This window comes from Apium graveolens, chromosome 7 (genome assembly GCF_009905375.1).
Source record: "Apium graveolens cultivar Ventura chromosome 7, ASM990537v1, whole genome shotgun sequence".
Classification (NCBI taxonomy): Eukaryota; Viridiplantae; Streptophyta; class Magnoliopsida; order Apiales; family Apiaceae; genus Apium; species Apium graveolens.
Window position 1 is genome coordinate 125,978,672 of NC_133653.1, and position 72,089 is coordinate 126,050,760.

Below are 72,089 nucleotides of genomic sequence, written 5' to 3' on the forward strand. Positions count from 1 at the left end.
CTAAATCTGTTTAGCAGACCATCTACCAAATTGGGGTTCTATTTTCTCTTTGTTCTTTTTCCAGGCTTCATCATAAAAAGACTCAATTCCTTGAACTTTGGTGATTTGAGCATGGACATCCCTGGATGTTTTCCATGCTTTAATCACCTCTTGTTCATGCTCAAGCTCTTCTTAAATCTCTTCCTTTTTCAAGGACGCAGTTAATTCCTCCTTGGCAATCGTACACGCAATTTTAGTTTCTCAAAATCAACAAACTGAGACTCAAGCACATATTCCTCTCACTTAAAAACAAGTTGTTTTCTTTGATTTTAGCATTTTCTTTAGTAGAGACTTAAGTGTAACACGCAAATGATATAATTCTGTAGACATGTCATTTATGGCATCATTACACTCAGCTTTAGATAAATGTGCAAGGTTTGTAGTGATTACCTGATTGCTTGAAGGAACTTGTCTCTATTTCATCAGACTTGGCCATTAGGGCTAGATTGACATAGCTGACATCTTCATCTTCATCCAACCATCTGCTGCCCAGTCATTCTCGTGTGTAATAAAAAGCCTTTTCCTTTGTTTGAGTAGATCAAAGTAGTTTTGCTTATAATCCACAGACTCAAACCTTTTCTTACTGGAATCTGACTTTCCTACACTCATTTGCAAAATGCCCTGCGAAGCCACATTTGAAACATTTGAATTTTGACTTATCCACCATGTTTCTATTTGGCTTGGCTGCTCCAAAGTTCTTTTTGAACTTGAGCTTGGCAAATCTCCTGGAAAGAAATGCTAGGTGCTCATACAATGTCCTCCATGTCATCGTGGCTCAATGAATCTTCACTTTCTATTGCAAGCCCCTTGCCCTTATTCTCACAGACCTTTGAAGTTGATTCTACAGCTTCCATCTTCACTTCCTTCTCCTTTTCCAATCAGCAACTAGTGCAATGGATCCTCCTTTCTTCTTTCCTCTCTCCATCCTTTCATCCTGCTCTATCTCAAGCTCATAGGTCTTCAGGATGCCATACAGTCTCTCCAAAGTAAACTTTATAATCTTGTGAGTTTCTCAATGAGACTGTCATTGGTTTCCATTCCTTTGGAAGAGATCTGGAATTTCAGATTAGAGTCTTTAGTCTGATAGACTCTTCCATGCAACTTAAGAGCATTTAGGTTTTTGGAATCTACTAAAAATGTCAGTGAGTGACTCACTTTTCATTGTGAAAATGCTCATATTGCTGAATCAAGAGCTGCATTTTATTTTCTCTAACTTGCTCAGTGCCATCACAGATTATCTGTATAGTATCCCAGACTTCCTTGGCAGTTTTGCAGTTATAATGTTGTCAAACATGTCTGCATCAACTCCATTGAACAGAATGTTCATGGCCTTTTTATCTTCCTGACTTGTTCAATGTCAGGATCAGACCATTCATGCCTTGGTTTGGGAACAGATGGCTCGTTTCCTGTTGCAGCTCTCATTGGAACATGGGACCTCTTTCTATGCAGTCCACATAGGCCTCATCTTGAGAAAGCATATGAAGATGCATCTTTACCTTCCAATGATGGTAATTATCTTTATCAAGAAAAGGAATCTTGACCCATCTTTCTTGTTCATCTTGCTGAATTGTTTTGATCTTTAAACTCTTTGTAGATTAAGAGCTTGCTCTGATACCAATTGTTAGTCCCTTAACAATATAGCAAGAATTACAGAAGGGGGGTTGAATGGAATTCTTGAACCTTTTTTCTCGAAATAAGAATGTTCAACTCTGAATATAGATATAATGTTTTGATTAGCACATGCGGAATAGAAACTTAATTGAATCAAAACATAAGTAATTAAAAAAAAAGGTCTTTAAAAAACTTTCTGGTGGATTTAAAAAATTCCACCAGGAATATATATAATATATCGAGAGGACTCTGTGTGCAAGAATGCTCACAGCTGCTTACAAATTGAATTGCTGAGAATACAGGGAAATGCTAATAATTCTGCTTACAAAGATTTCTCTGTTTTTGTGTATCTCAGCTCTCTTTTTCGATTTTGCTACATTCTTTGTTTATATATCACCAAGATTACAAAGTCAAAAAGACTGAACAAATATAAAAATTATCAGTCTTAAGCTTTGCTGCTTTTCATCCTCTATTACCCGTTTAATGGGCTTCCACAGTAGATTTGTATACATCTCGACGGCTGTGCTCAGCTTTCACTGTTCAACTGCTGTTTGAATTCTTATTAGTTGAGTACATGATCATCCGTCGGGGTTGTTTGATCATTCCGCCGGGTTGTTGATCATCCGTTCGGTTGCTTTGTAGGTTATCCGTCGGGTAGCAATCAAACATATGACTTCATTTCACTTATACAGAATTAAAAGACATCATTTATGTACAATTAATCAACCTATTCTACATATCTAGTTAAAGTCAACATGACTTATATGCTACTACAGATTCTATACAAAGGTGTATACATAACTGTGCTACAGACTTATATTACATAAGCTACTCACTCGATGGATAATAAGTTAACATCCGTCGGGACTATAATGAGTTATCCGTCGGGACTATAATTCTTATCTGTCGAGTGCTACATTATTTCACTAAGTAAAATCCACTTAGATGTTTTGTTTATGAAATCATCAAGTACACAACATATGCACAACACCATCAATTATCCGTCGTGTTATGCTTACAAACTGTAAGTATACTCGATGGATAATGTTCAGGGAATCAACGGCTAAGAATAAGACAATTCGACGGATGAGGATAAATCAGTTATCCGTCGAGTCATAAAATATTCCAGAACAGTAATTGATTTATAATAATAGTAATACCGCGGATGATCAAACTCGATGGATAGTGATCATCCGTTTAGATGTAAATTTGACTTAGCCAAAATTTCATCCATGACTGAAAAAAAATCAATTAAATTTCTGGCTGCTTACAAGCTATTGCAAACAATCTATAAAGATTCAAGAGTAATTTAGCATACCTAACTCACTTACCAACCTGAAAAGGTGGATTCATCCAGTGGCTTGGTAAATATATCTGCAAGCTGCTTTTCACTTGGAACAAAATGTAGTTCCACAGTACCATTCATTACATGTTCCCTTATGAAGTGGTACTTGATGTCTATGGTGCGTTGTCCTTGAATGCTGTACTGGAATTTTCAGTGATGGCAATTGCACTTGTGTTACATCAGAAAATGGGAATCCTTTCAACTTGCAAACCATAGTCTAGCAATTGGTTCTTCATCCACAAAATCTGTGCACAGCAACTGCCAGCAACAATATATTCAGCTTCAGCTGTAGAAGTAGAAATGAATTTTGCTTTTTACTGAACCAGGACACAAGCTTATTTCCTAGAAATTGATAGGGCCCTTTTGCACTTTTTCTATCAATTCTACAACCTGCATAATCTGCATCTGAATAACCAATTAGATCAAAACCAGAATATCTAGGGTACCAAATGCCAAGTTTTGATGTTCCCTTGAGATATCTGAAAATTCTCTTAATAGCTACTAAGTGAGATTCTCTAGGATCAGCCTAAAATCTAGCACACAAATATGTAGCAAACATTATATCTGGCCTACTAGCTGTTAAGTACATAAGTGAGCCAACCATGCCCTTATAACTTGAAATATCCACAGACTTTTCAGTAGTGTTTAATTCAAGCTTAGTTGCAGTGGCCATGGGAGTTTTTGCTGATGTGCAATCCATTAGATCAAACTTCTTTAAAAGATCATAAATGTATTTAGTCTGACTAATGAATATTTCATCACTAACTTGCTTAACTTGCAAACCAAGAAAGTAAGTTAGTTATCCATCTACTCATTTCATACTTACTTTGCATCAGTTTGGAAAACTTTTTGCAAAGTTTTTCATTTGTAGAGCCAAAAATAATGTCATCTACAAAATTTCAACAAGTATACTAGAGCCATTAACATTTCTAAAGAAAAGAGTTTTGTCTACAGTACCTCTAGTGAAGTGATTCTCTAAAAGAAACTTTGACAAAGTGTCATACCTGGCTCTAGGTGCTTGCTTCAGTCCATAAAGTGCTTTCAAAAGATAGTAAATATATTCTGGAAAATTTGGATCTTCAAAACCAGGAGGCTAACTGACATAGACTTCCTCCTCCAAATCTCCATTCAGAAAGGCACTTTTGACATTCATTTGATAGACTTTGAAATTGGCATGGGCTGCATATGTCACACCCCCAACTTAAATAGCGAAATAAATATAGCTATTACATCTTTTAATGAAGAATACACAACCAAAATCCAAGATCTTACAGTTTAGGGTTTGGAACAGCCCAACACTACCAACTATTACATTTGATTACAAATACCGAGTCCTCACACAACTATTATTACTTATTCTACCTGAGCTCGAACATAAGCATCAGCATCACAGGTCTTACGGGCAGTCTGCTTGAATCTAACCATAGCTGCTAGCTGTAATATAAGGGTAAAGCAAGAAGTGAGCCAAAAGCTCAACAAGTGCTAATAGTACAACGCAAAACATAAATCGAGATATACCTTTAGGAATGACAATGGAAAGACATAATCAATGATAACGAGAGATTAAACTTATGTGAGTTGGCATCATTTTGCTTGCATCAAAACAAATTTTAAAAATCATTCTTAATCAAAATCATTTTATGACGCTACGGATTACAGCCGGTGATCAGCCGCGAAGTAATCCCGAACCTCGCTGGGTTCTAAAACATTATTGGGAATCCCTAGGCAACTTTTAAGCCTAATATAAGTGTGGAAAGGACTCGCGTCTCAGTCCAGATCCACCATTCAAGAAAACATTTGTCCCCCTTTGGGACTGAAAAATCCACCTTTTATTCATTTCGAAAACTGATGCCGATTTATGACAAAATCTCTTTTGACTGAAATCATTTTTATCAGGGGATTATAGATCAACTTGAAACACTGGAATTCTGACTCTAAATCTCAGGGCCATGATCTACTAGACTTTACTATATTAGGGTAATCGAGAGATTTCCATAAACAAGAATTTTGACAAGGAAATTAAGCAAGGCTATTGGATAATATGAAAGAGTAATGCCAAACTAGGCTTAAAGCAATGGTTGTAGACAAGGTATAGGTATTAGAACATCAAGGAGATAAGCATCACTGGTTCCAATAGGATAGAGGTGCTAAAATATAAAGGAAGTGATCATCAGCTCAAGATATAACAGGGCATCAAGCTTTAGGGTAAGGATAGGGTTATCAAACAATCATGAATGAATTTAAGAAAAGATTGGCTTTTAGATATCAAGATAAAGTTTCTATCGAGGTTATTTCAAGAGTTGAATCAAAGCATCAGGGTGCAACATCAAGATTTCTCAGGGATCAATAGCATGATAATCAAAAGGATCAATAAGGTATTATAACACATCTCTATTTTATCATGGCATTAAACTATCATGAAAGACTTTTGAACTACTTGCAATACGTACTCGAGGGTTCATGGCATCTCTATGTAACTCAAAGATAAACAAAAGATACTCTTGATTTAAATATATCAAAATGACTCAGGATAATTGCATCGATATATATATGAACTGGTTACAGTAAATGCGAAGGTCAAGTTGAATCACTTGCCTTGAGATAGACTGGTCTGGTCTGACTGGTAGGAGCAACAACTGGAGCTTCACTCGACTTTTATGGCAAGTTTTCCCTCGTCTCGAGATCCTACATAAATAATAATAATCCTCATTATAATATATTCTTACCATCTTAACCTATTTACAACCCGAAATTAAACATGGATGGCACTTAGGCCTATACACACTTAATTCATATCCAACATTTATATTTTCAAATGTACACACGTAGCCACATAATCACATATCGTATATTAATACCAAATAACATCATATACACCATAATGCCACACTAGGCTTGGATGATCTCGACTCACCACTTAAGTTACTTGGTCGCTAACTAAACGAAGTCTTCGAATTTGGGCTTCCTAACTCAATGTGCCTTTCCTAAATTATCCAAAACCTATTGACCCTCACTTGTGCCTTTTGTTCTACTGACCTTATACTATCTTACAACTATGGTGGTCGACCTTATACTCACTTCTAAGTGTCCTAAAACTATGTGATAAGTGAAAGTGCTCACTGGTGCAAATTTCAGAATGGTAACTAAGGTTTCTTGAGTGCATTAGACACTCTTAAACTACAAGTTTTTCTTCAAAATTTTTACACAAGACTCTCCTGACCTAAGGGCATCTCACAAGCTTGATGTGGCTCAAAGGCCTGGCTTGGGCCTTCTTGGGCCTAAGCTAAAAGTCCAAGGTTCCCCTGTTTTTCTGGGCAGAAAATGCCCTGACTTGAGTTAACTTGTGACACATGGTTCTAGCTCATATCCTATGAACTATGGTTGGAAAAACTTCTCTGACATACCCTCTAACTAAGGCCCAATTGGGCCTAATGAGGGCCTACCCATGACATGGCCAAATCTCCCTATTTCTAAGTTGCAACAAAACTGTCCCCTGCTGGACAGATTTTGTTATTCTACTTGTGCACCTAACCAAATGACATGCAAACCTCCAACCAACTCCTAAAACCTATTATATACTCCCCATACTAACTTCTGGTGGCTTGGGCCTCAAAGTGCACATCAATGACATGGTCAAAACTCACTCTAAACTCAGGGTACTAAACTGATTTTTCTGCAGAAACTATAACTCTCATTTTCCAAGGTTTTGACTTGACAAACCCAATTATCAACAACTAAATACTTAAACCAAGACCTATACTTGGTGTTCTACTGAACTAACTCCCTTTTTCTCAAAATACCCTTGGTGAGATCATCCTTACCTATGGTGCAACTATGGCAAAATAAAAGAGACTACTCTTAACAAATCATAAACCTTTATGCTTTTGAAACAACAAGATATATATTTTTATAAAAGATAACCACAAATTATTACCATGCAACAAGAAGCATAAATCCATATTATCACATTATTCCTACTGAAATTAAGGCTCACTAACAAAATCTTTTCCAAATGGTCAAAATCTTACAACAAACTAAGAGAATTCCACATGCATGCATGCCTTCGGGTTTTTCAAACCAAAACAACATATTTTCTACATATATTCCATCTTAAAATTGACATGCAAGCCTAGCCTATGGTATACCTAGATGATCACTTAGCATGCAAGGAGTTTTATCAAATTATCACCACAAAATTCAAGTCATTATCACATAAACATGCAAAAATTGATCAAAACAACAAGAATGATTTCAAGGACCATTCATTCGGCTCCCATATGGTCATGGCCGAATGAAATGGATGGAAATGGCCATTAAATCATCAAGATTTTCCTTCTCATGACTTGGCACTTATCCATTCATTGTAGTCCTCTCAAAAACAACCTTAAATCCATAAGAATCAAGATTGTATTTTGAGTTTCACTAAAACCTTTACATGCAACCCTTAAACTTAAACTTTCTACTCAAAACTCTTTGAAATATGAATGATCATGGTATGGGAGATAACATTTACTTGTATAAAGAGTAGAAGCTTGGTGGAGAAATGAAGAAAAATGGGGAGGGGGGGTTCTCGGTCTAAAAACCCGAGAATGAGAGAGAGAGCCGAGAGTGAGGGAGAAGGGGAGGGAGGAGAGAGTGAGTGTGGTGTGGGTGATGAGTAAAATGATCATGACTTTGCTTGTCTTATGGTTTTTGTATTGGCAAAAGTGAGTGGAATTAGGAATTGTCATGATTAACCTTCCACTTAAACTTGGTTGAATTTGCATGCAAGGGTAAAGAAGGTATTTGGCTAGGAAATAAGAGTTAGTGGGGTGGTTATTGACTCTTTAGCCCTTTTGGAATGTATGGAAGGAATTTGCATGCAAGGATAACTATGTAATTTGCTAATTATATTTATAAAGATTTATTTTTATAAAATAAAACACAAGTTCAAAAATTATAAAATTTATACCATAAAATAACTTGGATTTTTAGAGATTTTATAAAATCACTTTCAAAATTTGTGAACAAAATATCTTTTAAAAGAAAATTTCTCCAAGGCTTAGAATATTCCTTATAAATCAAAAATAAAGAAATTAAGTAAACTTTTGCTTTGAAAAATCATATACTACACAAAGCAAATTTATAATGCAGAAATTTTTACTCACACTAGCGCACAATCATTGAATATATTTTTATTTAACTTAATATTATTCACAAATAATATTACATAAAATGCCGGTCGTAACAATCTACATAGATTTGAACAAGTATACTAAAGTCATTAACATTTCTAAAGAATAAAATTTTATCAACAGGACCTCTTGTGAAGTGATTTTCCAAATAAAACTTTGATAAAGTGTCATACCAGGCTCTAGGTGCTTGCTTCAGTCCATAAAGTGCCTTCATAAGATAGTAGACATATTCTGGAAAATTTGGATCTTCAAAACCAGGAGGCTGACTAACATAGACTTCCTCCTCCAAATCACTATTCAGAAAGGCACTTTTGACATCCATTTGATAGACCTTGAAATTGGCATGAGCTTCATAGGCTAAGAAGATTATGATGGCTTCAAGTCTTGCAATAGGAGCAAAGGTTTACTCAAAATCTATTCCTTCTTGTTGATAGTAGCCCTTAGCAACCAATCTAGCTTTGTTCCTGACCACTATGCCATTTTCATCCATCTTGTTTCTAAATACCCACTTGGTGTCAATTGGATTCTTTCCTTTAGGTTTGGGTACCATCTTCCATACCTTGTTCCTTTTAAATTGGTTTAGCTCCTCCTACATCGTTAAAATCCAATCAGGATCCAACAAAGCTTCTTCTACCTTCTTTGTTTCTTCCTTAGATAGGAAGCTGCTATACAGACATTCTTTTTGAGTTTCTCTCCTTGTTTGAACTCTAGAAGATGCATCACCAATGATGAGCTCAAAAGGGTGATCTTTAGTCCATTTCCTTTGTTAAGGTAGATTAGCACTAGATGAAGAGGCCTCATTGTTGTCTTGATGTGTGACTGAGTTTTGATTATGAGAAACTCCCCCTGAGTTTTTGAATCTTTGATTTGAGAAAGGGTAACTTTCTGTAGGTGATCTATTCTGACTTTTAGCTTCTCTTAATGTGCCGACGGATGATGCGCTATGTGTCCTGACAGATGAAGCTGATTGTCTCCCGACGGATAAGGCAGATTATCTCCCGATGGATGAAGCATTTTGTAACTCGACAGATGTTGAATTATGTGCTGCATTAGTTGTAGATTTTTCTGCATTATCCTTATTCACTGTTTCTTGATTACTTTCATCATCACTATCATCACTAACCATCTTCACATTATCAAATTTGAGGCTCTCATGGGAATCTCCATCTTGTAGTCCTTTAACATTTTTATCATCAAACATAACATGTACTGATTCCATAACAATGTTGATTCTTAGATTATAGACTCTATATGCCTTTCCCACAGCATATTCAACAAAAATTCCTTCATCTGCTTTAGCATCAAACTTCCCATATTGATCAGTTTGATTCCTCAAGATATAACATTTGCAGCCAAAGACATGAAGAAAATTTAGAGTTGGCTTTCTATTCTTGAACAATTGGTAGGGTGTCATGCACTTTGCTTGATTAACCAAAGATATATTCTGAGTGTAGCACATAGTATTCACAGCTTCAGCCCAAAAATATGTTGGTAACTTTGATTCTTCAAGAATTGTCCTTGCAGCTTCAATAAGAGATATGTTCTTTCTTTCCGCTACTCAATTTTGTTGTGGAGTTCTTGCTGCAGAAAACTCATGCATAATCGCATTTTCTTCACAAAATGATCTCATCACGAAATTCTTGAACTCAGTTCCATTGTCACTCGTGATTCTTCTTACTTTAAAATCAGGATGATTGTTGACTTGCCTAATGTGATTGATGATGATTTCACTAGCTTCAACTTTAGACTTTAGGAAATTTGTCCAAGAGAAATTTGAGAAATCATCCACAATTACTAGGCAAAATCTTTTCTTTGAGATGGACAACACATTGACTGGTCCAAACAAATCCATGTGTAGCAATTGCAAAGGTTCTTCAATTATTTAATCAAGCTTCTTCTTGAATGATGCTTTGATCTGCTTTCCCTTTTGGCAGCATCACACAATCCATCCTTAGTAAACTCCACTTGAGGAATACCTCTAACCAGTTCTTTCTTGACAAGCTCATTCATGGTCTTAAAGTTTAGATGGGACAGCTTCTTGTGCCATATCCAACTTTCATCTTGACTTGCTTTACTGAGAAAACAAATGACATATTCTGCATTTGATGAGTTGAAGTCAGCTATATACACATTCCCTTTTCTCACTCCAGTGAGAACCACTTTGTTGCTCTATTTGTTTATCATAACACAGGCTTCTGAATTAAAGGTTACTGAATTGCCCTTATCACAAAGCTAACTGATACTCAACAAATTATGCTTGAGACCATCCACTAGGGAAACCTCTTCAATGATGTCATTGTCTTTTGAAATCAAGCCATATCCCAAAGTATAACCCTTGTTGTCATCTCCAAAAGTAATACATGGGTTAGCTCTATCCTTGAACTCAGTGAGCAGGGTAGAATCTCCAATCATGTGCCTTGAGCAACCACTGTCCAGATACCAAAGATTCTTTCTGTTTCTCTGCACACATGAAAATCAAATCAAGTTGATTTTGGTACCCAAGTTTCCTTGGGTCCTGCCTTGTTAGCTTTCTTCTTTGGTTTCTTAGGTTTGATCTCATTTGACTTGGGAATTTCTGATTCATCCTTAGTCATTTGACTTGGACCTTTGAAACCAGTCATTAGAACAGAATTATCATGCACATTTTGATTAACAGGAAAAGGCATGTTGTTTGCAAACATGTTATTCCAATAAGGCATGCTAAATGGCATTTGAGGCATACTAAATGCAGCATAATAAGGATTTGGTGCAAATGGCATATTAGCAAATTGTGCATTCATATTCTGAGTAGACATAGCATTCAATGGCATGGCAGGCATGACAGTCATATTGGGAAAAGAAGATGGTGCAGACATAGGAGTATCTATGGCAAGTTTGCAATTAACAGACAAATGATTAACACTACCACACTTAACACAATTTTTTCTTGGAGCATATTTATCAGGTGTGTAGTTGTTATGTTTGTTAAAGCCTACTTTCCCATTTCTTTTGTTTTTCTTTTTAGCTTCTGTTTTAACCTCAGTCTTTTCTAATTTATCATTCAATTGCTTGATGGACAGATGACCAACATTAACTTTCTTTTCCATCCTGACTTGACTTGATTCTCCTGGAATAAAGTTCTTAGACACTACTAGAATTCTGTCAATAGACATCGGTTGCTCAGATGACCGATGTTAAAGTTATATTTAGACATCGGTTATTTTAAAACCGATGTTACCGATTATTTTAGACATCGGTCCAGAAAATAACCGTTGTCTATAGTTATTTTTCAAAAATGAAAAACGTTAGTTAGACATCGGTTTTTTATGTAACCGATGTCTTTGTTTGATAGACATCGGTTATATTTTACAACCGTTGTCGATGGTTAACTTAAAAAAATTAAAAAAAAACACGCAGAAACTTTCCCCCCTTTATTACCCAAATATTCTCCCCTTAACCAAAAAAAACCCGTTTCCCCTTAATTCTTTTTTTCTCTCTCTCACTTTCACCTCACCCTCTCTGCTCTCTCTCTCTGAGCTCACTCTGCTCTCTCTCATTCTCTTTCCCTCTCTCTTCCATCTCTCTGCTTCTCTCCCTCTCTCTCTTCCATCTCTTTCTCTCACACACACACACACCATATCAATTTATAGTAAGTAGATAGGGTTTTAATTAAACCCCAAATTGAAGAACACCATCAATTAATCAAACTCCATCTACGAGAAACCCTAATTTCTGAACAGGTATGTTTGTTCATTTAGGTTTGTATGTTCGATTAGGTTAAATTTGTTCAATTAGGTTTGTTCATAAATTTTAATGGGTTTTTTCCTTTTTTGAACATGTTTTGAGATTCATTGAGTTTCATAAGGTTTGTACTCTAATTTTCTATTTTTTCTTGAGTTATTTTAAATATGCATTTTTTGAACATAAATTACGATTGTGTTCTTGTGTATATATATTTAGGTTTGCCTAAATATATCAATTAGGTTTGATATTTGCATGTGTTTTTTTTCTGGTTGATATTTTCCGATTTTTGTCCGTTTAAAGTTTTAAATAATATTATGTTTTTACATTCGATTTTGTGTTTCTTTGATTTTATTGTGCGTGTTTTGGATTTTAAGTTCTTATTTTGAATTTTTATGTTTAAGATTTTGTGGGGTATTTTTTACTAGGTTTTCTTGATTTATTTTATGTTTTTTGAATGTATAATGGGATAAATTACTATTTTGATTTCATCAGGCTTCCAACACCTTGGATACATAGTGGAACTATAGAAGAGAATGTACTATTTGGTGAGGAGATGGACAAAGAAAGGTACAAGAAGATTCTTGAAGCATGCTGCCTCCAAAAAGATCTGGAAGTTCTTTCCTTTGGAGATTAAACAGTGATTGGTGAGAGGGGAATCAATTTAAGCGGGTCAGAAGCAGAGAATACAAATTGCTCGCGCTCTCTATCAAGATGCAGATATATATTTATTTGATGATCCATTTAGCGTTGTGGATGCTCATACAGGATCACATCTTTTTAAGGTAGCTGTTTGTGCATCTAAATGTTCTTGTACGTTATAACTGAAACTGTATTACATGACAACATCCCTAATAGTCATCTTTGTTTTATTAGGTAATACCATCTGATAAGTTATTAATCTTTTTGTTGAAGAACATTGTAAGCAACTCTGTTTTATGTATTATTGGTGATTGTATGTTATACTTTTTGAGCATTTATTGTGTTTATTACATCATTTGACAAGTTATGTGTGGCACTGGCAGGAGGCATACAGGGGATTCTAGGGAAAAAAATAGTGATATATGTTACTCATCAAGTAGAGTTTCTACCTACAGCAGACCTCATACTTGTGAGACGTGATCTCATTATCTAACTTTTTTTTTTGCTAAATTTCTCCAACTTCCTTTAAAAAGGGAATGTAAATTTTATGTATAATTTATTTCTAGTATTTTATATATCTATTAACCATGGATCACAATGTACGGGTTTCTTTGTTCGTTGAGTTCATAATGTACAAGTTTTGTTTTGCTTATAGTGTATTTAGCTTATGTTGAATTACCCTTACTTATCTACGCTAAAACTATTGCTCTATAATTCAGAGCTGAATGCTAATAGCATCCATTTGATTACATGGCACTGGGGAATTTTATATTATGATCTTGTACAAGTTTTTAGTTGAGACCTCTTTTTTAAGATTTTTTGAAATTTATCTTGATCACTTATTTTAGGACCCACCAGTATTTGGAAAGAAGGCTATATTCACAGCTCGAGAATCTGGGTAAGTTTCTTTGTTATGCGGAATTTATAGAATTCTAAAAGAAGTAGAGACAGTGGATGAAAATTCTGGGTGAAGTGTTTATCATAGGTAGTCTTAATCTTTTATTTAGAAGAAAGGAAATATGATTGCCTATCAATTTCATTTCTTAATACTGAATTACGGAGACGTCATTAAGCCTGAACATAGTTGTCCAGATGATTATAGGCTTTCATATTTAGTGTAAAGTCATGCTTACAATGTTGCATATTACTTTTTATCCTATATTACTGTATCATTTCAAACTTCCCATACACGTACATCTTTGTAAATAAAGAGTATTCTTGTATTAATGAATATGCCAAGCCTTATTATTCAGGGAGCAGGAACAGTGGGCTCAGTGTGATAATTGCTCCAAATGGCGAAGGCTTCCTGCTGATGTTCTTCTTCCTTCAATTTGGATATGCTCTGACAATATATGGGATTTGAACAGGTTAGTTCTTACCTTACATTTGGCTACTTGATAGTTGATACTATACTCCCTTCTCACTATCAAAATTGCGTCTGCATACTTGTACATATTAGACTTAAGGTTCCAATTCTACTTCATACTTTCTTCTTCAAGAAAGTGATTTTGATATATGATTGATGACATGACAATAGAATTTTGATAATCAAATTTAAGAATTGCATCTTCCTGTACCATCATGATCAGTTTGGTTGTGTTACTCTTTTTGCCAAAAAAATCTACTTTTAATTGAGACTTTCAATGTGATTGAAGGAAGTATGCTTATTTTACCTTCCCAAAATAGATGACCTTTACTGTCACACCCCCAACTTAACGATACATAATATAAAACTATTACAATAGATGAAAGAAAGTAAATATGACTGAATCCAAGATCTTACAGTTTAGGGTTTGGAACAGCCCAACATTACTAACTATTATAATTGGTTTTAATATCGAGTCCTCACACAAACTATCTCTTATTCTACCTGAGCTCGAACATACGCATCGGCATCACAAGTCTTACGTGTTGTCTGCTTGAATCTAAACATAGCTGCTAGCTGTAATATCAGGGTGAAAGCAAGTAGTGAGCCAAATGCTCAACAAGTGCTAAACAATACGGTACAAAACATAAATTGAGATATATTTAAAAGAATAACAATGTGAAGATAGAGCTAATAATAACAAGAGATGAACTTTTGGGTGATGGCATCATTTATTTGTATCAAAACATTTTCAAAATCATTTCTTAATCAAAAACTATTTTATGACGCTACGGATTACAGCCGGTGATCAGCCGCGAAGTAATCCCGAACCTCGCTGGGTTCTAAAACATTAATGGGATCCCTAGGCAACTTTTAAGCCTACAATTTAAGTGTGGAAAGGACTTGTGTCTCAGTCCAGATCCACTATTTAAAGAAAACATTTATCCCCCTTTGGGACTGAAAATCCAAATTTTTAATCATTTCAAAAATTGATGCCAATTGATAATAAATTTTTTAAACAGTAAACATTTTTATCAAGGGATTATAGATCAACTTTGAAACACAGGAAATATGTTCACTAAATCTCAGGTCCATGATCCACTAGACTTTACTCTATCAGGGTAATTGAAAGGTTTCTATTTACAAGGACTTTGACAAAGAGATTTAGCAAGGTTATCGGATAATAAGAAAGAACAAAGCCTTATTAGGCTTAAGGTAATGGTTCCAGATAAGGTATAGGTATTAAAATATCAAGAAGATAAGCATTACTGGTTCCAAGTATGATATAGGTGTTAAAATACAAAGGAAGTGATCATCAACTCAAGGTATAACAGGGTATCAAGCTTTAGGGTAAGGATAGAGTTATCAACAATTATGAATGACTTTAACGAATGACTGGCTTTTAGGTATCAAGATAAAGTTTCTATCGAGGTTCTTACAAGAGTTGAATCAAAGCATCAGGGTGCAATATCAAGATTTCTCAGGAATCAATAGCATGTTAATCAAAAGGATCAATAAAGTATTATAACAAATCTTTATTTTATCATTGCATCACAATTACTTTGGTATACTAGCATGGTATGACTTTTGATCTACTTGCAATAAATACTTGAGGGTTCATGGAATTTCTATATAATACGAAGATAGATTTGAGAATCACTTGGTTCAGGTATAACAAGATAAATCAGGATACTCGCATCATATATATAGGAACTAGTTATCACACATTCGCAGTGTAAATGAAAAATCAGGTTGGTTCACTTGCCTTGAGAAAGGCTGGACTGGACTGGCAGGTAGGAGCAACTGGAAGCTTTACTCGACCTTTATGGCAAGTTTACCCTCGTCTTGAGATCCTACTCTGATTCTTCCAGGTTAACTTAGTCAATGGCGTGGCGATTTTCGAAAAATCCTTGACAAATCTTCTATAATACCCCACCAATCCTAGAAAACTTTGCACTTCCGTAGGTGTCTTTGGCCTCTCCCAACTCATAATCGCCTCAATCTTTGCCGGATCTACTTTAACTCCTTCATCTCCAATGACGTGTCCCAAAAATTGAACTTCCTTTAACCAAAACTCACATTTAGAAAACTTTGCATATAACTTCTCTTGTCAGAGTATCTCCAATGCTATCCATAGATGCTGCTTATGTTCTTCTTCCGACTTTGAATAAATAAGGATGTCTAATGAACACCACTACGAACTTATCCAAATACTTTTTAAATACCCGATTCATCAGATCCATAAATGCTGCCAGGGCGTTAGTCAATCCAAAAGGCATTACTAAGAATTCATAATGTCCGTAGCTGGTCCTGAATGCTGTCTTTGGAATATCTTCTTCTTTGATCATTAATTGATGGTATCCTGATCTCAAGTCAATCTTTGAAAAGCACTTTGCTCCCTTCAACTGATCAAATAGGTCATCTATTCTTGGTAGCGGGTAACGGTTCTTAATCGGCACCTTATTCAACTCCCGATAATCTATACATAACCGCATACTTCCATCTTTCTTCTTTACAAACAGAACAGATGCTCTTCATGGTGACGTACTTGGCCGTATCACTCCTTTGTCCAACAATTCTTGTAGCTGGCTCGCCAGTTCTTTCATTTTCGCTGGTGCCATCCTATATGGGGCCTTCGAAACTGGTTCTATGCCCGGAGCAAGGTTGATCTCGAACTCGATTTATCGATCTGGCGGTAAGCCTGGTAGTTCGTCTGGAAACATATCTGGGAATTCGTTGACTACGGGAATATCTTCTATGATGGGGTTGTCCTTTTCTGAATCCACTACATAAGCTAGGAATGACTCACAACCTTTTCTAAGTAACTTCTTAGCCTGAACGATTGTAAGAAACAGTTGCTCTTGCCTCTATCCCTTAAATACTACTTTCTCTCCACTCTTCATCTTTAAATACACCTTCTTGAACTTACAATTAATTTGGGCGTTATTCTTCCCTAACCAATCCATACCTAAAATTATATCGAACTCTCCCAACTTGAAGAGTATCAAGTCGGCTGAAAATTTATACCCCGAAATATCAATCTCACACTTCGGACAGAGTTGACTCGCAGGAATCTTCTCTTGGTTTACAATTACCACATTTACTACCTCGTTTATAACCATTTTATCACATTGAATTTTATCAACAAAAGTTTTTGATATGAAAGATCTCGTCGCTCCCAAATCAATTAATACTTTAGCTTCGACTTTATTTAGTAAAAGTGTACCTGCTATCACCTCAGAGTTCTGAATAACATCCTTCATTTTTAAATCAAATGTCCTGGCTGTTGCTTGCAGAGTTATTGTAGGTAGTGGAGGTAAGGTCAATACCTCAGCTAGCACGCTTGCACTGGTACTTACCACGTTCATCAGAGCTTTGACTGGTTCGGTTGACTTGCACTCCCTAGCTATGTGTCCAGTCTTTCCACACTTGTAGCATGTAACTCCCAGCTTCGGCATCTTACACTCGTTTACCAAATGTCCCTTCTGGTTGTACCTATAGCATGTCATGCTCATCTTATTACACACTCCGGGGTGCCTTCTTCCACAATGCTTGCATTCTGGTCTCTGAAATATTTTTTCTCCAACTTGTCCTTGGCTTTCCTGGTTGTTCCCCTTTGATTCTTGTCTTCTGCTCAAATTCCCCTTCTTTTGAAAATTTCCGCCTTTATGGAATCCAATCTTCTTCATATTCCTATCTTGTGAATTTCCGGCTTCAGACTTTTCTCCATAAAATGGAACCTTTCTCTTCTTGTTATCCCTTTCCTTCCTTGATTGCATCCCATTACTCTCAATCAGAGCAGCCTTCTATACTACGCCTGCATAAGTATCAAGCTCAAATATAGCCACTCTATCTCTGATCCAAGACTCTAATCCTTGTTGGAATCTCTTTGCTTTTTCATCCTCACTGCTGGTATACTTTGTCACAAACCTTGACAACTATGTGAACTTCTTCTCATACTCCAGTACAAACATACTCCCTTGCTTCAATTCAAGGAATTTAAGCTCCATCTGATTCTGCATATACTTAGGGTAATACTTTTCCAGAAATAACTTCTTAAATCTTTCCCAGGAAACTTGCTGATTCGCTTCCATAGCTTTTACTGAATCCCACCAATAGATGACTTCGCCCTTCAGGAAGTAAGTTGCATATAGTGTCTTCTGATCGTCCCTAACTGTACCAATTCAAAAGCTCTTTCCATTTCCTTAATCCATGTGTTTGCTATTATTGGATCAGTGGTATCATGAAATGCATGTGGATTCACATTCTGAAAAGTCTTGAAAGTAACAACTTGTCGAGGTGGTACTGGTGGATCAGGTGGTTGGTGTGGTTCACGGTTATCTTGGTTTTCAAATTGTTGTTGAAGAGTTAGTTGTTGTTGAGCTATAGCGTTTGTTTACTGTTGTAAGGTTTCCAGTAATCAAAGAATATTTGGATATGTGGTAGATGTGGTTGTTGGGTTCTTCTTTTTGGGTGGCATGATCCTGAAATAAGAGTTATGTCAAAATAGGTATGAATAATGAAATAATTCGAGGGTGTCGCATGGCATTCTTATTCACATATGAGGTCAAGTTTCAAATTAACCAAATAGGGTGATGTATATAAAGGCGTAAAATAAACAATTGAAAGCAAACGGAACGATAGTGCATAATAATTGAAATTTAAGGTCACAATACATCAAGATTAGAATAAGGTCTGAATTTAGGAATAACATGCTTATTTAAAGGAACAACAGGGAGTTCTACATAGTCCGATAATACAACAACATGAAAAGTAGATAATGGAAAGAACTAAGGCTCCACTCCATCAGAACGGGGTTTGGTAGTCTTCTCCTCTCGAAGCATCTTCACAATACTCTGGAGCTCATCCGCCACCATCTAGATGATATAATGGCTGGTACGGTCTCGGTGTGATGGCATCTCCTCAAGTTTAGTGTTCATGTACTGAACCAAAGTCTCAAGTCTCACAGTCATCTGCTCCTTAGGCTTCCCTTTATAGTTTCGGCTGTTCGGATACACATTCTTCAATCGGTCTATCAGTCAGTCATACTTGCCCTGAAGCATGTCAAACTCGCGCCTCAACTCAGCATACACGGAGAAAGTAATAGTATCGTCTGACCCAGAGGATGACGAGGAGTGCGCCCTTTGCTGACAAACCATACATAGATATAAAAGAGGAGTATTAATAATAAATTTACTTAACCTACTCTCTCGCATAATATCTATAACTTATACATATATCCTATAACCTATTTGGGCGATCCAGGGACTTTAAACCATAGCTCTGATACCAAAACCTGTCACACCCCCAACTTAAAAATACATAATATAAAACTATTACAATAGATGAAAGAGAGTAAATATGACAGAATCCAAGATCTTAGAGTTTAGGGTTTGGAACAGCCCAACACTACTAACTATTATAACTGGTTTTAATATCGAGTCCTCATACAAACTATCTCTTATTCTACCTGAGCTCGAACATACGCATCGGCATCACAAGTCTTACGTGTTGTCTGCTTGAATCTAAACATAGCTGCTAGCTGTAATATCAGGGTGAAAGCAAGTAGTGAGCCAAATGCTCAACAAGTGCTAAACAATACGGTACAAAACATAAATCAAGATATATTTAAAAGAATAACAATGTGAAGATAGAGCTAATAATAACAAGAGATGAACTTTTGGGTGATGGCATCATTTATTTGTATCAAAACATTTCCAAAATCATTTCTTACTCAAAAACCATTTTATGATGCTACGGATTACAGCCGGTGATCAGCCGCGAAGTAATCCCGAACCTCGCTGGGTTCCAAAACATTAATGGTATCCCTAGGAAACTTTTAAGCCTACAATTTAAGTGTGGAAAGGACTTGCGTCTCATTCCAGATCCACTATTTAAAGAAAACATTTATCCCCCTTTGGGACTGAAAATCCAAAATTTTAATCATTTCAAAAAATGATGCCAATTGATAATAAATTTCTTAAACAGTAAACATCTTTATCAAGGGATTATAGATCAACTTTGAAACACTGGAAATATGTTCACTAAATCTCAGGGCCATTATCCACTAGACTTTACTCTATCAGAGCAATTGAAAGGTTTCTATTCATAAGGACTTTGACAAGGAGATTTAGAAAGGTTATCGGATAATATGAAAGAACAAGGCCTTATTAAGCTTAAGGTAATGGTTTCAGATAAGGTATAGGTATTAAAATATCAAGAAGATAAGCATTACTGGCTCCAGGTATAATATAGGTGTTAAAATACAAAGTGATCATCAACTCAAGGTATAACAGGGTATCAAGCTTTAGGGTAAGGATAGGGTTATCAACAATCATGAATGACTTTAACGAATGACTGGCTTTTAGGTATCAAGATAAAGTTTCTATCGAGGTTCTTACAAGAGTTGAATCAAAGCATCAGGGTGTAATATCAAGATTTCTCAGGAATCAATACCATGTTAATCCAAAGGATCAATAAAGTATTATAACAAATCTCTATTTTTCATTGCATCACAATTACTTTGGTATACTAGCATGGTATGACTTTTGATCTACTTGCAATAAATACTTGAGGGTTCATGGCATTTCTATATAATACGAAGATAGTTTTGAGAATCACTTGGTTCAGGTATAACAAGATAAATCTGGATACTCGCATCATATATATAGGAACTAGTTATCACACATTTGCAATGTAAACGAAAAAAGCAGGTTGGTTCACTTGCCTTGAGAAAGGCTGGACTGGACTGGCAGGTAGGAGCAACTGGAAGCTTTACTCGACCTTTATGGCAAGTTTACCCTCGTCTCGAGATCCTACACAATTAATAATAACCTCATTATAATATTGTAACACCCCCAAATCCGGGGTCAGGGATCCATGTTGTCACGAGTTCCATTTCTTTTAATAATACTTAATCTTAATAATCAACCAACTACTACGTAGATTGACCCCACAATATACACAAACACCACAAGTTATAGTCTCAGAGATGAATATCCCAAAAATAACACAAGTCATTTTATTCCACAATTATAAGCCATTACACCTCAAAAGGGTTTCTGAATAAATTTACATATTCTTTTCCATTATTACAATTCATAAATATACATAAGTCTGGTATATCAAAAGTTGAAAGCCTAGCATATTGGTAGTTCCTACCTCAGCCACAACGGCATCAACGCCTACAGGAAACTGCGGAACGTTTCCTATCCGCTCACGAATTAAGAGCTGGGTCCTGTTCATCTTGTCTATCTGTTGTTGTGTGATGAAAGAAGAAAGCAAGGGTGAGCAACAAGCCCACCGAAATAATATGTATAATAATTAAAAATATATGAGCATTCTCATAGTACTCATGAAAGTCTTGGTCAAGAAGAAATGAACCAAGTTTGATATCTTAACGCGACCAAGTCGTAAAATATTCAGTATATAAGTATATATACTTTTCAAAATCTTAAAATCCTCTTCCATGCATAATATACATAGAGTTCCAGTTTATAAATGTATAAAAATATCGTTGCAAGGTGATCTCATATATTTAACCTTATCTCAACGTTTTTCTGAAAATCTTTGTCATGCATAAGATAATCAATAACTAGATATAAGTTCAAAAGATGAAGTTACAAGATACTCCAATATACTTATATCTATTCCGAATACTACTTGAACTACCACCGTTCAAGGTATAATCAGTTTTTGAAGGTTCATCACATAGATGAGACTACAAGATAAGATTTAAATAGATTCAATCTTTGAAATATCATTCAAAAGAAATGAAGTTACGAGATACTTCATTAAGTCCCGATATATATATCCATATATATCTCTCATACATTTCCTGAAAACCTCTATCATATAAAGTATGAACAGAGTTGTAATATCCAATGAATTTGGAAAGAAAAGAATTTTGGCATAAACCCGATATCTTGCTGATCAGGAAAATATACCAATAAGTAACATTTTCTACTGTAGATGGATGAATTCCTCGCCGGTCATCACCCTGGCCGCATTAGGACCTCGCGCTAGACCGTTACCCGGCCACTCACGCGTGGATGGACTGTCACCCAGCCTCTTACACCTTCATAGACCGTACCCCGGCCTGTCGCTTATGCCGACTCAATTAGATGGACTTACTTCCCGAACGTTGGGCAAGTAATCAAATTGTTTTCTCAAAACAGCAACCTCGTTGCGAATATAAAATACACCACAGAGCCGGATCCCCAAGATTTTTGATCGAATATTCAAGTCTCCTTCGAAAGGAAGATCTTAAATCTGAAAACGAGTTTTGGGATCCGCTCTAACTTTTAAAATCATTTTGAAGACTCGAAAACATTTTTAAGAATGTTTGAAGTAATGCTGATTTAATGAAATAAATCAGTCCCGATATATTAGAAAATATCTGAATATTATTATTTAAATAATATTCCCAAAAGGATAATCCTTATAAAAATAATTGAAGTAGAAGTTTTAAAACTTATACTTGAAATGAATAGTAAATAACCAAAGATATATTTATACGAAAGTACGATCTTTATTTGAATAATCAAAAATAAGTTTGAATATCGAAACATTATTCTTTAATAAAATAAAGAATATTATTTAATAAATAAGCGGAGTCATAAGTCCTCAAATGAATATTCAAAAATAATATTCATTAAATAAAATAAACGGAGTCTTAAGTCCTCGAATGAATATTCAAAATAATATTCATTAAATAAAGTAAGCGGAGTCATAAGTCCTCGAATGAATATTCAGAATAATAGTGATTAAATAAAATAAAGTTATCGAATAAACCTTATTCAATTAATAGTTTTGAAAGCTATATCAATATATATATATATATTATACTCGGGAACATCGACTCCCGGTTTAGAAAAATGTTCACCTTTGGGTCCCCTATACTAAGGGTATACGCTACTACTGCTTATCTCTAGCATAGGTATTATGCAATTTATAAGCATTTGAATTGATAATAGAATATCAAAATTACGAAACAGGCATGCATATAAATATCATATCACATGCTCCAATATATCGCAAAACTTTTTCTCATAATAATCATGCACTTATCACAAGATAATGCATATACATATAAATCACAACAACAGTATAACGGGTAGAAAACTTGCCTGAGTGCTCCGGGGTAGACTTAAGCTTAGAGTGGGTCCGGTAACCTATGAACAACAACATAAGCCGGAATTAGACCACGGACGCTTAAGAAACTAGTTTTTAACCACTTAGACCCTAACGTTCGCTTTTGCGCTTAGCGATTTACATAAGTCGCTCGAGTACCCTCGGCTCCACCATCTTTAATAAATTAACTGTTACGAATTTTAAGGCGATTCTTTCGCGAGTACTCTACCAACTGCCTAATCCACTTTACATAATTGTTTCATACTCCAATTAGTCATTTAAGGGCCTTAACCAAGGTTTCAAAGTAAGGCGAGGGGTAATGGTTCGTTCGCGAAATACCGTTACTTAAAACAGTCGTTTCTCCTAAACCGTACATCGGATTCAAGCGAACCACATATCAAAACGAATCTTACGACATAATCTAACTAAACATGGAAAAGTCACAGATTCAATAGTTAGCTCTCTGTCCCGAACACTAAGAACAAACAGTTGTATGAAATTGGGCATTACAACAGCTATGTTTACGCGATTACCAAGTTTTAAACCACTCCAAACAACCACCATTCAACTCACAACCAACAATACAACCAACCCTCATCCAAACCTTACTACATCAGTCCCCAAACCTCAAGATTTTCCAATTTATAAAACCCCACACATGAACTACTAGCTATACTTAAGTTTCATTAACTATAAACAAGATTTCAACATCCAAATCACTACAAATCCAATCCAAACTCTAAACACACAAGCTTCATGCTTCTCATTTATTATAACCATCAAAACCATCGTAATACTCAAAGTAAAGTTAGTGTTTGGAGGTTTTATACCTTCCTTGGAGTGATTAGAGTAGCTAGGAAGTCTTAGGGAGCCTCCTACAAGCTTGATCTTTCCAAAGAAATCAAGAACACAAAGTTAGGTTTTGAAGTTTCTAAAAGTCAGATTGAAAGAACTTTCAAAACGAGGATCTTACCATGCTTATGTGGACGAGACTTGTGAACAAGAGTTGTAGACCATCTCAATACCTTTCCAAAGAGCTATAGAACATACTATTTGAGTGAGTATTGAAGGAGATATGGTAGTTTGAAGTTGCTGCTCTGATTTTGGCCGAGAGCTTCTTCATGAAATGGGGAAAGTCAACTTGTGTTTTGTGTTTTTGATTTGTTTTGCTTGGTTGTTTCCTTTTGTTTTGCTTAATTACCTTTTAACCATGGTAAAATTTGTGTGGCTTGTAATCAACCAACAACCCCTCCATTTGTCATCCATTTGCCACATGTCTCTTCCTTATGGTTTGATGATGTCACAATCATTGGCTTCTTGTATAAGCTTGTCTCTTGGTCGCTTATTTGTTTTACGGTTCGCTTAACTTTCGTTCTCGTTTATCGTTTGAGAGATCATACCCGGGATCTTATTACTTGGGTTCCCCTAAACACTTCTTAATAATTTATATTCCTTTTATGATCCTCTCTTATAATCCTTGAATTTAAATCCTTTTAATCATGTTACTTTATACTCAATTATTTCGGTATCTGGTGGATTTTCGGGAAAAAATCAAAGTGTTCGGATTTGGATTCTGACGATCTTTACATACACTTATATACCATATAGAGTATTAATAAGACCCCAGAATATCAATAAAAGAACTGCTACATTGTGTGGCATGAAAAGTTTTCTTATTCAGCATAATCAGCAAAATCACTATTCATAAGGTTTACAAAAAGTCCAAAATTTTTGGGGTTATTACAAATATATTCTCACCAACTCAACCTATTTACAACTCGAAATTAAACACAAATGGCACTTAGGCCTATATGCACGCAATTATAATCACCTTATAAACATAATAGTACACATAGCCACATATGCTCTCATACCATATTTAAGTACCAAATAATATCACAGACACCATATTGCAACACTAGGCTTGGATGATCTCGCTCCACAACTTAAGTCACTTGATCGCTAAACTAGACAAAATCTCCAAATTTCGGCCACCTAACTCGATGTGCCTTTATTAAAACATCCAAATCCTATTGACCCTCACTTGGGCCTTTCACTCTACTGGCTTTATGCTACCTTGCAACTATAGTGGTCAGCCTAGGCCTCACTTATAAGTGCTCTAATACTATGTGGTAAGTGAAGGTGCTTACTATGGTAAATTTCAGAATGACATCTATGGTTTATTGGGTGTATTAGACACTCTTACACTACAAGTTTACCTCCAAAACTTTTACAATAGACTCATCTGATCATAAGGCAACTCCCAAACTAGATGTGGTTCAAGGGCCTAGCTTGGGCCTCCCTAGGCCTAAGCTTAAAGTCCATGGTTCCCGTATTTTTCTGGGCAGAAAAGGTCCTGACTTGAACTAACTTGTGACACATTATTCTAACTCAAATCCTATGAACTATGGCTGGAAAAATTCCTCTGACACTCCCTCTAACTAAGGCCCAACAGGGCCTAATGAGGGCCTACCTATGACATGGTCAAAACTTCCCATTTCTACAGATTTTGTGATTCCACTCGTGCACCTAACCAAACGTTTTACAAACCTCCAACAAACACTTAAAACCTATTGTATACTCCTAGTGCTAGCTTCTGGTGGCTTGGGCCTCAAAGTGCAGAACAAATGTCCAATCAAAACTTCCCCACAAACTAGTGCAAAATTCTGGAAAAATACAAACACTAAATAAACCCTTTCCACCTTAACTCCCACTTATTAACCAAACATCCAACCTTTACCAAAGAAAACCTAGTGCATCAACATCCTAAAATAGTGCATCAACAGGAGTGGAGATCATCCATGCCCTAGAACACCGACATGCAAATAAAAATACAACATGCAACTCATGGAAAACACTTAACAAGGTTTCGACTAAACACGGAGTTTAAATTCTTGAAAATTCGACTTGAACCTTACTCAACCTTAATAATCATGAAATGTATCTTCTCTTAACTATTATTAAGCAATATATCATGGAAACAATCTATTTCAAGCACGAATAATTCAAATTTATAAAAGTTTAAACTAGAAAATATGATTTGGAGAAGAGTAGCATACACAACATGGTTGATCATCATATTAACATCTTAAAACTAGCATGCATGGATAAACATGATTATATAGTGAAATTTCAGTAGCATGCAAAGGTTTTTAAGGCATGGTTTCTCCATAAAATACTTGGTTAAAACATATATAAAATGTATCTCATAGAGAGCTCTTAAATTCACAAGAATCAAGAGTTCCTCTTTGGAGATCACATAAAAGCTACACATGCAACCATAAAACTTCATCTCCCATTCACAAAACTCTTGGGAAGTATATAAAATAAATGTAGGTAGGGGAATTACACTAGGTAAGATGAGAAATGGGATGGAAAAATGGAAGGGAGTGGGGAATGGGGGTTTCGGCCGAGAGCAATGAGAGGGAGGGGGAAGAAGAGAGAAAAAGAGAGAGATGAGTTGGAGTGAAGTGAATGTGGTTGAGTGTGAGTTTGATTGAGGTTAAATCATTATACTTATGCAAATTGGTGAGTGGAGTGTGCTTTTACCCTTTCCTCCCTTCTCTTCTTGAAAACAAATTTACATGCAAGGGCATTCTAGTAAAGTGGCCTTGGTAGGAATGGTTAGTGGGGTGGTTATTGACTCTAGTGCCCTTGAGTTGAATTAGAAGTGATTTGCATGCATGGGCAAAAGAGTAAAATGCAAATTAAATAAACAATTATTTGCAAAGAATAATTTTTATAAATAAAATTAATATTTCGAAAATTATAAAAGTTATACCACAAAATAACTTAGATTTTTAAAAATTTTATGAGATCACTATTGAAATTTGTGAATGAAATAATTTTTAAAAGAAAATTTTCCAAGGTATAGAATATTCCTTATAAATCAAAAATAAAGGCAAATAATAAAACTCTTGCTTTGAAAAAATTTATATTCTACATAAAGCAACTTATAACGCAGCAAATTCCATTCACACAAAGTGCAGTCATTAAGTATATTTATAATCGGCTCTAATATTATACAAAGTTCACAAATAATATTACACAAAATGTTGGTCGTAACATTTACTTCTTCCTTTTTTTAAGAAAATAATTATAAAATGGTGTATTATATCTCTTGTATTTCACAGATGTTCATGTTCTTCTCCTGATGAGATGGATCCGAAGAAGCTGGAAAGCTGTTTTAGAGGTACCATGATAAAACAAATATCTAAGAATTACTATACTCCATCCATCTTCATTACATGGCATATTCCTATTTTTAATTTGTACAAAAAAAAGTTGTATTTATTAGCTAACTGTTATATGCCCGTTCCAGGGTAAAAGGAGAAACTCACGGAAGTTGAACAACAGATGAAGAAAGCTGAGAATGTTGAGAGGCGCATACTGCAATGTGAGAAGGCGGCTTGGGAGTTGGAGGTTTGCCTTTTTTATCTTTTTTTCTTGAGGTTGTTACAAGGTCTTCATTGGAAACTCAATTTTTGTCCATATAAGCTTTCCAATTTTATATCCTTTGTTTGCTTTGAATTCCATTTTTTTGTTGGAAAAGTGAAACCAATTACTTTTTTTTTACCTACAGGTTCTTCTCTCTTTAATAAAGCAATATTCTGATTTCACTGAATTTGATAGCTTATTTCTGTTGGAACATCACGTTCATGTTCTTCTATAAGTGTCACATTATAACTAAATTCATAATTATCATTTATTTTATATAACTACATCTTGAGATAATGTTCTCTTGAGGTATTGTACGCCTTAACCATTCTGGTTTGTTTATATAAATATATAAAGATCTGTTTATGTCAATTTGGATATAGCATAATATGGTCAGGGTATTTGGTTATGCAGCTTAGGCTATCAGGTATTATAAGCAATTCACGGTACATTTTAGCTATGACTTAGAGGAATGTATGAAGTAACATTGTTCGGGATACTTTGTCATTATTATTTACAGTTAAAATGGACTGGAATTGATGGACTCATAGGACCATTGATGTCTGGTACATGCTATTACATAGAGAGAAAGGCCGTTACGGAAATGGTCTAGAAGAAAAAAGGGTAAGGTCTACACTTCCATTTTCTACAAATTTTTAATGCAAATAAAGTTCATCCTTCCAAGTAAAGAAGCCGTAATTTGCAAATCTAATACCATGTGAAGTACTGGTACCTTGAATTTGTATTCAGGCACAAAAATATTCGAGCTCAAGTGCACTCTTGGTATGTCTAACGAGTTCCTTAAATCACTTGGAAAGGTCGTCTACAAATGCAAGGACATATACAATGATTTGACAAAGTATAGTAGTAGTAGTCTAATAGAAACTATGTAGTAGCTCTTGTATTATTCATCTGACCAAATGTAATTCATTTAAAATTGTTAATATTTACTTGAGTAAATGTAATAACGGCTAGAGATATTCATGTACATGCATTATAAAATTTATTGCAGGAGGGATTTTTGTATCAATCTATCGTAGAAGATTACTTCACTCGATTCATGTATATGTATTGTAAAACTTATTGTAGGAGGGTTGTTTCCAGTTTTTAGAACCGATGTTAAAAACCATAAATACACATCAATTTACACATATAAAAATAATGTCTTAAAATCACAAAGACATCAGTCAAAACAAAATATTCGATGTTAATAAAGGAATATTAGCACATGAAAATAGGGTAATAACATCGATTCAAAAATAAATACCCAATATCTATTTATCATATTAACATCATTTATTAGAAAACAACTGATGTCTATTGTCAACATTGATATCGGGTACTTAGAAAATAATCGATGTCTAATAAGATAGAGACATCGGTTCTTTTTCAAAGACCGATGTCTAAGAAGATAGAGACATCGGTTTTTTATTTTTAATCGATGTTAATTTATAAATATTGCTTGTGTGTTATAGTTTTAAATATGCCTAATCGTCCTAATATTACATTTCTGAACTTGACATTACACAATTATATAACAAGAATGTGAATTAGACATCAGAAATTTTCATGAAATGATGTGTAATATTACATAGACATCAGTTTTTAACCGATGTCTATGAGAAAATACATTTAACATCAGTCGCGGAGACATCATAAACCGATGTCTAAGGTCTTTTTTCTAGTAGTGAGAGACTGAGCCATATTTCTCATTTAACTTGGCTAGCTTGGCTTTGCTCACAGGTTTACTCACAGCCGACGGATGTGGCTCTTTGTCATTCGACGGATAATCCTTTTGATTATCCGACGGATGATTTTCATCATTCGTTGAGTCCACATCTGTAAGCAATCCTTCAACCAAAGTGGACTCAAGCTTCTCTTTACTCTTCTTCCAGGCTGCATCACAAAAGGACTCAATACCTTGAACTTTAGTGATTTGTGCATGGACATCTCTGGATAATTTCCATGCCTTAATCACTTCCTATTCTCGTTCAAGCTACTTCTTTAAAATCTCTTCTTTCTTTAAAGACTCAGTTAATTCATCCTTAGCAATCTTACACTCAATTCTCAATTTTTCAAATTCAATAAACTGAGACTCTAGCACATTATTCCTCTCACTTAAAAACAAATTATTTTCTTTAATTTTAGCATTTTCCTTAATGAGGGACTTAAGTGTAACACGCAAGTGATATAATTATGTGGATGTGTCATTGATTGCATCATTACATCAACTTTAGATAAATGTGCTAGGTTAGTGGTAATTACCTGATTGCTTAAAGAACTTGTTTCTGTTTCATCAGATTTGGCCATTAGGGCTAGATTGACATAGTTTGTTTCTTCATCTTCATTCAAACCATCTGCGGCCCAGTCATTCTCCTGTGTGATGAAAGCCCTTTCCTTTTGTTTGAGCAACTCAAAGAATTTTTGTTTATAATCAACAGGCTCAAACTTCTTCTTGCTAGAATCAGACTTTCTACATTCACTTGCAAAATGCTCTGCCAAGCCACATTTGAAACATTTGAATTTGGATTTATCCACCATGTTTCTACTTGGCTTGGCTGCTCCAAAATTCTTTTTGAATTTGAGCTTGGAAAATCTTCTGGATAGGAATGCTAGATATTCATCAATATCATCCATGTCATCTTGGTTCAACTAATCTTCATTTTCAGCTACCATCCCTTTACCTTTACTTTCACAGACCTTTGATGTAGACTCAACAGCTTCTACCTTCATCTCTTTCTCTTTCTCTAACTCAGCAACTAGTGCTATGGACCCTCCTTTCTTCCTTCCTTTCTCCATCCTCTCATCTTGCTCAATTTCAAGCTCATAAGTTTTTAGGATGCCATAAAGTCTCTCCAAGGTGAACTCCTTGTAATCCTGAGAATTTCTCAATGAGACTGTCATTGGCTTCCACTCTTTTGGAAGAAATCTAAGGAACTTGAGATTAGAGTCTTTTGTTTGATAGACTATTCCATGCAACTTCAGAGCATTTAGTATCTTTTGAAATCTACTAAAAATATCAGTGAGATACTCACTTTCTTCACAGTAGAAATGCTCATATTGCTGAATCAGTAGCTGCATCTGGTTCTCCCTTACTTGCTCAGTACCATCAAAAATAATCTGGATTGTGTCCCAAACCTCTTCGGCTGTTTTACAGTTAATGATGTTATCAAACATATCACCATCAACTGCATTGAACAAAATGTCCATGGCCTTCTTATTTTTCCTGACTTGCTCAATATCAGGATCTGACCATTCTTGCCTAGGTTTGGGAACAGATGGTTCATTGCCAATTGCAGCTCTCATTGGTAAATGAGGACCTCTCTCTATGAAATCCACATAGGCCTCATCTTGGGAAAGAAGATGTATGTGCATTTTTACCTTCCAGTGATGATAATTATCTTTGTCCAGAAATGGAATTTTAACTCCAACATCCTTCTTGTTCATCTTGCTATTTGTTGTGATCTTTACACTCTTTGTATTTCAAGAGCTTGCTCTAATGCCAATTGTTATTCCCTAACAATACAACAAGAATTACAGAAGGGGGTTGAATGTAATTATGACTACTTTTTTAATATTTTAAAATTGTTCTAACTGAATATATATGAGTGTTTGATTTTTAGAGTGCAAAATGAAAGGATTATATAAATCAAAACACAAAGTAATAAAAATACAAGCTTTTAAAATTTTTCGGTGAATTTGAATGTATCCACCACACATATATATATATATATGTTTGAGAACTCTGTGTAGCTTAAAATGGCTCACAGCTGCTTTACAAGTAGAACAAACGAACTACAGAGAAATTCTTGACAAGTACAACTTTTTTTATCTCTCTTTGAAATGTCTTTGCTTAGTTGAATGTTCTACTAGCTACACTTGGTTTATATATCACCAAGTTTACATGAAAATAAGACAAGATAAAAAAACAAACATATCTAGTCCAACTCCATGCTGCTTCACTACTCTATTCCAGCATCTTTGAATATCTTCACAATTGCATGGAAATGGTAATGCTTCTTTGTTCTCAAATTCTTGCTTAACAGGCTGCCACATTCCTTTTCCAAACACCCAACGCATGTGACTGTGTTGTCACTGTCAACAGATATTTAAATTTGATCATCCATCCGGTACATGTTTGTCATCCATCGGGTAGCTTTGTTGATCATCCGTCGGGTAGCTTTGTTGATCATCCGTCGGGTAGCTATTTGTCACTTGACTCCATTTCACTTATACAGAATTACAAGACATCTCAGATTTACAATTAATCAACCTATTCTGCATATCCACTAGTAGTCAACATGACTTATATACTCCTACAGAATCTACACAAAGTTTTTTGCATAAATGTGTTACAATACTTATTTATTGCATAAGCTGCCCACCCGGTGGATGTCAAATTGTCATCCGTTGGGACTATACTAAATCATCCGTTGGGACTATATTTGATTATCCATCGAGTGCTAGAAAATTCACTAAGTTAAATCTACTAAGGTGTTTTGTTTAATTTATCATCAAGTTCACAACATATTCCTAACAGTTCAAAACGTATTATCCCCTCATTACATAATTTTACCCATCAATATGTTTTAATGGCACCGTCATAGCACTAAGATTTCAATCTCATATTACAACAATCTGTTCTCAACTATGCCTCTCTTTGTTCGGAAGGAAATCAGCCTTGGAAGAATGATTTTCACGATATCGATGTAATTTAGAAAATCTTAACAAGATTTCAAAATCGAATATCTCAAGAAATATTGAGCTCTGAATAAAAGACTCGCAATACTCAAAATATATATAAATTGGAAGAAAGAATACAACAAGGATTATTCTTCCATGTCCTTAGAATTTTATATTATGATATTATAGAGAATATCCCTTGAAAGCAATGATTGTTGAATAATAACTGTTAGGAATATGTTGTGTACTTGATGATAAGCTAAACAAAACACCTTAGTAGATTTAACTTGGTGAATTTTGTAGCACCCGATGGATGATCAATTATAGTCCCGACGAATGATTCAATATAGTCCTGACGGATGACTAATTGATATCCATCGGGTGAGTAGCTTATGTAACAATAAGTCATGTAGCACATTTCTGCAAACAACTTTGTATAGATTCTTTAGTAGCTTATGAATCATGTAGACTGCTAGTAGATGTACATAATAGATTGATTAAATGTAAATATAAGATGTTTTGTAATTCTGCAGAAATGAAATGGAGTCAAGTGATAAATGGCTACCCGACGGATGATCAACAAAGCTACCTGACGGATGATCAACAAGGCTACCCGACGGATAACAAGCATGTACCCGATAAATGATAAATTTAAATATCTGTTGACAGTGACAATATAGTCACATGCGTCGAGTGTTTGTAAAAGGAATGTGGCAGCCTATTTTGCAGGGTTTTGAGAACAAAAAAACATTACCATTTCCATGCAAGTTATATAGATTTTCAAAGATACTGGAATAGAGTAGTGAAGCAGCATGAAGTTAGACTTGATAGGTTTTGTTTTATTATCTTGTCTTATTCTATGTAAACTTGGTGATATATAAACCAAGTGTAGCAAGTAGAACAACAACAACAATAGACTAAGCAAAAACACATTTTCAGAGAAATATTTGTAAGCTGTATCCTGTAGCATTTCTCTACAAGTTTAGTTGTTCACTTGTAAAGCAGCTGTGAGCTATTCAAGCTTCACAGGGTTCTCTTGATATATATATGGTGGATACATTCAGATCTACCAGAAAGTTTTAAAGACTTGAGTTTTTATTACTTTATGTTTGATTAACTTAACTCTGTATTCCGAACTTTGCAAATCAAACAGTTAGATATAAATTGAGTTAGAACCATTTTTCATAAATCTCTAAAAGTAGCCAGAATTACATTCAACCCCCCTTTCTGTAATTCTTGTTGTATTTTTAGGGAATAACAATTGGTATCAGAGCAAGCTCTTGAAGTACAAAGAGTTTAAAGATCACAACAAAACAACAAGATGAACAAGAAGGATGTTGGAGTCAAGATTCCATTTCTGGACAAAGATAATTATCACCACTGGAAGGTGAAGATGCACCTACATCTTCTTTCTCAAGATGAGGCCTATGTGGATTGAATAGAGAGAGGTCCTCATGTACCAATGAGAGCTGCAACAGGCAATGAACCATATGTTCCCAAACCTAGGCATGAATGGTCAGATCCTCATATTGAGCAAGTCAGGAAAGACAAGAAGGCCATGAATATATTATTCAATGGAGTTGATGGTGATATGTTTGATAACATCATTAACTGCAAAACACCCAAGAAGGTTTGGGACACAATTCAGATTATTTGTGATGGTACTGTGCAAGTAAGGGAGAATAAGATGCAGCTGCTAATTCAGCAATATGAGCACTTTCATTGTGAAGTTAGTGAGTCTCTCACTGACATTTTCAGTAGATTTTAAAAACTACTAAATGCTCTGAAGTTGCATGGAAGAGTCTATCAGACAAAATACTCCAATCTCAAGTTCCTGAGATATCTTCCAAAGGAATGGAAACCAATGACAGTCTCATTGAGAAACTCTCAAGATTACAAAAAGTTTACTCTGGAGAGACTGTATGGCATCCTGAAAACTTATGAGCTTGAAATAGAGCAAGATGAGAGGATAGAGAAAAGAAGGAAGAAAGGATGGTCCATAGCACTGGTTGCTGAGTTGGAGAAAGAGAAAGAGGTGAAGGTAGAAGCTGTTGAGTCTACTACAAAGGTCTGTGAAAATAAGGGCAAGGGGCTGGTAGCTTAAAATGAAGATTCATTGAGCCAAGATGACATGGATGATATTGATGAACATCTTGCATTCCTTTCCAGAAGATTTGCCAAGCTCAAGTTCAAGAAGAACTTTGGAGCAGCTAAGACAAATAGAAACATGGTGGATAAATCAAAATTTAAATGGTTCAAATGTGGCTTGGCAGAGCATTTTTCCAGTGAGTGTAGAAAGTCAGATTCCAGCAAGAAGAAGTTTGAGCCTGTGGATTATAAACAGAAGTACTTTGAATTGCTCAAACAAAAGGAAAGGGCGTTTATTACATAAGAAAATGACTGGGCAGCAGATGGTCTGGATGTAGATGAAGATGTCAGCTATGTCAATCTAGCCCTAATGGCCAAGTCTGATGAAACAGAAACAAGTTCTTTAAGTAATCAGGTAATCACCACTAACCTAGCATATTTATCTAAAGCTGAGTGTAATGATGCAATTAATGACATATCTATAGAATTATATCATTTGCGTGTTACACTTAAGTCTCTCACTAAAAAAATGCTAAAATTAAAGAAAACAATCTATTTTTAAGTGAAAGGAATAATGTGCTAGAGTCTCAGTTTATTGAATTTGAGAAATTGAAACTAGAATGTAAGATTGCTAAGGAGGAATTAACTGAGTCCTTGAAGAAAAAAGAGGTTTTGAAGAAGCAACTTGAACGAGAACAGGAGGTGATTAAGGCATGGAAATCATCCAGAGATGTTCATGCTTAAATCACCAAAGTTCAAGGTATTGAGTCCTTTTGTGATGCAGCCTGGATAAAGAGTTAGGAGAAGCTAGAATCCAATTTGGTTGAAGGATTGCTAACAGATGTGGACTCGACGGATGATGAGAGTCCTTCGTCGGATAATCAAAAGGATTATCCGTCGAGTGACATAAATCCTCATCCGTCAGCTGTGAGCAAACCTGTGAGCAAAGTCAAACTTGCCAAGTTAATTAAAAAATATAGATCAGTTTTCAAAAACTTTGTTTCAAGAGAATCAAGTCAAGTGAAGGAGAAGAAAGTGAATGTTGGTCATCTTTCTATCAAGAAATTGAATGACAGATTAGAAAAGATTGAGGTTAAATCAGAAACTAAAAAGAAAAACAATAGAAATGGGAAAGTAGGGATTAACAAACATAACTACACATCTGATAAATATGCTCCAAGAAAAATCTGTGTTAATTGTGGTAGTATTAATCATCTTTCTGTTAATTGTAAGCTTGCTATGCCTACTCCCATATCTGTACCATCTTCTTTTCCCAACATAAATGTTATGCCTTCTATGCCTATGAATGCTATGTCTGCACATAATATGAATGCACAATTTGCTAATATACCATTTGCACATAATTCTTATTATGCTGCATTTAGTATGCCTCAATTGCCATTTAGCATGCCCTACTAGAATAACATGTTTGCAAATAACATGCATTTTCCTGTTATTCAAAATGTGCATGATAATTCTGTTTCAATGACTGGTTGCAAAGGTTCAACTCAGATGACTAAGGATGAATCAGATATCCCCAAGTCAAATTAGATCAAACCTAAGAAACAAAAGAAGAAAGCTAATAAGGCAGGACCCAAGGAAACTTGGGTACCAAAATCCACTTGATTTGGTTTTGATGTGTGCAGGGAAATAGAAAGAATCTGTGGTACTTGGATAGTGGTTGTTCAAGATACATGACTGGAGATTCTACCCTGCTCACAGAGTTCAAGGAGAGAGCTGGCCCAGTATTAATTTTGGAGATGACAACAAGGGTTATACTGTGGGATATGGCTTGATTTCAAAAGACAATGTCAATATTGAGGAGGTTGCCTTAGTGGATGGTCTCAAGCACAATTTGTTGAGTATCAGCCAGCTTTGTGATAAAGGCAATTCAGTAACCTTCAATTCAGAAGCCTTTTTGTGACAAACAAAAGGAGCAACAAAGTGGTTCTCACTGGAGTGAGAAAAGGAATTGTGTACCTAGCTGACTTCAACTCATCAAATGCAGAATCTGTCACTTACCTTCCCAGTAAAGCAAGTCAAGATGAAAGTTGGCTGTAGCACAAGAAGCTGTCCCATCTAAACTTCAAGACCATGAATGAGCTTGTCAAGAAAGAATTGGTTAGAGGTATTCCTCAAGTGGAATTTTCTAAGGATGGTCTATGTGATGCCGGCCAGAAAGGAAAGCAGATTAAAGCATCATTTAGAAAGAAGCTTGATTCTACAATTGAAGAACCTCTACAGTTGCTACACATGGATTTGTTTGGACCAGTCAATGTGTTGTCCATCTCAAGGAAAAGATTTTGCCTAGTAATTGTAGATGATTTCTCAAAGTTCTCTTGGACATATTTCCTGAAGTCTAAAGATGAGGCTAGTGAAATCATCATCAATCACATAAGGCAATTCAACAATCATCCATATTTCAAAGTTAGAAGAATCAAGAGTGACGATGGAACTGAGTTCAAGAATTATGTTATGAGAGCATTTTGTGAAGAGAATGGGATCATGCATGAGTTTTCAGCAGCAAGAACTCCATAAAAAATGGAATAGTGGAAAAAAAGAACAGATCACTTATTGAAGCTGCAAGGACAATTCTTGAAGAATCAAAATTACCAACATATTTATGGGCTGAAGCTGTAAATACTGCATGCTACACTCAGAATATCTCTTTGGTTAATCAAGCAAAGTGTATGACACCCTATCAATTGTTTAAGAACAAGAAGCCAACTCTAAATTTTCTTCATGTTTTTGGCTGCAAATGTTATATCTTGAGAAATTAAATTGATCAAAATGGAATGTTTGATCCTAAAGCAGATGAAGGAATTTTTGTTGGATATACTTTTGATAAAGCATATAGAGTCTACAATCTAAGAACCAACATTGTTATGGAATCAATACATGTTGTGTTTGATGATAAGAATATTGAAGGACTGCAAGATGGAGATTACAAATTTGATAATGTTGAGATGGTTAGTGATGATAGTGATGATGAAAGTGATCAGGAAAAAATGACAAAGGATATTGCGGAAAAATCCCCTACCAATGAAGCACAAAATTCAACATCTGTCGAGTTACAAAATGATTCATCCGTCGGGAGATAATCTGCTTTATCCGTCGGGAGATAATCAGCTTCATCCGTCGGAACTCAAAATGCACCATCCGTCGGGTCATCAAAAGAAGCTGAAAGTCAGAATAAATCACTTACAGAAAGTTTCCCTTTCTCAAATCAAAGATCCATAAACTCAGGGGGAGTTTCTAATAATCAAAACTCAGTTACACATCAAGATAACAATGAGGCCTCTTCATCTAGAGCTAATCTACCTCAACAAACAAAATGGACAAAAGATCACCCCTTTGAGCTCGTCATTGGTGATGTATCTTCTAGAGTTCAAACAAGGAGAGCAACTCAAGAAGAATGTCTATATAGCAGCTTCCTATCTAAGGAAGAACCAAAGAAGGTAGAAGAAGCTTTGTTGGATCCTGATTGGATTTTAGCTATGCAGAAGGAGCTAAACCAATTTGAAAGGAATAAAGTATGAAAGCCGGTACCCAAGCCTAAAGGAAAGAATCCAATTGATACCAAATGGGTATTCAGAAACAAGATGGATGAAAATGGCATAGTGGTCAGGAATAAAGCTAGATTGGTTGCTAAGGGCTATTGCCAACAAGAAGGAATAGATTTTGATGAAAATTTTGCTCCTGTTGCAAGACTTGAAGCCATCATCATTTTCTTATCATGTGCAGCCCATGCCAATTTTAAGGTCTATCAAATGGATGTCAAGAGTGCTTTTCTAAATGGAGATTTGGAGGAGGAAGTCTATGTTAGTCAGCCTCCTGGTTTTGAAGATCCAAATTTCCCAAATCATGTCTACTATCTTTTGAAAGCACTCTATGGACTGAAGCAAGCACCTAGAGCCTGGTATGACACTTTATCAAAGTTCCTTTAAGAAAATCACTTCATAAGAGGTACTGTGGATAAAACTTTGTTCTTTAGAAATGTTAATGGCTCTAGTATACTTGTTCAAATTTATGTAGATGATATTATATTTGGCTCTACAGATGAAAAACTTTGCAAAAAGTTTGCCAAATTGATGCAAAGTAAGTATGAAATGAGCATGATGTGAGAACTAACTTACTTTCTTGGTTTACAAGTTAAGCAAGTTAGTGATGGAATATTCATTAGTCAAACTAAATACATTCATGATCTTTTAAAGAAGTTTGATCTAATGGATTGCACATCTGCAAAAACTCCCATGGCCACTGCAACTAAGCTTGAATTAAACACTACTGAAAAGTCTGTGGATATTTAAAGTTATATGGGCATGGTGGGTTCACTTCTGTACTTAACAGCTAGTAGGCCAGATATAATGTTTTCTACTTGTCTTTGTGCTAGATTCAGGCTAATCCTAGAGAATCTCACTTGGTAGCTATTAAGAGAATTTTCAGATATCTCAAGGGAACAACAAAACTTGGCATTTGGTACCCTAGAGATTCTAGTTTTGATCTAACTGGTTATTCAGATGCAGATTATGCAGGGTGTAAAATAGATAGAAAAAGTAAAACATGAACCTGTCAATTTCTAGGAAACAAGCTTGTGTCCTGGTTCAGTAAAAAGCAAAATTCAGTTTCTACTTCCACAACTGAAGCTGAATATATTGCTGCTAGTAGTTGCTGTGCACAGATTTTGTGGATGAAAAACCAATAATTGGACTATGGTCTACAAGTGGATAGGATTCCTATTCTCTGTGATAACACAAGTGCAATTGCCATTACTGAAAATCCAGTACAGCATTCAAGAACAAAACACATAGACATCAAGTACCACTTCATAAGAGAACATGTGATGAATGGTACTGTGGAACTGCATTTTGTTCCAAGTGAAAAACAGCTTGCAGATATATTTACCAAGCCACTGGATGAATCCACCTTCTCAAGGTTGGTAAGTGAGTTAGATATTCTTAATTACCGTTGAATCATTTCAGATATTTTGCAACTTGTTATGTAGCCAGAAATTTGATTGATTTTTCTGTTTTGGATGAAATTTTGGCTAAATTAAAATTTACATCCCGACGGATGATCATTATCCATCGAGTTTGATCATCCGTTGGAATAAAATTTGTCAATAAAATCATTTATTTTATGGAATATTTTATAACTCGACGGATAACCGATTTATCCTCATCCGTCGAATTGTCTCAATCCTAGCCGTTAATTCTCTGAACATTATCCATCGAGTATACTTATAGTTTGTAAGCATGACATTGCAGATAAGTGACAAAATTTTTACATTTTATTTATATTTAAACGGCTATTTTGGGCAATTTTTATGGGTTATTTTATTTTACTTTATTATCTTTGACAGTTATTTTCTGAGATAGTGTAAAAGCAATTTCACTTTTATTCATTTCATTTATCATTCTCAAGATTCAATTGCTCTAATTTCTTTCTTCTCAAAAGCAAACTCTCTCTCTGCAAATTCCAAACCTCTAATAATGGCACCTGTAGTGAAAATCATGTCTCAAACCGGTTTGATCTATGAAAAAAACAACTTCTCAGCCTTGGTGAACAAGGAGATTCAACAGTTTGGTTACTATCACAAAATGATGGATTTTGGGAAGAACTGCAAACTCAACTATGCCATGCTGGAATCACCCACCATTTACTGTGAGGTTGTTGAAGAGATATAGACAACTATAGTATACAACTCGAAAGACAAGACCATCACATTCACTCTGAAAGGTAAGCAGTTTTGCATAAATAGTGATATTGTTAAAGCATGCTTCAAGATTCCTAATAATACTGTAACTGCTTCACACACAGACACTGACATTGTTAATATGCTTAATTCCATGGGCTATGCACTCACTACTACTAAGTTAAGTGAAATTAGGAGGTTGGGTCTTAGGAAAGAATGGAGTTACCTGTGTGATGTAGTAACAAAGGTATTTTCTGGTAAAATTAGTAACTTTGACTCTATAAACATCTCTATGCTTAACATGCTTTACATGCTAGTTACTGATAAGTATTTCAATTCCAGTGACATGATTTTGTTTGAGTTAGGCTTTAAGTTAGGAGAGGTCAACAAAAGAGGTAGAAGTGTTTATTATGCTAGATTTTTTATGATGCTTTCTAACTACCTTGTTGAGGAAATTGTAATTGAGAACCCAACTAACAAGCTGAATTGTTGGGTTCAAGAAAGAAGGATCATTGCAGATTTAAACAGAGCAAACCATCACAAGGAGGTTCCCTTATTCTATTTTCCAGTAATTGAGAGACCTGAGGTAAGTGAGGTAATTTCTTCTGTATCTACCTTTCCAACCTCACAAATTTCTTTGCTTCCTAGTGTAGCTATGGCAACTGTGTCAATGACCCAACAATTGTCTACCCAAGTTACCAAACCAACAAAAGTTTCTAAATCCAAAGCTAAGAAAGCCCCCTCTGATTTCTTTCAAAAGAAATCATTTGTAAAATCCACCAAACCTAAAGAAGGGAGTGTGAAGGTGGGTAAGAAAGGTGAGGGACAGGGTGAAAATCAAAGAAGCCCTAAGAATAAGGATGGAGAGGTGAGAGTTTCCCAGCCTAGCCACACTGCAGTTTCTCAACAAACTGCAGTGCTTAATAAGAATACTAGCTCATTACTGGTTTCATCCTCCTAAAAGGATGTTACCATTGAAACAAGCTCTCAACCAAGAGCACAGGCCAAAAGGATAAGGGACACAAGCTCACCCTAAACTTATACTAGAAAGAAGAAACCAAAAAGCCTTATAAATGCACAGGGCTCACACACTGTGCAAACTGGTGCAAAAGACCCAGTCACTACACCTTCTCAAAGTCAGGTTGATGTGGCTCCAATAAATGTGGAGTCACAGCCAAAATCCCTTATAATTGAAGCACCTGAAACTCCAAATTCTCCCACACACTCATTGGATGTTGACATTGTAACGACCGAGAAATTACGCTTGTATTATATCATAATAAAGATAAATTGTGTGTATTATTATGTGATTAACTGTGTTGAGTCATTAAACCCTAATCGTTATGTGCTACGTGTTGTCTGTTATGATCCGAATGTGTTTTGGATATTTATTGAATGTTTTATCGCAAGTTATATATCTTATATCAAAACCCGTACAGCTCAAACAGTGTTTTAAAAGCCCGTATTTCAAATAAAATTATTGGTCCTATTTTACCAAAAATGCCCTATACCATATCACTATTTTGAACCCCTAGACGTTTTACAAATTGACCTTTTTCGCGAAAAACGACTTTTCCGGACCCCTTCGGGTACCAAAAACCCCCACAAAAATCACATTTTTATTTTTATATGATCATGAAATTATCATATATCATTTTTCTTTGTATTTTTGTATTTTTCACAATTTTTGGGAATTTTTAGTATTTATTTTGTATTTATTGGATATTTAAAAATTCATTATTAATACCCAAAAATTATAAAAATTGGGGCCAAATATTTTTATTAGGAGTGTAATTAGACCCTTAATTTTACTTAGGGGTATTATTTTCATAAATATAAATACACGATTTATTAGTAATTAAATCAGTTAATTATTCAGAAAAATCAGAAAATAAAAAGAAAAAGAAAAAGAAATTAGGGTTAGGGTTTTGTGAAGAACAGAGCAGGAGAATCAAAGGCGATTTTCATCGTGATTCCGGAGTCCAAATCGTTAGTGTAAGTATCCGTTTTGAAGCCCAAGAATCGTAGTTTTTGATTATGTAATTAGTTTTAATGTTTGATTATCTGATTTTACTTTCATATTTTCGGGTTTTAATCGCGAATTCGGGTTTGAATTTCTGTTGATTGTTTAATGATTTCGTTGCCATGAGGTTGTAGATCGTCGAATAGGGAGTAGTTTGGTACCGGATTCGTGGTGTTTGGCTTTGGTTTTGGGTTCGTCGGAAAAACGGCGACGCCGCCGTTGTTCTTCGTCTCCGGCGGTGTTCGACGAGGAAGGAGGACGGGGAAAGGCCAGGAAGCAGAAGGGGAGATGTCGTTGTGTTGTTATGCTTCGAGAAGAACCTGGAATCGAGCGTTTGGTTCGCCGGAAAATCTCCGCCGGCGTCGGATTCTGGGAATGCGGGCGGTGTTCTTCCCGAACCGATCGGGTCGGGGACGACCCGGTTTGCAACCCGGTTTCGACCCGGTTTCAATCCTAAAAACCCTAAATCCTGTTATGTTTTTGTGTTTCTAAATAAATTAATTATTTATTTATATTTTAGTAAGTAAAAATCAGTTTTAATAATTCTAATAATTAATTAAAAATTAGTTTTATATTATGAAAAATAGTATTTATAATTTCTGAATTATTTTATTTAATTATAAATTTGAATTTATTTATTTAATTAATTATTTAATAATTCATCTAATTATTTATTAATTATCTAATTAATTAATAATTGGGTAATTAATTAATAATTAGGTAATTAATTAGTGAATAAAGATTAGAAATAATTAAGTGAGGTAATTAATAATCTAATAATTAGTTAATAGTGCGAATAATGATTCGATAATTAGAATTATTATTGGAGCGTTAGTTATTCGAATAATATTGTAATAATTATTCGTACCATATAAATAGTTATAGGTAATTATCTGTTTAGCGAATCGTACAGGTTTTAATAATAATAGAATAATTCGATAATTAGGCGAGAATTGCGAGTAGCTCATAATTATACGAGTGATTAATCGTTAAGTGATTTATAATTCGAGTAATTCGTAGTTATTTGATAAATAATGTATCAGTTAATTGTATCGATTGATTATTTGTAAATAATCGATCTGATCGGGTAAGCGTTAATAATTAGTAAATTAGTGTAGTAAATTGTAATTAATCCTAATAATTAGGGATTAATTATTTTAAAATGCAATAATTATTAAATAATTATCTAAAAATATAATTAAGGATTATTTAATTATAATTAATTATTTATAATTAGTTATTAATTAATTAAATCTTGTTTAATTCATAATAATTAAACCGTTAGTCCGATTTGAGCAAAACGAAGACCCCTAGACTCAGAAAAATGAGACGAATCCAATAAAAATAATTGTGAGTCATAAATTCTCCCGGAAGAGAGTGATCTTGTGATAATTAATAGTTCGTAGGCCCTAATAGGGGATAACTGAGTTGAATAAATCCCGAAAAATTATAATAAAATCAGATACGACTAGTAATGTAGGTATAAGCCCAGAATTGATTCTAAAAATAATTATAAATCTAAAAATTAATTATGTGCCTTACGTGCTACGTGCTTTATGTGATTATGTGAATAGATGTGTTGTATAAATGTATATATATATATGCGAGTCAGATAGAAACGCATGGGTAGACTAATAAGGTTGCGTGATATCAATTCAAGATACGTGTATATAGTAAATTATCTAAACGCCTATCTTTCCATGAATTGTTCAGTGTTAGCAAGGCAGAGCAAGCTAGGGTCAGAAGATAGTGAGTTAAACCAGGTTAAGTACGCGCAAGGCAAGTTTTTCCCCTATTCTAAATTCAGAATAGTGATTTATATTTCTTTTCTATCATATCAATTCTCTTTTATAATCATTGTTCATATACACTGTTATCCATTTATTATTACTTGTTCCAGTTTCATTTCAATTCTTGATTTACCCAATTTATTGAATTCCCTGTTCATATTTCAATTCTTTTACCCTACATATACTCTGGTATATCCTGGTGTTGGGATATATCAATAGCATACCGATTGTTCCGGATGCTCAGCCTTGGACTGGATGGTTACTATAAAGGCTGGGTTTTTCCCAGACCATTAATTAATAGGCCATAGTTGCCTGAGTACTGCTTATGTTGGTTGGGTCTATGCAGTTGGGTATAGATCCGCACTATATTCTGACTGATCAGCAGATTATAGTGCATATGTTGGTTCTTGTTTCCAGTCTTGTTCATTTGGCACTCACCATCATTGGCAAATTATTATCATATACAGATACAGATGGTTGTTCAAACCAGCAGCTTATTGGTTCATTTATTTCTCTCTCTTTATAATATATATATATATTGTTGCAGGCTTGTTGAGCAATTTTGGCTCATTTCTTTTATTGTCACTCCTATTGTTTTACAGTTAAGGTAGAGAATGAAATCCCATCAGGACCCGCATAGTCAAGAAGCGAGTCAAGCAGCGGGACCCTCTTATACCAAGAGTGTTCCTTCCTATTCTCGAAGAGAGTTTTGAATTGCCAGATCAGGTGTAGCAAGATAAGTAGTAATGTTGGGTTGAATAAAAGTTTTATGTAGTTTGAATAAAAGATTGTGTAGTGAAACTGTAGATAGAATAAAGTTTGTAATAAAGAGAGTTATTGAGACAGGTTTTATTTAGTTGGGTTTGTAATAAAGTGTAGTGCATGATTCTTGTTTTCAAACTCAACCCTTAAAAGATCCTGAGTAGTGATAGTTCGGGGTAATTATTATATTTATATTCCGCTTGTGCAGGTATAGTTGGTAATTGTTGTTAATAATGCCCCAAATCTATACCCCGGATTTGGAGGGTGTTATAGTTGGCATCAGAGCTTAGGTTTGACCTTTGAAAACAAGAACGTTAGGGCTAAGATAAGATAGGAAAATGAGATAGGATGAGATTAAGAGTGTTAGGATTGTTTGTCTATGTGATTAGAAGTTATGAGTTTAGGATTGTGATTTGATTGTTTTTGTGTTATTATTTTTATGTATATTAGATGGCTTCTTTATCATCGTCTACGGAGAGGACCGAGACAGATCCCGTGGATGCACCGGTAGTAGCCCCAGTGTCAGAGCAGATCTTACCTCCATTGCCACCTGAGCCAGCACCAGAGATACCACTTCCCCCAGAGGTACCAGGTTTTGCAGATTATTTTCCATATTTTGAGCCAGAGATACCAGATTTTCCACCATTAGAGTTCCCGAGGTTTGATATTCCTGATATGGTTGATCTTCCACAGTGGGAGGATTTAGAGCCTCAGATTCCTATGCCACCAGTCGAGATTCCAGAGCTGCCACATATGGAGCCAGAGGCAGAGCCGCCAGTGTATGCGCCTATGGAACAGCCTGTCTTATTTCCTGCCCCATTAGCCATTTATGCACCTGTTCCAGGAGTTTATCAGTTTCCTCAGCCGGAGTTTATAAATGAGATCGTGGTAGATGGACCATTACCTTCTCGAGGTTCCAGCACTGATCTTCATGAGCATCATACAGTGACTTACCAGCGCTTTCAGGCAGAGAGGGAGGAGAGGATTAGATGGCAGAACCAGTGTAGAGAGATCCTTGGATTGTATGAGACGCAGACAGATGGTCCTGTCAGAGCATTACGACCAGATTATATACTGAGAGAGAGACTACATCAGATTCGTCAGAATAGTTTTCAGCAGCTTACTGATTTGAGACAACAGGATTTTAGCGCGGAGACAGCATATCGCAGAGCATTAGGACTTACCGAGGCAGTGCTAGAGGCATTGCAGGAGGAGTTGAGCCACGTACCACCAGGATTTTGAGATTAGCAGATCGATGAGTGTTGTATGATGTATATTTTGTAGATAGAGGCAGTATAGTATTGTATGAGTGTAGCTACTGACTCTGACTGATAGTAGTAGCAGTACGACTGTTATATCATAGGTTTTTGTATCAAGCATTGACACCTGTAGCTGGTGTTCTACCTATATATATATATGAGATAATCTTTTGCACGTTTTCTTTATTTTATTCCCAGTCATTTAAGCATTTACATTTATTTCAGTACCATTGCATATTTACAAATGTAGTTTTATTCACGATCATGTTGTAAAAAAAAAAATTAATTATTAATTAAATTTAAAACATATCATACTGTTTTATCTATTCAGTTATTTAATAAGTTATTTTATTTTCTCAAATCGACTGTTTTAATATATGTTTAATATACTGTTATTAAATAAGATCCATTATTTATTTACCAGAAAAATGGCACCTAAGAGAAAAGCGCAGCCCGACTCATCGAATGGAAACATCGATGGCCAAAACAATAATAAACAGATGGATCAGATGTTTAATCTTATGCAACAGCAGATGTTGATGATGCAACAACAAATGCAGCAGCAGCAACAGCAGTTCCAGCAACAGATGTTATAGCAAGCCGCTCATCCAGGACATCAAATACCACCAGCAGCACCTACGACTACTTTCAAGCAATTTCAGTCGGTGAAGCCACCGGAATTTATGGGTTCCACAGATCCCACAAAAGCGAGAGCTTGGCTGAAAGAGATGGAAAAGGCTTTTTCATTGGTAAAGGTTGAGGAAGAGCAGAAGACAGATTTCGCTAGCTATTTTCTAAAAGGCGAAGCTAATTACTGGTGGGAATCAAAGAAAGCTTTGGAAGAAGGTGTGGTGACCTGGAACATATTCACTAATCTTTTCTTGGAGAAATATTTTCCTCGTTTTATGAAGAACCAGATGGAGATCAAGTTCCTGGAGCTGAAACAAGACAACTTATCGGTTGCGGATTATGAGACCAAGTTTACTGAATTGGCAAGGTTTGTTCCAGAGCAGGTGGATACGGACGAGAAGCGGGCCAAGAGATTTCAGCAAGGACTGAAACCATGGATTCGTAACAGGGTAGCTGTGTTTGAATTGACAACTTATATGGCTATTGTTCAGAAGGCTATGATTATTGAAGGAGAAAGCGAAGCAGCTCAGAAAGAGAAAGGACCAGGGAATTTTCAGAATCGTTTCAACAAAAGGCCGGGATTTCAAGCTCGGGGAAAAGTAAATTTCAAAAGGCCAGAGCAGAACAATCAGAGGATGGGAAATCGACTTCCAGCCCCAATTCAGCAGAGACTTATCCGACCGCTTATACCTGACTGCAGAACGTGTGGTAGAAAGCATACAGGAGTTTGCAACAAGCTAAATGTTACGTGTTTTAAGTGCAAGCAAAGGGGACACTATTCTGGAGAATGTCCAATGGGAAAGGCAGAAGTTACTTGTTTCCAATGTGGGAGAAAAGGACATATCGCCAAAGACTGCAGAGGAATTGCAATGGCTGCCAGTATTCCAAGAATTTTAGCATTACCTCCACCTCCACTACCACAGCAAAATCAGCCCAGAGCAAGGACTTTCAACATGTCAATGAAGGAAGCGGTACAGAGTCCGAATGTGGTTGCAGGTACACTCCCTGTAAATTCCGTAAATGCTTTGGTATTGATTGATTCAGGAGCTACTAGATCTTTTATTTCTGAAGCTTTTATCTCTAAGATAGATTGTGAGATTCAGTGGTTGGATGAAGTGTTAGTCTTAAAATTAGCAAATAATGATCAGATTGCAGTAGATCGAGTATGTCCGAGCTGTGATATTGAGATAGGGAGATGTCATTTTTCAGTTGATTTGATACCTTTTAGGTTAGGGGAGTTTGATATTATTTTAGGAATGGATTGGCTGTCTAGTAATAATGCTCAAATTGATTGTGCGAATAAGAGAGTGAAATTGCAAACTGAAGAAAATGAAACGGTAATATTTAAAGGTGAGAAGCAAAAGCAGAAATTCCTATCAATAATGCAGACGAGAAGATTGCTACGTCAAGGATGTCAAGCTTATTTAGCCTATGTACGGGATGTTGAAAAGGGAAATTTGAAGATTGAAGATATTCCTGTAGTTTGTGAATTTCTTGATGTTTTTCCAGACGAATTACCAGGACTTCCACCAGATCGAGAAATCGAATTCAATATTGACTTGACGCCAGGGACTGAACCAATTTCGAAAGCTCCATATCGAATGGCACCTGTTGAAATGAGAGAATTAGCAAAGCAGTTGCAAGAACTTCTTGACAAAGGAATTATAAGGCCAAGTGTATCCCCATGGGGTGCGCCAGTATTGTTCGTGAAAAAGAAGGATGTTAGTATGCGACTGTGTATTGATTATCGTGAGCTGAACAAGTTAACTATCAAGAATAAATATCCTTTACCTCGCATTGATGATTTATTTGATCAACTAAAAGGAGCAGCATGGTTTTCGAAAATCGACTTACGATCAGGCTATCATCAGTTAAAGATCAAGGCCGAAGATATTCCAAAGACAGCGTTTAGAACAAGGTACGGACACTATGAATTTCTTGTAATGGCTTTTGGATTGACGAATGCACCTGCAGTGTTTATGGATTTGATGAATCGAATATTCAAGAAGTATTTGGATAAGTTTATCATTATATTTATTGATGACATCTTGATCTATTCAAAGACGGAAGAAGAGCATGCAGCGCATTTAAGAACGATATTGGAGATATTACGGAAGGAGCAGCTTTATGCAAAATTTTCCAAATGCGAATTTTGGTTGAAAGAAGTGCAGTTTCTAGGGCACATCATCAGCAGAGAAGGCATTCAAGTTGATCCAGCAAAGATTGAAGCTGTGTTGGATTGGGAAAGACCAAAGACGCCGACAGAGGTTCGAAGTTTCTTAGGTTTGGCAGGATATTATCGAAGATTTGTCAAAGATTTTGCGAAGATAGCAACACCACTGACCAAGTTAACTCGACAAAGTGAAAAGTTCGAATGGAATAGTAAGTGTGAAGAAAGTTTTCAAGAGTTGAAGAATCGGTTGGTGACGGCACCAGTATTAGTACTGCCAGACGAGCAAGGAAATTTTGTTATTTACAGTGACGCTTCATATCGTGGTTTAGGATGTGTGTTGATGCAACATGGTAACGTCATTGCATATGCGTCGAGACAACTTAAACCTCATGAGCAGAAATATCCTACGCATGATCTGGAATTGGCAGCAATTGTATTTGCATTGAAGCTTTGGAGACATTATCTGTACGGTGAAAAATGTGAAATCTACACGGATCATAAAAGTCTGAAGTATATCTTCACGCAAAAGGAACTAAACATGCGACAACGTCGATGGCTGGAATTGATTAAAGATTACGATGTTACAATCAGTTATCATCCAGGAAAAGCAAATGTTGTAGCAGATGCACTAAGCAGAAAAGAAAGATTGAATCGGTTAACTTCATGCGAAGAATTGGCCAAGGAATTTGACAAATTGGAAATCGAAATTCGTATTCCCAATGAATCTGCAGAAACTATCTACGCTATGACTTTCCAACCAGAATTGCTGGAAAAGATTCGCCGTTGTCAAGAAGAAGTGATGAGTCAAGACGACAACTTAACAGGGGAAGAGATTACAACTCAGAAAGATAATGAAGGAATTTTACGTTTTGCGTCAAGAATCTGGATCCCTAACGTGGCAGAATTAAAAGAAGAAATTATGCGAGATGCGCACAATTCGAAGTATTCCATTCATCCAGGAAGCACGAAAATGTATCGCGATTTGAAGGAAAACTTTTGGTGGCCGAATATGAAGAAGGAGATAGCAGAATGGGTGAGTAAATGCTACACATGCCAGCGAGTTAAAGCAGAACACCAACGTCCGAGTGGGTTATTGCAACCATTAGACATTCCAGAATGGAAATGGGAACATCTAGCGATGGATTTTGTGGTAGGACTACCGAGGACTAGGGCAAATCATGATGCGATATGGGTAATCATTGACAGACTTACGAAGTCGGCACATTTTCTACCAATTAATGAAAGATTTTCGCTTGACAAATTAGTGCACATGTATCTCAAAGAAATTGTGATGCGTCATGGAGTACCAGTATCAATTGTATCGGATCGAGATCCTCGTTTCAATTCAAGATTTTGGAGACAATTCCAAGAATGTCTAGGAACGAAGTTGAATATGAGTACAGCCTATCATCCGCAAACTGACGGTCAAAGTGAAAGGACAATTCAAACGATTGAAGACATGTTACGAGTTTGTGCGATCGATTTTGAAGGTAGTTGGGATGAACATTTACCCCTAGTGGAATTTTCTTATAATAACAGCTATCACGCCAGTATTGGAATGCCACCGTATGAAGCATTATATGGAAGGAAATGCAGATCACCAGTGCATTGGGATGAAGTTGGAGAACGCAAGATTTTGGGTCCAGAATTAATTCAGCAGACAAAAGAAAAGATTAAACTCATTCGAAAACGAATCGAGACAGCACAAAACAGGCAAAGCAGATATGCAGACCAAGCAAGGAAGAATATGGACTATCAGGAGGGAGAACGCATATTGCTCAAAATATCGCCATGGAAAGGATTGACCAGATTTGGCAATAAAGGAAAATTGAAGCCACGATATATTGGACCATTTGAGATTTTGAAGAAAATTGGGAAGGTTGCGTACGAGTTAGCTCTACCACCCCATATGCAGCATGTTCATAACGTATTTCATGTATCTATGCTTAAGAAGTATAATCCTGATACAAGGCATGTAATAGAGTATGAGCCAATAGAACTTCAGGCAGATTTATCATATGTAGAGCAGCCGATAAGAATTCTAGATAGACAAAAGAGGGTATTAAGAAATAAGTCTGTGTCATTAGTGAGAGTTTTATGGAGAAACCCAGTGGTTGAAGAATCAACCTGGGAGCTTGAGAGTGAAATGTTAGAAAGGTATCCTCAGTTATTTGCATAATATGATTCTGAGGACAGAATCCTGTTAAGGGAGGGAAAATGTAACGACCGAGAAATTACGCTTGTATTATATCATAATAAAGATAAATTGTGTGTATTATTATGTGATTAACTGTGTTGAGTCATTAAACCCTAATCGTTATGTGCTACGTGTTGTCTGTTATGATCCGAATGTGTTTTGGATATTTATTGAATGTTTTATCGCAAGTTATATATCTTATATCAAAACCCGTACAGCTCAAACAGTGTTTTAAAAGCCCGTATTTCAAATAAAATTATTGGTCCTATTTTACCAAAAATGCCCTATACCATATCACTATTTTGAACCCCTAGACGTTTTACAAATTGACCTTTTTCGCGAAAAACGACTTTTCCGGACCCCTTCGGGTACCAAAAACCCCACAAAAATCACATTTTTATTTTTATATGATCATGAAATTATCATATATCATTTTTCTTTGTATTTTTGTATTTTTCACAATTTTTGGGAATTTTTAGTATTTATTTTGTATTTATTGGATATTTAAAAATTCATTATTAATACCCAAAAATTATAAAAATTGGGGCCAAATATTTTTATTAGGAGTGTAATTAGACCCTTAATTTTACTTAGGGGTATTATTTTCATAAATATAAATACACGATTTATTAGTAATTAAATCAGTTAATTATTCAGAAAAATCAGAAAATAAAAAGAAAAAGAAAAAGAAATTAGGGTTAGGGTTTTGTGAAGAACAGAGCAGGAGAATCAAAGGCGATTTTCATCGTGATTCCGGAGTCCAAATCGTTAGTGTAAGTATCCGTTTTGAAGCCCAAGAATCGTAGTTTTTGATTCTGTAATTAGTTTTAATGTTTGATTATCTGATTTTACTTTCATATTTTCGGGTTTTAATCGCGAATTCGGGTTTGAATTTTTGTTGATTGTTTAATGATTTCGTTGCCATGAGGTTGTAGATCGTCGAATAGGGAGTAGTTTAGTACCGGATTCGTGGTGTTTGGCTTTGGTTTTGGGTTCGTCGGAAAAACGGCGACGCCGCCGTTGTTCTTCGTCTCCGACGGTGTTCGACGAGGAAGGAGGACGGGGAAAGGCCAGGAAGCAGAAGGGGAGATGTCGTTGTGTTGTTATGCTTCGAGAAGAACCTGGAATCGAGCGTTTGGTTCGCCGGAAAATCTCCGCCGGCGTCGGATTCTGGGAATGCGGGCGGTGTTCTTCCCGACCCGATCAGGTCGGGGACGACCCGGTTTGCAACCCGGTTTCGACCCGGTTTCAATCCTAAAAACCCTAAATCCTGTTATGTTTTTGTGTTTCTAAATAAATTAATTATTTATTTATATTTTAGTAAGTAAAAATCAGTTTTAATAATTCTAATAATTAATTAAAAATTAGTTTTATATTATGAAAAATAGTATTTATAATTTCTGAATTATTTTATTTAATTATAAATTTGAATTTATTTATTTAATTAATTATTTAATAATTCATCTAATTATTTATTAATTATCTAATTAATTAATAATTGGGTAATTAATTAATAATTAGGTAATTAATTAGTGAATAAAGATTAGAAATAATTAAGTGAGGTAATTAATAATCTAATAATTAGTTAATAGTGCGAATAATGATTCGATAATTAGAATTATTATTGGAGCGTTAGTTATTCGAATAATATTGTAATAATTATTCGTACCATATAAATAGTTATAGGTAATTATCTGTTTAGCGAATCGTACAGGTTTTAATAATAATAGAATAATTCGATAATTAGGCGAGAATTGCGAGTAGCTCATAATTATACGAGTGATTAATCGTTAAGTGATTTATAATTCGAGTAATTCGTAGTTATTTGATAAATAACGTATCAGTTAATTGTATCGATTGATTATTTGTAAATAATCGATCTGATCGGGTAAGCGTTAATAATTAGTAAATTAGTGTAGTAAATTGTAATTAATCCTAATAATTAGGGATTAATTATTTTAAAATGCAATAATTATTAAATAATTATCTAAAAATATAATTAAGGATTATTTAATTATAATTAATTATTTATAATTAGTTATTAATTAATTAAATCTTGTTTAATTCATAATAATTAAACCGTTAGTCCGATTTGAGCAAAACGAAGACCCCTAGACTCGGAAAAATGAGACGAATCCAATAAAAATAATTGTGAGTCATAAATTCTCCCGGAAGAGAGTGATCTTGTGATAATTAATAGTTCGTAGGCCCTAATAGGGGTATAACTGAGTTGAATAAATCCCGAAAAATTATAATAAAATCAGATACGACTAGTAATGTAGGTATAAGCCCAGAATTGATTCTAAAAATAATTATAAATCTAAAAATTAATTATGTGCCTTACGTGCTACGTGCTTTATGTGATTATGTGAATAGATGTGTTATATAAATATATATATATATGCGAGTCAGATAGAAACGCATGGGTAGACTGATAAGGTTGCGTGATATCAATTCAAGATACGCGTATATAGTAAATTATCTAAACACCTATCTTTTCATGAATTGTTCAGTGTTAGCAAGGCAGAGCAAGCTAGGGTCAGAAGACAGTGAGTTAAACCAGGTTAAGTACGCGCAAGGCAAGTTTTTCCCCTATTCTAAATTCAGAATAGTGATTTATATTTCTTTTCTATCGTATCAATTCTCTTTGATAATCATTGTTCATATACACTGTTATCCATTTATTATTACTTGTTCCAGTTTCATTTCAATTCTTGATTTACCCAATTTATTGAATTCCCTGTTCATATTTCAATTCTTTTACCCTACATATACTCTGGTATATCCTGGTGTTGGGATATATCAATAGCATACCGATTGTTCCGGATGCTCAGCCTTGGACTGGATGGTTACTATAAAGGCTGGGTTTTTCCCAGACCATTAATTAATAGGCCATAGTTACCTGAGTACTCCTTATGTTGGTTGGGTCTATGCAGTTGGGTATAGATCCGCACTATATTCTGACTGATCAGCAGATTATAGTGCATATGTTGGTTCTTGTTTCCAGTCTTGTTCATTTGGCACTCGCCATCATTGGCAAATTATTATCATATACAGATATAGATGGTTGTTCAAACCAGCAGCTTATTGGTTCATTTATTTCTCTCTCTTTATAATATATATATATATATTGTTGCAGGCTTGTTGAGCAATTTTGGCTCATTTCTTTTATTGTCACTCCTATTGTTTTACAGTTAAGGTAGAGAATGAAATCCCATCAGGACCCGCATAGTCAAGAAGCGAGTCAAGCAGCGGGACCCTCTTATACCAAAAGTGTTCCTTCCTATTCTCGAAGAGAGTTTTGAATTGCCAGATCAGGTGTAGCAGGATAAGTAGTAATGTTGGGTTGAATAAAAGTTTTGTGTAGTTTGAATAAAAGATTGTGTAGTGAAACTGTAGATAGAATAAAGTTTGTAATAAAGAGAGTTATTGAGACAGGTTTTATTTAGTTGGGTTTGTAATAAAATGTAGTGCATGATTCTTGTTTTCAAACTCAACCCTTAAAAGATCCTGAGTAGTGATAGTTCGGGGTAATTATTATATTTATATTCCGCTTGTGCAGGTATAGTTGGTAATTGTTGTTAATAATGCCCCAAATCTATACCCCGGATTTGGAGGGTGTTATAGACATGATAAACACATCACTTCCAAATTCTCCATCTTTAACTCTCTTGGAGAAGCCAAAAATCCATGCAAGTGAGCATCATCTTCTAGATGATTTGTTGGCTCACTTACCATTTCTTTCTGAGAATGTTGAGACATCTGTGCCAATATTCTCATCAATCTGCACAGAGTCTACAATAGTCTCCACTTCAAAATCAATTATTTTTTCTATCCCGATGGATATCTTTCATCCGTCGAGTAGTGATTGTATCCCGACGGATAAGCCTAACAGTAGTCATCCGTCGGATAGTCAAACTGCTAACCCGATGGATATTCCTCATCCGTCAGGGGTCTCTGCACAGCTTCAAGTTTCATCTATTCTTACAAGTGCAGAAGACTTAGTAGTAGTGCAATCACTCCTAGGACTGAGGGAAGGGAGTGATTTAAGTAAGAGTCTGGTTTGCTCCCAGGAAAAAGGAGAGGAAAAGAGTGATCAAATGCAGTCTATTTCTTCAGGACTGAAAAAAGTGAGTGAGAGGAGTCCCACCTTAGAAGGTGAAGGTGAGGGTGTGAGGGTGGGGAGCCAAGGTAAGACCTTGATGCAAGAAAAGAGAGATAATGAGAGAAATGCAGGTACAAGAGATATAAGTGTGGATGTCATTGCAAGTGAGTTAATGAATGTCCAGGATGCTAACAGGGAGGGACTATTTCAGCAAATTCAAGCTGTTATAGATTCTACCTCCTTGGATGTTGAGACATTTACTCACCCTATTCCAGCATATCAACTTCTAGCTGGACAGGACAATGACAATGCAGAAATGATGCTCAATTTGGTGTACACCACACAGTCTATGCAAAGAGCAAAGGATGCAATCACAGTTCTGCCCTCTACAGCTAGTGATATTGACTATAAGACTGGTGGTTCAGAAGATTTTTTTGGTGATGAGGATGCAGAAAGTGAAGAAGAGTCATTGGACATAGGGGGAAGTAGGCCCTAGTTCCAAATCAGGCATGCCATCATGGGCCTTCTCCAAGCAATGTGATGAACACCATTTCAAGACCACACTTATTCAACTTATCAGTCAAACACACTCTCCTCTTCAATCAACAACAAATGCCAGCACCAAGAAGCTTCTGCAAGCACATCTTGCTTCGCTCCAACTACAACAAATCCAAGGTTTCCAACACTGTCACACCCCGAATTAATAATATATTATACAAATTATTATAATAGATAACAAAAGAAAGTAAATACAACTGAATCCAAGATCTTACAGTTTAGGGTTTGGAACAGCCCAACACTATTAACTATTTCAACCCAATTTCTAATATCGAGTCCTCACACAAAACGATCACTAATCTACCTGAGCTCGAACATATGCATCGGCATCACAAGTCTTCAACAAAACCATTTTATAATGCTACGGATTACAGCCGGTGATCAGCCGCGAAGTAATCCCGAACCTCGCTGGGTTCAAGAACATTAATGGGATCCCTAGGCAACTTTTAAGTCTACAAATTAAGAGCAGAAAGGACTTGCGTCTCAGTCCAGATCCACTATTTAAAGAAAATATTTGTCCCCCTTTGGGACTGGAAATCCAAATTTTAACTTTTTATTTTATTAAAAACTGATGCCAGGTGACGGTTAATTTCTTAAACAGTGAGCATCCTTATCAAGGGTTCTAGATCAACTTTGAAGCACAAGGAAAAGGTCCACTAAATTTCAAGGCCATGATCAACTAGGCTATACTTCATCAAGGGAATTATAAGGTTTCTATATACAAGGATTTTGACAGTGAGATTTAGCAAGGTTATCGGATAGTATGAAGGAACAAGGTCAAACGAGGTTCTAGGTAATATTTCCACGTAAGACATAGGTATTTAAAAATATAGAGAATGTAAGCATTAATGGTTCCAAATGAGGTATAGGTATTAAAATATAGAGAAGGTGAGCATTAATGGTTCCAAATAAGATATAGGTATAAAATTATAGAGAAGGTGAGCATTAACTCAAGGTATAACAGAGTGTCATGCTTTAGGATAAAGATAGGGTTATCAAACAATCATGGATAATCGTTAAGGAATGACTGACTTTTAGGTATTAAGATAAGTTTACTGAGTATAACTTGCACATGGTTCAACATCACAATTACTTGGGTATACTAGCATGATAGGACTTTTGATTTATTTGCATAACAATCTTCAAGTAAAGTTAAACTACTTGAAATAAATACTTGAGGGTTCATGTCATTTTCATATACTACGGATATAGATTCAAAACCACTTGGTTCATGTATATCAAGGTGAATTAAAATACTCGCATCATATATATGAACTAGTTATCACATACTTGCAGTGTAAACGAAAAAGGCAGGTTGAATCACTTGCCTTGAGAAAGGCTGGACTTGACTGGCAGGTAGGAGCAACTAGAAGCTTTACTCAACCTTAATGGAAAGTTTACCCTCGTCTCGTGATCCTACACAAATAATAATAACCTTATTATAATATATTCTTACCAACTCAACCTATTTGTAAACCAAAATTTAAACACAATGGCACTTATGCCTAAATACACACAATTTACAATCACCTTATAATCATAATAGTACACATAGTCACATATGCTCACATACCATATTTAAGTACCAAATAATATCACACACACCATATTGCATCACTAGGCTTGGATGATCTCACTCCACTTACTTAAGTCACTTGGTCGCTAAACTAGACAAAATCTCCAAATGTTGGCCTCCTAACTCGAATTGCCTTTACTAAACCATCCAATTCCTATTGACCCTGACTTGGGCCTTTCACTCTACTAACTTTATACTATCTTGAAACTATGGTGGTCAACCAACACTTCACTCCTAAGTGCTCTAAAGCTATGTGATAAGTGAATGTGCTCATTATGGTAAATTTCAGAATGACATCTAAGGTTTTTTTGGGTGCATTTGACACTCTTACGCTTCAATTTTACCTCCAAAACTTTTACACTAGACTCTCCTGATCATAAGCCAACTCCCAAACTTGATGTGGCTCAAGGGCCTAGCTTGGGCCTCCCTAGGCCTAAGCTTAAAGTCTATGCTTCCCCTGTTTTTCCGGGCAGAAAAAGGGTCCTGATTTGAACTAACCTATGACACATGATTCTAACTCAAATCCTATGAACTATGGCTGAAAAAACTCCTCTGACACTCCCTATAACTAAGGCCCAACAGGGCCTAATTAGGGCCTACCTATGACATGGTCAAAACTTCCCATTTCTAAGTTACAACAAAACTGTCCCTTGCTAGACAGATTTGGTATTTCCATTTGTGCACCTAACCAAACGTCTTACAAACCTCCAAAAAACACCTAAAACCTATTGTATACTCCTAGTGCTAGCGTCTGGTGACTTGGGCCTCAAAGTGCACAACAATGACAAGGTCAAATCTCACTCTAAACCTCAGGGTACCAAACTGATTTTCTGCAGAAACTAATACTCTCCTTTCACCAAGATTCTTACTTGACAAACCCAACCAACAACAACCAAAAACCCAAACAAAACCTCAACCAAGGTGATCTACTGAACTAACTCTCCTACACTCAATATTGACTTAGTGGAGATCATCCTTACCTAAGGTGCAACATAGCAAAACAAAAGTTAACATACTACACTAATTACAAGTCATCAAGTTTTTAAAAACAACAAGTTATATCTTCTTTATAAATATATACGAATTAACATCACATATCAAGGATCACATATCAAGGATCACAAATTAAGATCATTATCTTAACTCAAATGAAATTAAAGCCTACTAACAATTATCAATCCAAATGATAAGAAAAACTTCTGAAAATCATGAGTTGTTTACATGAATGCATGCCTTTGAATTTTACAAGTCAAAACCATATGATTTCCACAATAATTTTTATGATAAAATCAACATGCAAGCCTAACATAGACTAATACTAAATGGTCACTTAGCATGCAAAGGGTTTCATCAAGTTTTTACTACAAAATTCATGCCATTATCACAAAAACATACAAGAAAAGACACCACTAAGAACCATTCATTCAGCTCCCTTATGGTCATGGCCGAGTGAAATGGAAGGGAAATGGCCATTAAAAACAAGAGCTTAACTCTCTTGAATTGGAATTTCAACATTCCTTGTAGTTCCCTCAACAATACAACCTTAAATCCATGAGAATCAAGATTGTATTTTGAGTTCTAGTTAAACTATGACATGCAAGATCAAAACTTAAACTTCTCACTCTAAACTTTATGAAATATATAAGAACAACAGGTAGGGAGTAAGATTACTTGAATATAAGATGAATGTTTGAGTGAAAGAATGAAGAAAAGAAGGGGATGGGGGCCTCGGCTATGGAAATTGCCGAGAGGGAGGAGGAGCCGAGAGGGGAGGGAGGAGAAAAAGGGAGCGTGGAGTGGGGTGAATGATCACAACACCTTGCATTTTGGTTTTTATGATTTTGATTGACTAAAAGAAGTGAGTGGAAATGAGAATTGACAAGAATAATCTTCCAACATACTTAGGTCATTTTGCATGCAAGGACAAAGAGGTAATTTGGCTAGCAAAATGAGAGTTAGATAGGGTTAGAATTGTCTTTTTAACCCTTTAGTTGAATGGGAGGGTATTTGCATGCAAGGATATTCATGTAATTTGCTAATTGCTTAACAACTAATTTTCAAAGATCTATTTTTATAAAATAAAATAGAAGTTCAAAAATTATAAAATTTATACCATAAAATAACTTGGATTTTTAGAAATTTTATGAGATCACTTTTGAAATTTGTGAATGAAATAATTTTTAAAAGATAATTTTCATGGTAAATAATATTCTTTATAAAACAAAAATAGGAGCAATTAATAAAACATCGCTTTGAAAAATTCATATTCTGAGTAAAGCAATTTATAATGTAGTAACTCCATTCACATAAGTGTACGATCAATAAGTATATTTATAATCGACTCAAATATTATACAGAGTTCACAAATAATATTACATAAAACGCCGGTCGTAACAAACACAATCAGGATATCACTTCTATCAAAATAGAGATCACTCAAGTGAAGAAGGATATAGCTGATAGATTGGATTTCGAACTTCCAGAAGCTACAATGCTTGATATTAAGAGACAACTCAGGAAGAATTCTGATCTTGCCACAAAGATAGATTCCTTGGATATCAGAATGACAGCAATGGAAGCCTATCTAACATCAATTCACCTACACCAAGCACAACAAACAGACTTGCTTCAAAGGCTAGTGGCAGCACAAACCTCCTCTTCTACTCAACTTGAGACATAACAAAAAGGGGAGAAAGAAACCTCATCTAAAGGGGAGAAAGAAAGCTTAATTGTCTTATTCAGTCAAGGGGAATCAAGAAGTAAGGGGGGGTAAAAAGTGCTCAACATTCAAGTAAGTAAAGCAATTGTGCCAACAATTGTTTTCACAAAGCCACCTGCTAAAGATAGCATAGATCTAATCAAAGAAGCAGTAGCCAATTTGAGAGCAACTGAGAAGAAGCAATTGAGTCCAATCAATTGGGAGAAAATTGATGAGAACATCCAGAAGATATTTGGCCCTACACAAAAGCCAGACAAAGTTTTCAATCATCACTGTAAAGTCATGAAAATCTATGTGAATGATATAAGTATGAACTATCTGGAAAGGGGTCAAACTTCCTGTGTCAAATCTCCAAATAAAGTGTTATTCCCAAGGAACTAACAATGAGATTTACAGAAGGGGGGTTGAATGTAAATCTCAAAACTTTTTCAAGTTTTGAGCAGTTTCAAAAGCTAAGTGTATGATGAACATATGTGTGTGAATTGCTTTGAGTAGGTGCAGACAGATGTATATTCAAGACACAAATGTAAAGAACACAAAGGTTTTAAAAACTATTCTGGTGGATTTGTTGTTCCATCAGAGATGTGTATTTCAGAAAATCTGTGATACAAAGAATTGATCACAACTGCTTCCTAGTACAAACTAGATGATTTTCTCTCTATGTTTTTCTAAACAGCTCTGGAAAATTCACATCTAATTACTAGCTACAACTTGGTTTATATATCACCAAGTTTACAAGTGAAGACAAAGATAAAATACAATTATAAAATAGTTCTTCACATGTTTCTTCTTCATTTCTCTATCCAATGCAATCTAAGATAATCTGTGAATCTTTGAATACTTCCTTGTTTGCACCAGAATGGAAATGCTATTTTTTCTTAATTCCTCCAAGAGGCTACCACATTCCAATTATCTCTGTCAACCCATGTGCCTCTGTCAGCTTATGAATTGTCATTATCAACTGCTATGGAACTGAGCATCTGTTGAAGCTTTCATTCGTTGATGGCTTTATCTGTTGATGCTTTAGTGACATTCGTTGATGCTTTAACAGTTGAAGCTATATCCGTTGATGCACTCATCCGTTGATGGATGTTATCCGTTAAAGCTTTAGAGACATCCGTTGAAGCTTTGTTTCTCATCCGTTGAAGCTTTGTTTCTCATCCGTTGAGGGCCTTTAATCTATCAGTTGATACTACTTCATTTATACCAAATTACAAGGCATGAAATATTTACAATTAGCCCTCCTATTTGCATATCCACTAGTAGTCAACATGACTTATAAATTCCCACAACTTCTAAGAATTATAACTTAAATGCAGAGACTGAAATGTGCTACAATACTAAACTTATTTCTAAGTAAAGCTACTCCATCAATGGATAGCCAAAGTGGTCTTATTCGTTGAGGCTACAAACACTAGATTTTTACTTAAGTGTTTTGTTTAACTTATCATCAAACTAATACAAATATTCCTAACAATCTCCCCCTATTTATGTCTACTAGAATTGTAGGCATAAATTCAGTGTTAACTTGATGATAACAAAACACTTAACAAATATATGAATTGAAACCAAGTAGAAATTCAAAAGTGCTGCAAAAGTGTATGTACTGAGATAAAATTGAAGATTTACAGTGTTTCCAAGGGTGCTCCTTTAGTCTGAGCAAATCATTTTCTTTTCCTTTCTTCCCTTGTTTTCTTCCCTAGCCTCCTGTCATTTTCCTCTACTTGGAGTTGGAGTTGTCTGTAGAATTCAGCTTCATCTTCTTCACTGATATCCAACTCAGATTGCATCTTCTTGAGAATTCATTACTGGCAATTTTAAGCTGGTCTTCAAGTCTGAAAAATCTTCTGACTCCTTTATTGTCTCTGAACTCCATCAACCAATGAGGTGATTTATGAATTGTGATTCAATGCTCAGGGATGAGTAATGTTCTAGGCAAGGAATTTGACTCCCACCAATTCTTCCTTATGCTGGCAATCTTATTGAGAATCTCAGTTTTGGAAGTCCTGGTAAAGCCAATGTCCCTTTTGATAGCTGAGTAGACTCTAATCAAGGTAGAATAGCCCTCACTTAGAATTCTTTGAAGAGGCCAAGTCTTTTCCATATTTTCTTTATATTTGAACACTAGCCTTTCTGGTAGCTGTCTATAGGCATTTATTCCCCTTACTTCCTCCAGCTCATCCAGGAAGAGTTTAATATCTGTATGTTCTTTTATGTCACAATGTGAACATAATCATCCTTTGAGGCTTGTGGTTTAGGCTTAGGTTTATGTTTCTGAGTGAATTTACTTGAGGTTAGAGGAGGTGTTGATTTGGATTTTCTGTTCAGTTTCTTTGGTGGTGGAGAAGTAGTTAGGAAGGTAGGCAATTTGATGGTGTCCCAATCAGTAGGTTCCTCTTTGGGGATGATTGTTTCACCATGAATATTTATACTGGGATCAGCCACAACAGGTTCATGAATAGAAGGTAGTGGTTTAGATTTTGATTGGGTTTCCTCAGTGTCATCTTCACTCTTCCTTTTTGCCTTGGCCTTCTTTCTGTTCCCTTTCTGCCATTCATTTCTTTCCTCACTTCTTTCCTTCACACTCTCACCAACCATATTCCCCATATCCACATTTATGCTTTCAGTCTTGTCTCCTTCACTCTTGTCTTCAATCTCCTTCTTTTCTTCAATTTGACTTGACTTTATCTGTTTTTCAAGCTTTGCTTGTGTTCTTTTGTCAGCCTTCAGCTTTTTAGCTTCTTCCTTTAGCCTCTTGGTCTCTTCCCTCTTGGCTATTGAGAATTTGGGATGTCTTGCATCACACAGATGCTCTTTCCCTCTCTATAGATGATAGCCATATTCATTCTTTCCACTACATCCTTGGTCTCTTTGTGCTTTATGATATTACCACCAAAAACTTTGTCTTCATCAGGCTTTGGAAGAGGAAAATCCACCTCTTTTAGTTGAGCAAAGCTTAGAGAGTTCTTTATAAAGTCCTTGTTGAATCTAGTGGTTGGCTTGACTACCATGGGCTTCAGGTTCCTAAAAGAAGTTTCTCCAACCTTATTCCTCCTTATTGGCTTGTGCTCTATAATGATTGGCTCAACTTTTGTGCTATGTTTCATAGATAAGGATTTTGTAGTTGAAGAGCCAAACACTTGTTGCATCCTTTCATCAATTTTTCTCATTTGCTCTTTCACCTTCATCTCAGCTGCAGCTAGCTGGATTAGATCAATTCCATCAAGCTTTCCTTTGATTTGAAGTGTTGGAGAAGTAGTGATGGCTGGAACTAGCACTTTTGATATTTGTATATGTGTAGATGGCTAGGAGAGGGGTCAAGCCCTGTGCTTTAGCTAGTTGCATTAGAAGACTAGTCTGAGACCGTTGATTGTGAAGAATGGTGACCACAGAGTTTTCAATAGCTTAAACTCTTTCCTCCAATTTGGCCATCTTCTTTTCGGCATCTGATTCTCTTCTCAGTCTCAGTAATAGTTTATGCATGGTACCAAATGGCATGATTGAATCCAGCTTCTCAGAATTGTAGGACTTCAAGTCAGCTATATCCTTCTTGAGTTCATCCACACTTAGATTCTATCTTAATTGTTGTAGCTTCATGAGATGTAGAGAATCTAGGTGGGCTTAAAGAATAGCCTTGGTACCAGTATTTGAAGTTTCCTGAATGGCCTTTTGGATAGACATGACTTGTTTGACTAAGGATACATTGAAATGCCCTGGTGTAGACTCCTTTGTCAATGCCCATTCAGGTAATTCTGGAATAGAACTTGGGCCTTCATCTCCCCCTAAGTTCATGCTTCCATCAAAAGAATCAGAGTCATCATCATTAGAATTTACTTCAAATTCTTCAGATGGCTCACCAGCTGTAGAAGGCATCATATTGACAGCAGCTTTATCCCTTTGTAGAGATTCTAAAGTATGTACTAGATTTAAAGTCTTTTATGCTTCCTCATTGGCCTGAATAGCCAACAGTTGATAGGCTGGCACAGGATGAGTAAAAGTGTCAGCATCCAAGGAAATGTTATCAATTATAGCTTTGTAATGTTGCTGAAATTGTCTTTCCTTTTCAGCATCATCCACAATCATTGACTCACTAGCAATGGCTGGATCCACCCTTGTACCTCCTGTACCTGCTTTTATCTCAATTTCTCTCTTTTCTTGCATTAGGGGCTCCCCTGGCTCACACTCCTCACACCCTCACCTTCACCTACTAAGGTGGTACTCCTCTCACTTTCTTTTGCCATGCTAGAAGAAATAGCATGCATATTTAGACTCTCAAACTCTCCTTTTGCCTGGGAGCAACCCAGCCTTTCACTCAAGTTTTCACTCCCTTCCCTCAATCCTAGAAGTGATTGTATAGTAACCATGTCTTCTACACTTGGAATTAATTCAGTTGTTTGTGTAGAGACCATCAACGGATAGGGAATATCTGTTGAAGTTGAAACTGAAGGTATCAACGGATAATTGTTGTTAAGCTTATCCGTTGAAGAACAACCACTTGTCAACGGATGAGGAATATCCGTTGAAGAAGGAAAAGAAGTAGAAATTGAAAGTGACATAATTGTTGAATCTGTGTGGATTAATTTTAATTTAGGTGACACAGATTCTTTAACTAAGTCTGAAAGAATTGGCTGATGATCCAACAAATCATCTAAAATATGATGATCACCAGTATTTGAGTGGGGCTCCTCCCTGAGTTATAAAGAGGGAGAATCAAGAATTGATGTGAATATCATGTCCACATCCAGAGATGGTGATGGAGAATTTGGTGATTGATGTGTGTCAATTTTGAGAGAATGGGCTTGTGACTCCAAATTTGTTGGAGTCACATCAAGCTGAATTTGAGAAGGCATAGATACAGGTGGTTGTATATGTGCAGTGTGTGCACCCTATGTGGAAACTAGGGTTTTGACCTTCTTTCTTCTTGTGAAGGCTTTTATAGGTGAGTGTGTGGCTTCAGTGTCCCTCCCTCTTTTGTTCTGTGTCCCTGGTTGGGGACTATTTTCAATAGCTGCACCCTTTTGGGAGGATGCAACTAGGGATGAGTTTGAATCATTTTCAACCACCACAGTCTTTTGAGAAACTGTGGCTTGGCTAGCCTGGGTACCACTCACCTCTCCTACCTTATTCTGGGGGTTTTCTTGATGTTTACCCCTCCCCTCACCACTAACACCCTGTTCACTCCCCTCAAAGTTTATGGTAGATTTTACAACTGTTGTCTTTTGAGAGACAACAGAGGTGGCTTTCTTTGACTTGGATTTTGAAACTTTAGGTTTGGTGGCCTTGGTAGGAATCTGTTGGGGCATTGACACAGATCCCATGACCACACTTGAAGGCAAAGAAATGATGGGGTTGGAAGTAGTAGGAGTTGAAGAAGTATTTACCTCACTTACCTGAGGTGCATCCATGATTGGTAAGTATACCAATGGCACCTGACTGTTGAGGTTAATTCTTAAAAGGTCTGCAAGGACTCTCTTCTCTTGTTCCCAACATTTGAGTTTATTATTCTCATTATTTATGACCAAACCTTCAGCTACATGGTTAGCCAATAACATAAAGAATCTAGCATAGTAGATGTTATGAGGTCTATTAGCCTTGTTACCTAACCTAGTACCCAATTCTAGCATAACATAATTGCTAAAGTTAAAGTACCTATCAGAAACCAGCATATAGAGCATATTAACAAGAGATGAAGTTATTGCATCAAAATTACTAATTTTTCCAGAGAAAACCTTGATAAAGGCATCACTAAGAAAACTCCATTCTTTCCTAAGGCCTTTTCTCTTAATACTGCCTAAACTAGTAGAATCAAGGGAATAGCCTATGGAATCTAACATGTTAGATACATCATTATCAGTGTGTGGTGTCATGGAATTATTTTCAGGTAATTTAAAACAGGACTGTAAATCATCACAGTTAATACAGTAATCCTTACTTTTGAAACAGAAAGAGATGGTCATATCAGTGGGGTTGAACTCTGCAGTTGTCTACATTTCCTCAACTACCTCACAGTAAATCATTGGGGCTTCCAGCATTGCATAACTCAGTTTGCAGTTTTTGATGAAGTCCATCATCTTGTGATAATCTGAGTGGGCTTCATTCTTTTCCACCAAAGCTACGAAATTGTTTTTCTCATAGACAAACCCAGATTGGGACATTATCTTTACTACTGATGCCATTGTTGTGAGTAGAAGTTGCAGAGAAAGGTTGAGAGTTTTGGGAGAGAAAGAGAGTAAAAGCTTTTGAAAATTGCAAGAAAGCATTAAGTGAAAATAAGAATTCAAAGGGGCTTTTATACTTTCTAAAATTAAAACATAAAGAGAATGATTAAACAATATTTTTAAGTGAATTACAACCATTTAAGAATAAAAGAAAACTGCATTTAATACAAATACATACAACTGTGTATATATATATCTATCAACAGTTAAGTAAATAGAATCAACGGCTGTGACTCACTCAAAACGACTGATGTGACACTTCAACGGATTAGGTAAATAGTTATCCGTTGAAGATTAACATAGTTTTATCCGTTGAAGGATAAAATTACCAGAAATGTATTTTTCTTTCAACGGATAATGGACATCCATTGATAGAGCAACTTTGGATTTCAACGGATAGGGAATATCCATTGATAGAATAAACTTTACTTAAAGTCAACTTTGTTCTTGCAACAAATTCATTTCAGGCTACAAGACAAATTACAATTAGAACATGAATTTAGGAATAATTAAGCATACCTAGCTCACTTACTAATCTTGTGAATGTTGATTCATCAAGTGGCTTGGTAAATATGTCTGCAATTTGTTTTTCACTTGGAACAAAATGAAATTCCACTATACCATTCATCACATGTTCCCTTATGAAGTGGTACTTGATGTCAATGTGCTTGGTCCTTGAATGCTGTACTGGATTTTCAGTAATGGTAATGGCACTTGTGTTATCACAGAATATTGGAATTTTGTCAACATTTAGCCCATAGTCAAATAGTTGATTCCTCATCCATAATATCTGTGCACAGCAACTACCAGCAGCAATGTACTCAGCCTCAGCTGTTGATGTAGAAACATAATTTTGCTTCTTACTAAACCATGACATAAGCTTATTCCCTAGAAATTGACAGGTGCCAGTTGTACTTTTCCTGTCTATTTTGCAACCTGCATAATCTGCATCTGAGTAGCCAATTAGATCAAAAACAGACTCTCTAGGGTACCAAATTCCTAGATTTGGAGTCCCTTTGAGATATCTGAAAATTCTTTTAATAGCAACTATGTGAGATTCTTTAGGATCAGCTTGAAATTTAGCACAAAGACATGTAGAAAATATTATATCAGGTATACTGTCAGTTAAATATAGAAGTGAACCAACCATGCCTCTATAGCTTGTAATGTCCACAGACTTTTCAGCCTTGTTTAATTCAAGCTTAGTGGCAGTGGCCATGGGAGTTTTTGCAGATGAACATTCCATTAAGTCAAACTTCTTTAAAAGATTATAAATATATTTCGTTTGACTAATGAAAATTCCACCATTAACTTGTTTAACTTGTAAACCAAGAAAATAAGTTAGCTCTCCCGTCATGCTCATTTCATATTAACTTTGCAGTAACTTAGCAAACTTTTTACAAAGTTTATCATCTGTAGACCCAAATATAATATCATCTACATAAATTTGAACAAGTATTGTAGATCCATTAACATTTCTAAAGAAAATAGTTTTGTCAACAGTACCTCTTGTGAAGTGATTATCTAGGAGAAATTTTGACAAAGTCTCATACCAGGCTCTAGGTGCTTTCTTTAGTCCATAGAGTGCTTTCAACAGATAATACACATGGTCTGGAAAATTTGGATCTTCAAACCCTGGAGGTTGGCTCACATAAACTTCTTCCTCCAATTCTCCATTTAAAAATGCACTCTTGACATCCATTTGATAGACTTTGAAATCGGCATGGGCTGCATAGGCTAGAAAAATTCTTATGGCTTCAAGTCTTGCAACAGGAGAAAATGTCTCAACAAAATCTATTCCCTCTTGTTGAGAGTAGCCCTTGGCAACCAATCTAGCGTTATTCCTTATGACAATGCCATTTTCATCCATCTTGTTTCTGAATACCCATTTTGTGTCAATAGAACTCTTGTTCTTTGGCTTGGGTACCAGCTTCCATACTTTGTTCCTCTCAAATTGGTTTAGCTCCTCTTACATTGCTAAAATCCAATCTGGATCCAATAGAGCTTCTTCCACTCTCTTAGGTTCCTCTTGTGATAGAAAACTACTGTATAGACATTCATCTTGAGTAGCCCTTCTAGTTTGCACCTTAGATGTTGCATCACCAATGATCAGTTCAAAAGGATGATTCTTGGTCCATTTCCTTTGAGGTGCTAGATTAGCTCTGGATGAGGTTGCCTCAGTATTGTCATGTTGTGAGATAGAGTGTTGATTGGTTGAAACTCCCCCCGAGTTATTGGTCCTTTGCAAGGAACTGGGAGTTCTATCAACTGATGATGTAAATTGATTATCTGTTGATGAGCTGTGATAAATGGATGCTCCATTATGTACTTCAACGGATGATGCACTTTGTCTTTCAACGGATGTTGCATTACTTCTGTCAACGGATGTTGAATTATGACTTTCAACTGATGCAAGATTTTGTGCATTATCCAAAGGCAGATTTTGAATCCTTTTTGAAGTGTCTTCTTCATCATTCTCATCTTCACTATCATCATAATATATCTCAATGTTGTCAAATTTGATTCCTTCATGATGCCCCTCATCTGTTAGTCCATCAATCTTTTTATCATCAAACACAACATGCACAGATTCCATAACAATGTTGGTTCTTAGATTGTAGACCCTATATGATTTTCCAGCAGAATAACCAACAAAAATCCCTTCATCAGCCTTTGCATCAAACTTTCCTTTGTGATCAGGTTGGTTCCTTAGAATGTAGCATTTACAACCAAAGACATGAAGGAAGTTTAAGGTTGGTTTTCTTCTCTTGAACAATTGATAGGGAGTCATGCCTTTTGCCTGATTGATTAGAGAAATATTCTGAGTGTAACATGCACAGTTAACAACCTCAGCCCAAAAGTATGTTGGGAGTTTTGACTCTTCAAGCATTGTTCTTGCAGCTTCAATTAGTGATATGTTCTTCCTTTCCACCACACCATTTTGTTATGGAGTCCTTGGAGCTGAGAACTCATGCATGATCCCATTTTCTTCACAGAACAACCTCATGGTAGTATTCCTGAACTCAGTTCCATTATCACTCCTGATATTCCTTACTTTGAAATCTGGATGGTTGTTGACTTGCTTGATATGATTGATAATACTTTCACTAGCTTCATCCTTTGATCCAAGAAAATAGGTCCATGAAAACTTTGAGAAATCATCTACAATCACTAGGCAATATCTTTTCCTTGAAATTGACAATACATTGACTGGTCCAAAAAGATCCATGTGTAGCAGTTGTAATGGTTAATCAATTGTTGATTCAAGCTTCTTACTGAATGATGTTCTCTTTTTCTTTCCTTTCTGACAAGCATCACACAGTCCATCCCTTGAGAATTCCACTAGAGGCATTCCTCTAACTAAGTCCTTTTTTACTAGATCATTCCTTGTTTTGAAATTCAAATGGGACAGCTTCTTGTGCCATAGCCAACTTTCATCTTGACTTGCTTTGCTGAAAAGACAAGTAATTGATTCTGCATCTGTAGAGTTGAAGTCAGCCAAGTACACATTCCCTTTTCTAACTCCAGTTAGAACCACTTTGTTGTCCTTTTTACTGGTGACAACACAGGCTTCAGAATTGAAGGAAATAGTATTCCCTCTATCACATAGTTGACTAATGCTCAATAGATTGTGTTTGAGACCATCAACTAATGCAACTTCATCAATGATGACATTTTCTTTTGAAATCAAGCCATATCCCATAGTGAACCCTTTGTTGTCATCTCCAAAGATTATGCTACGGCCAGCTCTCTCCTTGAACTCTGTGAGCAGGGTGAAATCTCCTGTCATGTGTCTTGAACAACCACTATCCAAGTACCATAGATTCCTTCTTTTTCCTTGCACACAACAAAATCAAATCAAGTTGATTTTGGTACCCAAGTTTCCTTGGGTCCAGCCTTGTTAGTCTTTTTCCTAGACTTCACACTTCCTGCACCTTTTGACTTAGGTAACTTTGAGTCAACCTTGATCTCAGATGTAGTTGGTTGAAGTGTAGGGTTAGTCACAGAATCATTTAGCACATTTGATTGAATTTGATAAGGCATAAATTATGCAAACATATTATTCCACATAGGCATGTTATATGGCATTTGAGGCATACTAAATGCAGCAAAATAAGGATTATTAACATATGGCATGTTTGCAAAATGTGCATGTGGATTCTGTTGAGACATAACAGGCATAGCATGTAGTGGTGACATAGACATGTTAGGCATGGAAGGAGTTAAAGGCATGGGAGCATTCTTAACAGATTTGCAATTAGCAGATAGATGATTAATACTACTACAATGCACACAACTTTTTCTATGAGCATACTTATCAGGTGTGTAGTTATTGTGTTTGTTAATCCCTACCTTCCCATTTCTATTAGATTTTCTTTTAGTTTCCTTTTTATCCTCAACCAACTTAAGTCTATTTTTCAACTGATCTAAAGTCATGTGTCCTATATTCACCTTACTGGCATCTTTAGATGTGCTAGCTTCTTCTTTGACAAAGTTCTTGGAAGTTGAACCAAACTTCTTATTGAGATTTCTCAAATTATCCCTTTTAGAATCATTTTCCTGTTTTGATTGATAAGCCTTCAATGGATGCTCCTTTACTTCCTTCAACGGATGACTTTCATCATCCGTTAATTCCACATCCGTTGACAGTCCATCAATTAATTCCATTTCCTTTTTATTTTTCTTCCAGGATTTCTCACAGAGTGATTCAATTCCTTGAACCTTGACAATTTGAGCACTAACATCCCTAGATGTTTTCCAGGCCTTGATTACCTCTTGCTCACGTTCTAGTTGTTTAGAAATAACTTCTACTTTCTTAACAGACTCTTCTAGTTCACTCTCAACTAGAAAGGCATTTGATTTTAATCTTTTCAAGCTCAATTTCCTTACCCTCTAACACAGCATTCCTATCACTTAAAAACAAATTATTCTCTTTAATCCTCGTGTTCTCTTTAGCCAGTGATTTAAGGGAAACACGTAAATGATATAGTTCATTGGACATATCATTTATAGCTTCATTGCATTCATTTTTAGAAAGCTGAGAGAGGACAGTAGTGATTACCTGGTTGCTTGATGAACTAGTCTCATTTTCATCAGAATTAGCCATCAGGGCTAAGTTGACATACTCCATATCATCATCTTCATTGGCTCCATCAGCTGCCCAGTCATTTTCCTGAGTTAGAAAAGCCCTTTCCTTTTGTTTGAGCAGTTCGAAATATTTCTTTTTGTAATCCACTTGCTCAAATTTCTTCTTTTCAGAAGTTGGCTTTCTGCACTCACTTGCAAAGTGTCCACTTATGCCACAGTTATAACACTTGAACTTAGATTTGTCCACCATGTTCTTGTTTGGCTTAGTGGCTCTAGTGTTTTTCTTGAATTTCATCTTTGCAAACCTTCTGGACAGAAAGGCCAGATGTTCATCAACATCATCAGAGTCATCTTGACTGGAATTGTCTTCAACCTCAACTGCTTGCTCCTTTCCCTTACTTGATTCTGATTTGCTTATGCTAATTTTATGACTTGGCATTGTCTTTTCTTCATTCATGGCTTCAATTCTCTCATTTTCAGCTACAAGTGCAACTGATCCACCTTTTCTCTTTCCCTTCTCCAACAGCTCATCTTGCTCTATCTCAAGTTCATTAGTCTTCAAAATTCCATATAATCTTTCAAGTGTGAAGTCCTTATAATCTTGAGAATTCCGTAGTGAAACAGTCATAGGTTTCCATTCCTTTGGTAGAGACCTCAGAAATTTTAAGTTGGAATCCTTGACTTGGTACACTCTGCCGTACAGCTTCAATCCATTCAACAGTTTCTAAAATCTATTGAAGGTATTATTCAATGATTCTCCTTCTTCAGAGTGAAAACATTCATATTGTTGAATGATAAGCTGTATTTTGTTTTCTCTAACGTGTTCAGTACCTTCACAGATAAGTTGTACAGTATCCCAAATTTCCTTAGCAGTTCGGCTGTTAATGACATTATCAAACATATCTTTGTCTAGGCCATTAAACAGAATGTTCATGGCCTTCTTGTCCTTGTGAACCTCTTCAATATCTTCATCAGTCCGTTCTGCTTTTGGCTTGGGAATAGACTGTCCAACAGCAACTGTGGCAGTGGCAGCTGTGGCCACTTTGTGAGGGATGTGAG